Raw genomic sequence first — 72089 nt, 5'->3', positions numbered from 1 at the left:
TATGTACCCACTACCTGTAATAGAACTTGTTCTTATCTAAGATCTTGGAGTAGATCTTGTGCCCTAGGAGTTCTGGACTGAACTCTTGCTGCCGTATCGGCCTACATTCTCCTCTAGAGCGATATCTAGCACAACACGTTGAAGTTGTTCCTTTAACACTTGTGTTGTACACATTGTAGCAGCAAGGTGGAGTTGCTCCTCCACAATCTTTGTGCTGCTTCAGGTGGCATCAGAGCCTTGTTGACCCATACTATAGTTCTTGCTGTCCTCTTCGAGAGCAAGCTGCAGCAAGTAATGGAGCAATTGGAGAAGAGGATGGATGCTGCAGAACAACAAATCAAAGAGCTGCGTGAAGATCTTAATCGGAGACTTGACCAGCTGGTTGAGATGATAAGAAAGGGTGTTCCCCCTGCTACCAATGAAGGAGATTCATCTAAAGAAGAAGATGTTCATCAAATAAGGAGATGTAATCTTGGAGCAAGACCGCCACAACAACGTGTTGTTCAACATGCTTCAAGAAGGCCAATTTATGTTGGAACTTCTGAAGGTGAAGAATATGATGAAGCCCTTGAAGAAGCTGATCTCTATGCATATCGGAGAGTACCCAACCCTACATATGCAAGGGATACATACAAGGTGAAAGCTGACATCCCAACTTTTAATGGAAATGTTGATATTGAAGGGTGCCTAGATTGGTTATATGAAGTGGAGACTTTCTTTGAGGTCATGGAGGTTTCGGAAGATCATAGAGTCCCTTTGGTCGCATACAAGCTGAAAGGAGGAGTCGGTGCATGGTGGCATCGCGTTCAAGAAGAGCGCAGGATGAGAGGAGAACCTCGTGTGAGAACTTGGTGGAAAATGAAAAGTCTCTTGAAAGGAGATTTTTGCCTGCTGATTATGACCAGATCCTATTTATCCAATTTCAAAATTGTGCTCAAGGAAATAGGACTATTTCAGATTATACGGAGGAGTTTCTAAGGCTACAAGTGAGGTGCAACCTTGCTGAAACTGAAGATCAACAAATTGCAAGGTACATCAATGGTCTCAATGATGCTATTCAAGATCGATGATGCTGCAACAAATCTGGTCCGTTGATCAAGCACAAGCTCTAGCCTTAAAAGCCGAGAGGTTTGTGAGGACAAGAAAGGCAACTAAGGCTCCATATCCTCCATATCCTCATACCGAAGGCATGTCTAGGAGTCAGCCTAATAGTGGAAGAAAAGACCGCTCCACCAAAGGCAAAATGACCCATCCAGAAGTAAACTAGAGGCAAGGGTAAGTCCAATGAAGGCCCAAAATGCTATAAATGTGGTGAAGGGGGACACATATCCAGCGGTTGCCCACTAAGGAAATTTGTTAACACAACTATCCATGATGGTGAAGGCGATGAGGAAGAATATGAATCTGAAGATGTAGAGGGACAAGAAGTTTGTCAAGAAGAAGGTGAAGAGGTGGTATGTGTGATTCAGCGTCTCCTATGCTCCACACCACAACCTGACGACAAACAAAGGAAGAAAATATTTGAGAACAAATGCACAGTGAATGGTATGCAAGTTAGTGATTGATAGTTGCAGCTGCGAGAATCTTATCCCCCAGAAGTTGGTGAGCCATTTAAAGCTTGATACTCATGATCATCCAAACCCCTACACTATTGGGTGGATCAAGAAAGGAGTGCATATGAGGATCACCAAAAAATGCAACTTGCCACTTCCCTTGGGCAAGCATTATCGCTCAAATGTGTTGTATGACATAGTTGATATGGACGCTAGCCATGTTCTTCTTGGGAGACCTTGGCAATTTGATGTGGATACTACACACAAGGGCAAGGAAAACTCTTACTCTTTCATTTGGAACAAGAGAAAGATCATTATCTTACCAAACAAAACTGAAGGTAATACCTCTAAGGAGGAAGGGAAAACTATGTTAACTATCTCCCATACCTCTCATGAGTTTATGGAAGGCTTGAAGGAGGTAGATTTGTGTGTTGCACTTGTTGTAAAACGAGAAGAGCGCCCGACTGTTGAAATTCCAGCAAAGGTATGTGGTTTATTGGCAGAATTTCAGAACATACTTGGAGAGCCACAAGGCTTTTTTTTAAGGTTAGCCATAAGGCTTGCCACCGGTGAGAGGAATTCAACATAGAATTGACTTAATTCCGGGAGCAAGTCTTCCTAATCTTCCAGACTATTGAATGAGCCCAAAGGAGCATGATATATTGAAGGAGCAACAATCACCTCTGCCATCGCAAGGAGCCATTTGGTATGAATAACATCATGATAAGAAGTCAGCTCAAGAACATCAGCGCGAACGCTTTGAAGACCAAAGCGGTTAACAGGCGGAAGCGAACGAGGAAGCAAGACATAAGTAGGCTAGGAGGGGAAGTGGCACATCAGTAGACACATTCACAAAACGCGGACTATGTATATAAAAGTGAGGAAAAGATGGAAGAATAAGAGCAAAAATCATCGGGATAAACTTAGGTGATGGAGACAAGGAAGCCACAACTGATGAAGGTGTAGAATCCTGTGATAAGCGAGGTGAGAAAATCATAGGAGATGATGGCATTGGATCTGCAATTATCGGAGAAGCAGGAGCAGTACAACGAATGGATAAGGGAGTAATAGGAGTGTTGGATTTAAAAAAAAAGATTTCCTCCATTGAAAAGGTCGAGGAAGATGGACGCAGGTGACCCAAGGCGATGATGCGAGTGCTGAAAATAGCGGGTAGGCAAGGCAACAGAGTCTAAGACCGGCAGCGATAGCAGCAAAGGGACTTGATCCGGCATCCCACGTGCCTATGCACTCTCTGTACCCTACCGATTTGGCTTGGTGTTCTTCTCCTGTTTGCGGGTTGTGTGCCATGCACTTGATTAAGCACCCCATGTTCTACTATGCGCCCTTGGTCCTGGCTTTAGGTAGCGGCTTGTCTCGTGCATAATCCAGGTACGCGTCAACTATTCGAGCTCTTGGTATGGTGTCGCGCAACAAGGGAACACGGGATGTAAGATTGAGACAGTGCTCATAGCAACCCACAACAAGGCAAATGATGCCCATCAAGATTGACATGGAGCGAAGGTGGGCACAAAGGTGGACGTTGACTCCACATGAGTCTCAACAGTGTGCTCATTAGTAAGTGCAGCACGAGCAAGATCCTGGATATACTTTTCTTTGGCAATAATGAACAATCTCAAGGAAGTCGCGAAGAGGATCAAGATCAGACATACGAAATTCACCATGACAAGCCTTCACGAGCAATGTACTTAAGAGTCATCATGATTGACATGTAGACGAAGTGTTCGACCATGAGTTTAATGGTGGACTGAAAGTGCAGGATCATGAGCACTCGCCAAAAACCAGCCGCAATCACCACTGAGACGAAGGGCTCAAACCAGGCACGAGGGGTTTGCTTAGGGCCATATAGACAGTGACGAAGACAACAGACCATGCCATTAGGAAGAGAACCCAGGTGGTGGCTACTTGTAGGCATTCTTGACATCAAGCTGAGAGATAGACTAGCGGCGAATAGAAGCCATATTGAGAAGTGTGCGAAGAGTGGTCGTGTGGGCCATATATATATAGGAGCAAATGTCTCATCGTAGTCATGACCATGTTCTTACTACTAAACAAGCTTTCTAACACTCAAGAGTATCATCAGTCTTAACCTTGTAGACCCACTTACAAGTGATGAGACAAGCACGAGGAGGAAGGGAAGTGAGATTCCACATGCCGATGCGGGCAAGAGCATCAATCTTCGATGCCATCACATGCAGCCATTTGATATGAACGACCTCGCGGTAAGAAGTCGTCTCAGGAAGAGCTGCACTGTAACCTTAGCGGTCAATAGGCAGAAGCGGGCGAGCTGGAAAGCCATAAGTAGGGTGAGCTGGAGGAAGTGTGTTGCCAACAAAAGAAGATATAATGGTCGAGGGAGATGGCTCATCATAAGAATCCACAACATGCGGACCACGAGTGTAGTCAAAGTACCAAAGAGTGCCTTTACTATCTACTGGGAGGGAAGTACCATCGGCAGTAAGAACATGAATAGGAGAATCTGGAGGTGGATTGGAGGACAAATTGGAAGAATCATAAGTTGTATGACCAAGGATACATGGAGGTGTACCTGATATTGTAAAGTGGTCTCTTGGTACCATTACAGTAAGTAGCAAAACCTTGAAAACCTGTCGATGGAGAACCAAAAGAAGCAGCTACCAGACACTAACGTCCTGTAATCTCTAGCGTAGTCTAGGGCTCAATGGAAGAGGTCGACGAAGAAGCATCATGATACGAAGAATCACTCAATTTTCTAGAAGCGGTCGCAGATTGGGGATCGTTCCAACTAGTTTTTTAGTTTCATATTTATTTGTTTTTCTCTATCTTTTTGTTTTTTTGCCAAATCGGAAAGGTCGAGGAAGATGGACAAAGGTAGAAGGAAGAGACTCATCAAAAGTCATATCCCGAGAAATAGGCATCTGAGGACCAACATGATCCCAACAATGATATCCCATGTGCTCATCGTTGTATCCTAACAAGAGACACTCTATAGACTGAGCAGTTAGTTTGGTGCATTCATGTGCGGCAAGAAGGACATAGCAAACATAACCAGACAATTGAAGTGCCGAATAATCAGGAAACAATCAAATAGACGCTTGAAAGGAGTGCCACCCCTTCAGAGCAGTGGATTGCTGAAGATTGATGTGATAGATGGAAGTGGAGATAGATTCGACTCAAAAGTGCGGCGGAAGAGAAGTAGTGACTATCAACGGACCAGCCGTCTCAAGAAGGTGACGATGCTTGCACTCAACCACACCATCGCCATTCTGAGCATGTGCACTAGGACAAGAGACTCGTGCAAGATTACCTTGCTCAGTAAGGACTACATGTAATAGCTTGGAGATATATTCTCGAGCAAAGTCAGCATAGAACACATGAATAGGCGTAGTGAACAGAGTGTGAACCATGGCAGCAAAAGACATATCTAGATATGACCTCACTACGGGGAGAAATAAAGCATATCAATGTGTGTCAAGATAAGTCATCTATATATATTCTCCAGCAGAGTCAGCATAGAACACGCGAATAGGCGTAGAGAACTGAGTGTGAACCATGGCAACAAAATGCTTATATATAGATAAGACCTCACTATGGGAGAAATCAGGGTCAGGCCGGCAAAATGAGAGTCCCTGTGGGAAACTCATCCAACAATAGAGAATTAAACAGGTGTAGTGTATATATCATAATGTCTTACATAGCAAGGAATATATTCAAGAATCATACCTATTCGAAGCTTGGTTGCATAGTCTTTACTTGAATAACAACATTCTTTTAGTGTTCTTTGAATTAAAATCTTCAATTATATCCTCGTAATCAATGTTCTCCAACACTTCACTCTCAAGTGCTATTGTGGCCAAATCAGTAACCCTTTGTTGTGTCATTGTAGTACACATATAGGACTTCAATAGCTTTAATTTTGAAAAGCTTCTTTCTGCTAATGGAACAGTCACATGAATTGTCAATAGAACTATGTATGCAATACCTGCATTGGGAAAACAATCATGTCACTTTAAAAACTTTAGAATTTCAATTGGCCCCATATCATCCTTTGGAATGGAGTCTTTAAGTAACCTCAACTCCACTGCAGTTCATTGGCATCAATGTCAGATTTGCTATCTTTTTTAAGGGCCGCCTCAAGATTATCACAAGAAGATTTCAAGCTCTCATTATCCAATGACTGCAATGATTTGGAAGTAAATAAGAAACGAAAATCTTTCTGCTAACCTCATATTGTTCAAATCTGCTTGTAAGTGACATAATTGCTTGATCAACAATAGTTGTAAAATAACTGTTTCTAAATGATTCCTCTACAGACTGTGTGGCAACATTTTTGTCATCTGGGTTCTCATCAAAATGTCTCTTCCTCTTAATTTCTCGTCTTTCATGAAATGTTGTACTAATAATCATATCAAGTGCAATTTTTTTTGGCTATCTCCAATGCTTCTAACTAGCCACTTTCTCTATACCCTTCGAAAAAATAATCAACCCTTTCACTTTCTCAATAGAAACATCTATAAGCATATCCTTTGCTTGCAAGTGTTTGCTTACTAAATTAACAACATATAATACCTCAGACCAAATTACCATTGCCACTATAAATTCATACTCCCAGGTTCATTATTTGCCAAACCTTTTGCCTCGCTGCTCGTTTTATATCATTATCAGTTTCGGATACCTAAAATGAAAAGATAGGAAATATATGTTATAGTTGGAGATAGCCAAAGGAATTACATAATAATCAATATAAATTTTTTTGGTACCTAAAGTATAGCCTCCCAAATGGCTTCACATTGAAATCTGATGGCTTTAACACACACAACTCTCCCAATGTGTAGCTGATACTAACTTGAGCGTCACTCCTATCTATGTGTTGGATGGTATCACAAAGTGTTAAATTATGGCTATGACAACCACAACCAAAATAGATAGCTCTAGGATTTACATTCAAAACTCTCCTTTGTACCCCATGATGTTTTCCTTTCATATCTGACCATTATCATACCCTTGTCCTCTCACATTATCTATATCAAGATCAAGAAGCTTAAGTTCATTCTCTAGCACTTCTAAAAGTCCTTGCCTAGTCGTACCATTTATACATCTAAAAATCCTAGAAAGGGTTCTTCTACACAAACATGACTTGAAGATGAATCCACATACCTAACAATTGAAGATATCTGTTCTTGGTGGCTTGCATCAGGGTACAATCAAGTGTGACCGAGAAATATTTTGCACTCTTTATTTTCTTAACAATCTCAAACCTAATAGCTGAAGCAAGCAACTGTATCAACTCATTCTAAATCTTATGATCAAGATGATGAGCATGAGTTTCTTCATTTGTAATACGACAATCATGCTCTTGAATAACTGTGTTAAATTCAGCCAACATCTCTACCGGACCCAAGAAATTCCCATTGCTGTCTTCATACAGTTTGCCGTTACTACCACGAAAGGCTAGATTATGCTTGGCAAGAAATTTAATAATGCAAACAATTTCGAACAAATTTTTTCTCCAGTGCTCCTTTTCATTCTCAAGTTGTCCTTGAGCATCTTTATCAATAGTTTGATGCTTTTGCAATCTGGTAGTACAGAGCTCATACCAAGTGGTCATATTCAAAACATGATCTAAACTTGTCTCATGCTCTTTAAGTGTACTGCCAAGATGTATTCAATCATCACACCCCTCGTTTGCCAACTGACCTTTTCTATGCTCTTTTGTAAATAATTTACAACCAAAGCAAAATAGTCGATTGAGGTCCTTAGAATAGACAAGCCAATCTCTATCACAATGCTCCCCATGTGGCATAATTCTAGTATAGAATAGTGCAGAAAACCTGCTAGAATATCTATCCTTAGGACCTTTCTTAAATTGTGAGTCTCTTTTAGGGCCCTTTTGTGCTAAAATGTCAATATGCTTAGGGTCAAGAGAACCCCAATTTCTTGGATCAAATATATCAACATGAAAAGAAGCACCGACATCTGTAACAGGTGAAGTATTTGAGTTAACATCAATACCAGTTGTCCCGATGTCATCACCATTATTATCCATATCACTGTTTGTGTTACCAATAAGATCATCATCAACCTCATCATTATCTTCTTTCTCTGCTTGTTCATCTCTATGATCATTGTCAACATCAGGGTCAACATTATTATCAACCGTGAGGCCTTGATCCCATGACTGATTATTAGAGGACACACGTGGTTCTTTTGGAACAAACTTATCCATGGCTCCTTTCTGTAATCGACCTAACTTCTCTGGGTTTTTTTCAAACGCTTTTGGTAACCGGATTCATGTTATTTATCCTGAGAAGACATGACTTGGATCTTGAAACATGTATAGAAAAGATGTAAAATAACAGAACTAACAACAAGCTATTGGCATAAATCAAAATTGCTAGATGGAATGCGATCTGCGGAACTCACGGATCGATGGCCGACAGCTGGTAGAAGCGTCACATGCTGAATTGGATGGGGATGGACCAATGGAGGATTGCCGAGCTTGAAGCGTCGTATTGGAAAAAGAGGAGATGAGACGAACATACAAGAGATGAGGGCAGGAGGCGGCGTTGAAGAGGACTTGTCCACTCGACCTGATGTCCTCGATGGCTCGATGCCTTGATTGCTCGATGCCTGGGCTCCATGGGAGACTCTATGCAGCCTGGACGGCTAGACACGCTAGTGCTAGCGGGGCGGCTTACGAGCCCATGCTGGATATCGAGTAGCAGGCCTGCTGGTTGCTGCTTGCTATGGGCTGCCTTGTGCTAGGAATTTCATGGCCCATGGAAATTGGCCATGTTCCGTCGCACGAACTGCACGCCCATGGGCCCAGGCCTGGAAGAAATAAAATATATCCATGTGTGTTCAGAGAAATCATCTATAAAGATAATATACTAGTGATGACCTCCTTCCAAGGCAAAGGGAGATGGACCCCAGACATCAGACTGAACAAGGTCGAAATGACGCTTGCTCGTGCTCCTGCTCACTGATGGTGGTGCCCGAGTGTGCGGTGATGCGGCCGCCTAACAAGGGAAGACAAGATGCGGACTGGTAGGGAGCGGAGGTGGATACAAAGGTGGACTTTGAGCTTCATAGGAGTCTTAATAGTGCGCTCATCAGTAAGAGTAAGTGAAAGTGCGTTATATCGACTAGAGGGGGGGTGAATAGGCGATTTTTATGAAAGTCTTCAAAACGTGGAAGTTATGAAGACAAACAGTAGAGATATGCCTATTACTATGCAGCGGAAGGTAGACTACACTAGGCAAGCCATGGTCAAGTATCAAAAGAGTGAAAGCACAGTGACAAATAGCTGTAGTGTAATAAGGATCAGGTAGGAAGATGTTATGAAGCCAAACATATCATTCACTCACGTTGTGAAGACAAAAGATAGAACAGACATGCAATGACTTCACAATGAGTAATCAGTAAGTAAAAGGAAGTGAAGATGAAACCAGTGACTCGTTGAAAACAATGATGTGTTGGACCAGTTCTAGTTGCTGTGACAACTGTACGTCTGGTTGGAGCGACTAGGTATTTAAACCTTAGGACACACAGTCCCGGACACCCAGTCTTGAACACGCAGCTCAGGACACCAAGTCCTCACCGTATTCTCCTTGAGCTAAGGTCACATAGTCCTCGCCCAATCACTCTGGTAAGTCTTCAAGGTAGACTCCCAAACCTTCACAGACTTCATTCACTGGCAATCCACAATGTCTCTTGGATGCTCTGAACGCGACGCCTAACCGTCTGGAGGATGCACAGTCCTCAAGTGTAATAAGTCTTCAGATCACACAGACAAGAAGACTTAAGTGATGCCCAATTCTCTCTGGCTCTGGTGGTTAGGGCTTTATCCTCGCAAGGAATTCTCTCTCAAAGGCTTCGAGGTGGGTTGCTCTCAAACGACAAAAGCCGTACTCTCAATCTGAGCAGCCAACCGTTTATGGTTGTAGGGGGTGGGCTATTTATAGCCACTTGGCAACCCGACCTGATTTGTCCGAAATGACCCTGGGTCACTAAGGAACTGGCACGTGTCTCAACGGTCAGATTTCAAACTCTCATGGCAACTTTACTTGGGCTACAAGCAAAGCTGACTTGTCCGGCTCTGGACAAGATTCGCTCTCATTGTCTTCACTCGAAGACATAGGTTTTTGGTTTAGGCATCACTTCAGTCATTCTGACTGGTTCTCCTGGACCCCACTTAATAGTACGGTGGTTCCTATGACTCAACACAAAAGAAAAAGAACTACGAAAGATCTAAGTCTTCGAGCTCCATAGGCTTCATATCGTGTCTTCTCTTGTCATAGTCTTCAATGTGAATATCTTCATATACCACCTTTGACTTCAATGTCTTCATACATTTTTAGGGGTCATCTCTGGTAGTAAAACCGAATCAATGAGGGACTTCTACCTGTGTTATCCTGCAATTCTCACAAACACATTAGTCCCTCAACTAGGTTTGTCGTCAATACTCCAAAACCAACTAGGGGTGGCACTAGATGCACTTACAATCTCCCCCTTTTTGGTGATTGATGACAAACTAGTTGAAGTTTCCAACGGGGAATATAGTCTGTGAAATTGTAAAGGATAAGGAATTGTCTTCATAAGTTGCAAGGGCTCCCCCTGAAGATGTGCATATAAGTTAATTTGCTTTTGGAATGCAAATGCACATGGCAGGTTGTACTTGTGGAGATCCACTTCAGCTTATGATGACAATCCACTATGCATGTGAAAGTATATGAAGATAATGACATGCATAATGGAAAATGGACGTCTGCAGAATGAGATAAGTGCGGAATTTATCGTCGCACATGCGGAATTTATCTTCGCAAAACAGGGTGGCAAACAAGTAGCAGACGACCATCTGGTTTAAGTGTTACAACTCATAAGAACCAAATGTAGCAAAAACGAGAGTTGTAAGCACGAAGCAAAATATAAGGCACCCGCCCATATGAACTTGCTTGAAGACTATCAATCTCATATGCTTCTCCCCCTTTTGTCAGTAATGACCAAAAAGGTTTGAAGACATAGAGCCTCTACTCGTTCCCATGAGGAGTAGATGAAGTAGCAGGGTTGTTGATGTTGTTTGGCGGTGCAGAAGAGCTTGGAGGTGCTGAAGCAGATGGTGGTGAAGTAGCATCGTCTTCTTCCTCAATGATTCTGGCAGTGACTGTGGCAGCAAAGGAAGAAAACTCGGAGTCTTCAAGGGATGGAGTTCCCAGCAGCACAGCTCTTCGAGGAGGTGTGGAGTCAAACTTGAATCTCTCAGTGAAGCCATCCTCTTGAAGATCAGCTTCAGAAAGCATAATCGTTAGCCCTTTCCATGTGCGGCGACAGGTTTCATGGGCAATGAAAGCGTTCTTGGTGGCAAGATTTCGGATGCGATTTACATCCACCAAGAGGCTTTTCATCTGTCTCTTCAACCAGTCATGATGCCTATCCTGCTTTTGATGAAGGGCCACAAGAAGCTCTCGGTCGTTGAGAACACGAGTGTGCTTCTTGGGTCTTGAAGCAGTGGCACTGTCAGTGGCTTCAGTTGAAGCAGGGTGTGGTGCACGTGTAGTGCCAGCCAAAGGATACACCCTGGAGATGGCTTCAACACCTTCAACGTTTTGAGTGAAGCTCTGGTGTTCTGCATTCTGAAGACTCAGAGGTTGCTTGGCAGGTTCAGGATAGATGGCTTCAGCAGAGGTATCCACATCAGGCAAGAAGATCCGATGGTTGCGGGCTGAGGGCTGATATGAGATGGCAGAGTGAAGTTTGATCAGCTTCATTACCCAAGGAGCATAGAACTTTAAACCCAACAGATCTGAGCCTGATGCAGCTAGTTGGCGTATGAAGAAATCCTGTGCGTTGAAGCATTTGCCATGAAGGATACAGAATATCAGAGTCTTCATTGCACCCTCGATCTTGGTATTTGGAGAGTGTCCTTTAATGGGCCAGAGAGTGCGCCGGATGATGTGATAGATGGTCCTGGGCAGGTACTCAAGGTCTTCAACGAAGAACTCTGTGGGATAAGGAGCATCGTGGGGCAATGGCTTCATCATGGAGAGCATCTGACTCATATTCGGTTCAGTCCTCTGAAATATGCTCTCAATAGCTTCAGTGTGTAGCCGACAGCCTTGCTCGAAGAATTCGCCTGGAGTGGGCAGGCCAGTGAGCTCAATGATATCAAATGCATTGGCTTCATGATGAACGTTGCCGGTCATCCACTCCAGGACCCAAGTCTTCGGATCTCTGTTGTATCCTTCGATGTGCAGTGTGGCATAGAATTGTAGCAGGAGCTCTTCGTTCCAATGCTCTTCATCAGTAACAAACTGTAGAAGACCCACTTGTTTGAAGCAATCCAACGCTTCCTCTAGACAGGGCAGACCATCAATAGCTTCAACATCAAGGCGCTTGTGCGGGAAAATGCGACCTTGGTTGTACAGTATGCAAGAGTAGTAGCTGCGCTGAGGATAGCTCCAGAACCTATCTGATGAAATCCTTTCCCTTGAATAGGGGTTCTTGGAGCTATTGAAGAAAGTATTATCTGCCCTGAAGCTATTGATGTTGAAGGAACCAGGTGCTGATGCAGGACCTGGAAACCTTGGCATTCTTGGGATTGGCTTCTGAACCTGAGGCCTGTGCTGAACATGGTAGTTGAATTGTGGACCTGCAGCAGACTCAGGAACGGAAGTTGTGGGTTCAGTGGCTTCGCTGTCTTCTGAAGCTTTTGCTGGGGAGGGCTCCACATTAGCTTCGTTGTTGGTTGTGGCAGCCTCAAGATTTTCATCCTCTGCTTGACTAGCTGGAGGGTCGGTCACAAGCACGTTCTCCTGGAGAACTGCTTCTTGGTGGAGCAGAGGAGTGGGCTCTTGTGGTGCTTCTTCTGCGGCTGATGCAGTCGGAATGTCTTCAGCATAGACTTGAGGCCTTGGACCTTTGCGAAGCCTGCGGAACGCAGACGACGCCTGTGGGGTTGGAGTGGGCTGGGCCTCATAGTCTTCTTCCTCTTGAGGGCGATCCGCCCATGAAGCATCCTGTGCAATTGGCGTCAGTGGACGACCAATGCTGATGAGTTCGCTGTGTTCTAACTGAGGAAGGGCTACATCATCTTCTACATTGTCACGATGACCAATGTCTTCAGCAGCGATGGGGTCAGCTGCTGGAATGTCTTCAGCTTCAGGAGCCTCTGTGGAAGCAGGCTCATGAACTGTCAGTTGACGTTCTGCGTCAGGGTGAACCATAGAAATGGGTTCAACTATCAAGGGCTCTGTGGGAGCAGCCCGAGCTTTCTTGGTATTTCTCTTTTTCTTGCTGGGGGTAGTAGGAGAGGCTTCAGAGTGTTTCCTCTTCTGGGCTTCAGCCTCTGCAGTTCTCGTCTTCTTGAGCTCTGAAGCGGTTGACCGGCTCTTTGGCTTCGAGCCAGTCATTGCAGTTGGGAAGACAAGCGGAACTGCTTCCTGCCTTGGTGCCTCTGGTTCAGCTGGAACAGTCTTCTTCTTTTTCTTTGCGGCCATCTTGGGGTCGATGCCAGGACGCCCAAGTGCCTTGCGCTTCTCAGCCTCATTGTAGGCTTGCACACATCTGTCAGCCAGAGTCTTCATCCGCTCACGTGAACCCTGAGCTTCTGCACGCTTCTTCAGAAAGTTTTCCTTTAGCTCATGCAACATGATCTTGAAGCTCTTTACTTCTTACACGCTGAGCTTGGCCATATGCTTCTTGAACTGAGCCTTTTCATGATCAATTTTCTGCTTCAGTTCAACAATGTGCTGGGCAATAGCAAGTTCTGAAGCAATAGTGCCTTGGAAGGCGACGCTGAGGCCAACGGGCAGCTGTAGATCTTCAAAGCTGATGTTTGGTGTGGCAAACCACTCGTCAATGAAGTTGTGGATGATGGTGACATCAAAGAGAGGCAAATTGTTGAAGATTTCTGCTTCTTCTTTGCTCTTGATGAGTTGCTCAAGAGCGTCATCTCCAAGATCTTCATCACTTGACAGATCAATGGCTTCACTACGCAGGATGGCAGCAGCTGTGAGCTCTTTGCTAGTGTGAGACAGAGGCATCTTGGCCTTCTGGTGCCTTGAGACGCGTGATAAGTCTTTAGACTGCACACTGTCTTCAGGAGGTGCAGTCGCCAATGGCTTCGCCTTTGAGATTTTTGGTGAAGGGGCTAGCTTTGAAGCTTTTGGCTTCTTCAACTGCTTCAGCCTCGGCACTGCAGGCACTGCAGGCGCTTCATCAGACTCAGTGTCAGCTGCAGGCTCATTCACTGCAGTCCCTTGAACCAAGATGTAGGTGATGAGGCCTTCAAGGTTGGCATACGGGCCGATGACATTGGGTTCTGCTTCTCGTGTGCCATCTGCCCTTGGTGCTGAGGGACCAGGGTTGAAGTCTAACCCAAATTTCTTCTTGTTCTGCTTCACTGAGTTTTGGGCAAACTGGAAGTTGCGCTTGAACAGATTGTCGTCACGACACCAGAGTAGTGACGACGGATGTGCATCATCAGGCTGTGGCCCACGGACCATGCATGGATAGAAGCTTTGGGCAATAGCTTCATCTCTGGACCTGGGTATAAGACTCTTGTATAAGATGTCTCCCCACGGTCTTTTTATGGCACTTTTCTCAGCATACTCTTGGGTTGTGAAGCGGTATTTGAACCATTGTTCTGCCCAATAGCGTCGAATCCATTGGATTCGGGTCTTGCGCTGACCATAATTCTCTTCAGGATCTGTTTTATACATTTCTGCCAGTTCATCAGGCAGATCTTTGGATGTTCCTCCACGTCGCTGTCTGCCCCCCCCCTTCCTTGCTGCTGTTTCTGAAGCCATAAACCTTAACTTGGAAGGCTTCAAGACGTTCAAAGGCTTCAAAGGCTTTCTTTTACTGGACCAACAGGAACTGGCTTCAGGAGAATTTATGTGATGTTGTAAGAATTCTGCAAATGAATGCAGACTATGAGAACCAAAGGATTCTCCCACGGACATGTACCTGTGACAACATTAAGGTGCAAGGGAAGGGGAAGAGGTCATATGCATTCTCAGAAGATTTTGAAGATAAATCAGTTTAGAAGACATTGACCTCATCGTGCGAAGACATTCACTCATAGATAAGAAGTTGGTTCCAGATTTGTACGAATCCACAGATCAGTACAAGTGAGGAATCTAACTACTTTGTGAAGCACAAGTGAATAAACTAGGCATGTTATGAGATGCAATTTGAGAGAGATCTAGCTTGTGTGAACAGAAACTTCTTGTGGTAGAAAGTGACAGATCAATAGGATCAACGGTGCTGTAAAAAGGCAGTTTTATTTACCACACTGAGAACTGCTAGACGGAGGAGAGATGAGGCCGAGCAGTTCACTCGTCCGTGCCCTAACTTGGCGATGGAGGAGACCTACGGCGACGGCGGAGAGGACGTTGTCCGCGGTCGGCATGAAGACGGCGTCGGAGAGGTTGCGGCAGCGAAGCGCTTCGTCGCCGGCGTCGTCGAGAGCTAGCGGTGGCGCTAGGGTTCGTGCGAGGGTGGAAGAAGAGATAGTTACCGCTGTGAGTGTGTATTTATAGGCACAGGGGCGGCACTGCGCTATTACACACGTGCCCCTGGAGATTCGCATTTGAGTAATACGTGGCCATCATGAAGTATTTTGGGGGCAGTTCCACCTCCCACGCATGCCTGGATTGTCGGGTGGTCGTTCCTACTTCTTCGGATTTCATGTGGATAAATGAGCATTGAAAACGGACTTAAATGTTGTCTCTGTGTCTTCTGCTGACAAGGACGCAGAGAAGACATTCGACAGTTTCAATAGAATGCATATGACTTGGAGAGATAGAATTTTGAGATAGAGAGCATAGAGAGGTTAGGGTCTGATCACATTCACTTAGTTCAAAAGATTCAAACAAGAAGACATAGCTATAGTGAATGATGTAGAGGACAGAACACTAGTATATATATATATATATCTATATAATCAACGTAGTGAAGATAATCATGAAGACATGTTGAGATTGAAGCCAAACCAAATATGAAGACATTGCAAGGTAACGCCATGAGTGAAACACTTCAAAATAGAACGTTTGGTGGTGGCGTTACCCACCGTATAGGAAGTATTAGACCCAGGCACGGCGCACAATTATCGTGGCGCTCCGAAGTCAAATTCCACATTAATGTATTCACACTTAGAATGTATGTCTTCATTGATTGAAGATATACTTTACTTCATGTGTTGCACATCTAAGTCATCAATATGCATAAGGGTTAGGATGTGTGCCTGATCACAGGACATTTGAGGATTCTAGGATATTTAGCTCACACCGTAACTTGCAAAACCTCTTCTCATCCAAGGGCTTGGTGAAGATATCTGCCAATTGCTCTTCAGTGTTGACGTGTATGATATCAATGTCTTCCTTCACAACATGATCTCTGAGAAAGTGATGACAAATTTCAATGTGCTTTGTCTTCGAGTGCTGAACTGAGTTGTTGGAAATCCTGATGGCGCTTTCGTTGTCGCAGTAAAGTGGCACTTGCTTCAGATGAATGCCATAGTCCTTGAGTGTTTGCTTCATCCACAGAAGTTGAGCGCAGCAAGATCCAGCAGCAATGTATTCAAATTCAGCAGTGGAGAGAGATACACAGTTCTGCTTCTTTGAAGACCAACATACAAGTGATCGTCCCAGAAAGTGACATGTGCCTGATGTAGACTTGCGATCAACTTTGTCACCAGCATAATCAGCATCCGAGAATCCAACCAAATCAAACTCTGAGCCCTTTGGATACCATAATCCTAGAGTTGGGGTGTGAGCCAAATATCGAAGAATTCGCTTCACAGCTAAGTGATGCGACTCCTTTGGTGCCGCTTGAAATCGAGCACACATGCAAACACTAAGCATAATATCTGGCCTAGATGCACATAAATAAAGCAAAGAACCAATCATGGAGCGGTATACCTTTTGATCGAACTCTTTACCATTGTCGTCAGGACCCAAATGATGTTTGGCTGGCATTGGTGTTGTGAAGCCTTTGCAGTCTTGCATACCGAACTTCTTCAGGCAATCTTTGAGATACTTCTCTTGATATATGAAGATGCCATTGTGTTGTTGTCGTATTTGAAGACCAAGGAAGAACTTCAGCTCCCCCATCATGGACATCTGATATTGCTCTTGCATCATATATCCAAACTCTTCACTGTACTTCTGATTGGTGCAGCCGAAGATAATGTCATCCACATATATTTGGCATACAAACAGTTCACCATCATATGTCTTCGTGAAAAGAGTGGGATCTAGGGAACCAGGTATGAAGCCTTTGCTCTTCAGGAAGTATTTGAGTGTGTCATACCAGGCCCTAGGGGCTTGTTTGAGGCCATACAGTGCCTTGCTGAGCTTGTATACCATGTCAGGATGTTTTGGATTTTCAAAGCCAGGTGGTTGTGCAACATACACTTCTTCTTCAATCTTGCCATTGAGAAAGGCACTCTTCACATCCATTTGATATAGAAGTATGTTATGATGATTTGCATAGGCCATCAGTATGCGTATGGCTTCAAGCCTAGCCACAGGAGCAAATGTTTCATTGAAGTCAATGCCTTCCACTTGAGTATATCCTTGAGCAACGAGACGAGCTTTGTTTCTGACAACTTGACCATGCTCATCTTGCTTGTTGCGGTATATCCATTTGGTGCCTATTATGTTGTGCTTCCGTGGATCAGGACGCTTAACCAGTTCCCATACATTATTCAGCTCAAACTGTTGAAGCTCTTCTTGCATAGCTTGAATCCATTCAGGTTCCATGAAGGCTTCTTCAACTTTCTTGGGTTCTAATATTGAGACGAATGCGAAGTGCCCACAGAAATTTGCTAGCTGAGTTGCCCTTGAACGAGTGAGTGGACCAGGTGCATTGATGTTATCAATTATTCTTTCAATCTGCACTTCTTTGGCAATGCGAGGATATACAGGGCGAAGACTTTGCTCTTGCTGTTCACTGTCGTTGTTGAAAGGAGTGTCTTCAGGCTGAGCAATGTCTTCATGTTGATCAGGTGCTGAAATGATAAGTTCTTCTTCAGGATGAGCTTCAGAAGGTATAATCTCTCCAGTTCCCATTAGCTTGATTGATTCACTGGATGGAACTTCATCTAGCACACTTGGCAGCTGCTCTCTTTGTGATCCGTTGGTCTCATCGAACCACACATCCACTGTTTCAACCACTTTGTAATGAAAGAGATTGAAGACTCTGTAGGAGTGTGAATCCTTTCCATATCCAAGCATAAAACCCTCATGTGCTTTTGGTGCAAATTTTGAGGTGTGATGTGGGTCCTTGATCCAGCACCTTGCGCCAAATACTCTGAAGTAACTGACATTTGGCTTTTTGCCAGTAAGGAGCTCATAAGATGTCTTGTTCAGTAGCTTGTGAAGATAAACACGATTGATTGTATGACATGCAGTATCAATGGCTTCAGGCCAGAATTTTCTTGGAGTCTTGTATTCATCTAGCATTGTTCTGGCCATCTCAATTAGTGTTCTGTTCTTGCGTTCGACGACGCCATTCTGCTGTGGCGTGTACGGGGCTGAGAGTTCATGTGTGATGCCCAAGGTATCAAGATATGTATCAAGGCCAGTGTTCTTGAATTCAGTGCCATTGTCACTTCTGATGTGCTTTATCTTGGCGCCAAAATTGTTCATACCACGATTGGCGAAGCGTCTGAAGACATCCTGCACTTCAGTCTTGTAAAGGATTATGTGCACCCAAGTATATCTAGAATAATCATCAACAATAACGAAGCCATAGAGGCAAGCAGTAGTAGTTAGAGTTGAGTAATGAGTGGGACCGAAAAGATCCATGTGGAGCCGTTCGAAGGGTTGAGTAGTAGTCATGATTGTCTTCGAGGGATGTTTGGCCCTTGTCATTTTCCCTGCTTCACAGGCACCGCATAAATGGTCTTTCTTGAACTTGACGCCCTCGATGCCTATGACATGCTTCTTCTTCGCGAGGGTGTGGAGGTTCCTCATGCCAGCATGTCCAAGCCTCCGATGCCATAGCCAGCATTCTGAAGCCTTTGCTAGAAGACATACTGCAAGCTGTGGCCCTGCTGAGAAATCTACCACGTACAGATCATCTTTTCGATACCCTTCAAACACTAGAGACTTGTCAGATTCCATTAGTACAAGGCAACGATATTTTCCAAACATTACGATCATGTTCAAATCACAAAGCATTGAGACAGACATTAAGTTGAAGCCAAGGGATTCAACAAGCATGACTTTATCCATGTGTTGATCCCTTGAGATTGCAACTCTACCTAGACCCAATACCTTACTTTTACCAGTGTCAGCAAATGTGATGTGACTCTTGTCGGATGGACATAAGGTTGAGTCCATAAGAAGACTTCTTTTTCCAGTCATGTGATTTGTACACCCACTGTCAATAATCCATTCTGAAGACGCTGGTGTCGTACCCTACAGTGCAGTTAGGGGGATAGGCTTCACCAAGAGCATTGTGAAGCAAAAACATTTGACGAACCAGTGGGTTATGAAAGCTTAGATCCAGGTTAGGACTAATAGGGAGAGTGGCAAGCGATTCAGGTACGAAGTACATAGTAAGACCATTTGGGCATTTGATCTTGCGCCCTACAAGATGTTTAAGGTCCCTAACAATAGCGTCAGACGATTTTGGTTTTCTGCTGAAGACCATTCCCTGCAAAAGAGAGTTAAGCCTTCTTAACCACCCACATCTTCAAGGGTGTCTTAGAAGCAATAAGTCTAAGTGCATCATTTGAGAATTTTGGCTTTGAAGCCTTAGCAAACAGTTTGTAGGTGGACAATAGTACTCATAAGAATAAGCAGCATAGTTCTTGGTCTTATGAACATAGTGGTTTGATGAACCGCTCTCATATTCATATGACTGAGTATGGTCTCCCGGCAAAACATTTGCGTTAGTGCGACTCAGGTGAGTCCTCTGTTTGTATGAAGCCTTTGGACTGTATGAAGCCTTTGGTCTGAGGTTTGTCTTCTTCAAGTGAGGTGTCATGAAGACATTCATAGGAAGATTTTCCAGACACTTTTTCGGAACCCAGATCTTCTTCATAGGCGGTCCATTCCTGCAGTTAGTACCAATGTACCTGGCAAACACTTCACCATTCTGATTCTTAAACAGTATATAGTTTGCATCAAAGGATTCATCAATGATAATGGGGTTAGCACAAGTGAAGCCAGTTAGATTGGATGGATCTGCTGAAGGTTCCTTTGCAGCAACCCACATGGTTTTGGGGTACTGCTCAGGTTTCCAGTAAGAGCCATCTGCATTCATTTTCCTTACGAACCCAACACCCTCTTTCCTAGGGTTTCGGTTCAGAATCTGCTTTTTGAGGACATCACATAGTGTCTGATGCCCTTGAAGACTTTTGTACATCCCTGTTTCAAGCAATGTCTTCAACCTAGCATTCTCATCAGCAATAGCGGTGGTATCCTCAACAGAGGGGTTAGTTACCGCATCAACAGTTGAAGATATTGCAACAGCAGTAGCAGTAGAACATTCAGCAACAGAAGTAGCATTATCACGCTCAATGCATTTAAGACATGGTGGTTCAAATCCTTCCTGAGCGGGACTGATCTGTTTGGCGCGTAGTGACTCGTTTTCCATTTGAAGATCTTCATGAACCGCTCTCAATTTCTCAAGATCTTGCTTCCTTTGAAGATAATCATAGGAAAGCTTTTCATGAGTTGTTGAGAGAGTTTCATGACGATTTTCAAGTTCCTGATATTTAACGTGAAGATTTTTTATGTCTTCAATTAAGGATTCAGATCGAGTCATTTCAGCACCCAACAGATCATCGCTTCTGTCTAACAGTTTTTGAATATGTTCCATAGCTTTCTGTTGTTCAGTTGCAATTTTAGCAAGTGTTTTGTAGCTAGGTTTTGAAACACAATCAGAGTCATCGTCACTAGATGTTTGATAGTGAGTAGTGCATGTGTTTACCTTGGCACCGCGTGCCATGAAGCAGTAGGTAGAAGCGGAGCAGTCCTTGTCATTTGCATCGGTGTCGGTGATGAAGTCATTGTCTTCAGTGTTGAAGATGGACTTGGCAACGTATGCTGTAGCCAGACTTGCGACGCCTGAGTCGGATTCCTCTTCAGACTCCACCTCCGCCTCCTCAGAAGCAGACTACTCCTCTGAATCCATTTCCTTGCCAACAAATGCACGTGCCTTGCCAGATGAGTTCTTCTTGTGTGATGAAGACTTTGAGGAAGACTTGGAAGAAGACTTTGAGTATTTCTTCTTCTTCTTCTTCTTCTTGTCGTCAGAGTCATATTCCTTGCTCTTCTTCTTCTTTTTGTTCTCATTGTCCCACTGTGGACACTCAGAGATGAAGTGGCCAAGTTTCTTGCACTTGTGACATGTTTTCTTCTTGTAGTCATGAGCAGGAGCTTCATCATTCCTTGAACTTGATCGGGAAGACTTTCTGAAACCTTTCTTCTTCGTGAATTTTTGGAACTTCTTGACAAGCATAGCAAGTTCCCTTCCAATGTCTTCAGGATCATCAGAACTGCTATCAGATTCTTCTTCAGATGAGGAGACAACTTTTGCCTTCAAGGCACGAGTTCGCCCATAGTTTGGACCGTAGATATCTCTTTTCTCCGAAAGCTGAAACTCATGTGTATTGAGCCTATCAAGTATGTCAGACAGATCGAGTGTCTTGAAATCAGGACGTTCTTGGATCATCAGGGCCAGGATGTCAAACGAACTATCAAGTGATCTCAGCAGCGTCTTGACGACTTTGTGTTTGGTAATCTCAGTGGCGCCGAGGGCTTGAAGCTCATTTGTGATGTCAGTGAGTCGGTCAAATGTGTGCTGGACATTCTCATTGTCATTTCGCTTGAAGCGGTTGAAGAGATTGTGAAGGACACTGATTCTTTGATCTCTCTGGGTTGAGATGCCTTCATTGACCTTGGAGAGCCAGTCCCAGACCAGCTTGGATGTCTTCAAAGCACTCACACGGCCATACTGTCCTTTGGTCAGATGACCACAGATGATGTTCTTGGCAGTAGAGTCCAGTTGAATGAATTTCTTGACATCAGCAACAGTAACACCTTCTCCAGCCTTGGGAACGCCATTCTCGACGACATATCATAGGTCGACGTCAATGGCTTCAAGATGCATACGCATCTTATTCTTCCAGTAGGGATATTCAGTTCCATCAAAGACGGGGCACGCAACGAAGACTTTAATTATCCCTGCAGTCGACATAGCTAAAACTCCAGGTGGTTAAACCGAATCACACAGAACAAGGGAGCACCTTGCTCTGATACCAATTGAAAGTGCGTTATATCGACTAGAGGGGGGGTGAATAGGCGATTTTTATGAAAGTCTTCAAAACATGGAAGTTATGAAGACAAACAATAGAGATATGCCTATTACTATGCAGCGGAAGGTAGACTACACTAGGCAAGCCATGGTCAAGTATCAACAGAGTGAAAGCACAGTGACAAATAGCTGTAGTGTAATAAGGATCAGGTAGGAAGATGTTATGAAGCCAAACAAATCATTCACTCACGTTGCGAAGACAAAAGATAGAACAGACATGCAATGACTTCACAATGAGTAATCAGTAAGTAAAAGGAAGTGAAGATGAAACCAGTGACTCGTTGAAAACAATGATGTGTTGGACCAGTTCCAGTTGCTGTGACAACTGTACGTCTGGTTGGAGCGGCTAGGTATTTAAACCTTAGGACACCCAGTCCCGGACACCCAGTCCTGAACACGCAGCTCAGGACACCAAGTCCTCACTGTATTCTCCTTGAGCTAAGGTCACATAGTCCTCGCCCAATCACTCTGGTAAGTCTTCAAGGTAGACTCCCAAACCTTCACAGACTTCGTTCACTGGCAATCCACAATGTCTCTTGGATGCTCTGAACACGACGCCTAACCGTATGGAGGATGCACAGTCCTCAAGTGTAATAAGTCTTCAGATCACACAGACAAGAAGACTTAAGTGATGCCCAATTCTCTCTGGCTCTGGTGGTTAGGGCTTTATCCTCGCAAGGAATTCTCTCTCAAAGGCTTCGAGGTGGGTTGCTCTCAAACGACAAAAGCCGTACTCTCAATCTGAGCAGCCAACCGTTTATGGTTATAGGGGGTGGGCTATTTATAGCCACTTGGCAACCCGACCTGATTTGTCCGAAATGACCCTGGGTCACTAAGGAACTGACACGTGTCTCAACGGTCAGATTTCAAATTCTCACAAACACATTAGTCCCTCAACTAGGTTTGTCGTCAATACTCCAAAACCAACTAGGGGTGGCACTAGATGCACTTACAGCAAGAAAATCCTGGATATACTTCTCTTGGGAAATAAAGAAGCCATTAAAGGTAGAAGAAACCTCAATGTCAAGAAAGTAGCAAAGAGGACCAAGATCAGACATAAGAAACTCACTATGACGAGCCTTCACAAAGGCAATGTACTTAGAATCATTGTCGGTGATGATCGACATATAGAAGAAGAGTTCGCCCACGAGTTGAAATGTAGAAAAAAGTGCAGGATCATGAGCACTTGCTGAAAAACCAGCCGCAATCACTATTGAGATGAAACGCTCAGACCAGACACGAGGGGTTTGCTTAAGGCCATATAGAGAGCGACAAAGACGACAAACCATGTCATCAGGAAGAGAAGCCGCAGCGAAAAGTGTGCGAAGAGTGGTCATGTGGGCCATAGGGGGGAATGTCTCATCGTAGTCATGACCATGTTCCCACCACTAGACGAGCTTTGTAATGCTCAAGAGAACCATCAGTCTTAACCTTGTAGACCCACATACAAGTGATGAGATGAGCACCAGGAGGAAGGGAAATGAGATCCCACGCGCCAATGCGTGAAAGAGCATCAATCTCCGATGCCATCACATGTTGCCATTTAGGATGAGCAACAACGTCATGATAAGTCTTCTCGAGAAGAGCGGTGCTAGAATAACCATAGCGGTCAGTAGGCAGAAGCGGGCGAGCTCGGAAGCCATAAGTAGGCTAAGCTGGAGGTGGTGCATTACCAACAGAAGAAGACAATAGTCGAGGGAGGTGGCTCATCAGAAGAATTCACAACACGCGGATGATCAATGTAGTAAAGAAGATGATGAGGGGGAATCAATGGGGAAGCCTCAGGTGATGAACGAGGTGGGGAAGCCACAAGTTACAAAGGTGTGGGGTCTACAACAGTAGTATGGGAAGACAAGGTGGGATGGGTGGACGAGGGCAATACTTGAGTGATAGGTGTATTTGAAAAAGTGAGGAAATAAATATCCTCAATGGGGGAGGTCAAAGGAGAGGATGGACAGGGATATAAAGGACGAGACTCATCAAAAGTCACATCCCGAGAAATGTGCATCCGACGACTAACAGGATCCCAACACAGATAGCCCTTGCATCATTGTAATCTAAGAAGACACACTCAACAGACTGAGTAGTTAGTTTGGTGCATTCGTGGGGGGCAAAAAGAATGTAGCAAATGCAACCAAACAAATGAAGTGTTGAGTAGTCAAGAGAACAACCAAAAAGATGCTCAGGAGGAATGTCAGTCTATAGAGTAGAGGAAGGATTAATGTCGATGAGATAGGTAGAAGTAGAAGCTACCTCAACCCAAAAGTGAGGTGGAAGAGAGGCGACAATCATCAACGCACGAACTGCCTCAAGAAGGTGACGCTGCTTGCACTCAGCAACACCCTTCTGAGCATGAGCACCAGGACAAGAGAACTGAGGAAGTGTGCCCTGCTCAACAAGGAATCCACCCAGCAAATGAGAGATGTACCTAATGATCCTAAAGCCACTGAGTTCCACATGAAGCACAGCTTGCTCCAGGCCACCACGCATTGCCCGTCGCTGACTATGTTGTTCCCGCTCTAAAGGAAAACGCGAATGTACTTCTCGACCAATGCAAGTGAACACAGAGGCAGTTGCATGGCGATGGCTTGATAGACTGGGATGGAGAGAAGTACTAATTTGACAAGCATGAGCCAGCCTCCCATGTTTTAGTAGATTCCCAATCCAAGTGGGGATGCAGTTGAGAACTTTGTCTAGAAGAGGCTACATGTGGACCGTGCGAATCTTGCACAAGGGGAGGCTAAGATAGGTGCACTGGAGCACTGGGAAAGCACATGCGAAGCTTAGCTTAATCACTTAGATCTGGGCGATGCTGCAATAGATTGGTGCAAAGGAACACTTGTCGAAGTTGGTGCATAAGCTCGACGTGCCACCAAGATCAGGTTGCCGCACGTCGAAGACAGGACGACGGCCATGTCGGCATTGTACACTAACATGAGGTGCCTGACGCCACGCCAGCATGATGGCTCTAACATGACAATTTAGGACAGTACAACTACACCACTTTCCTGCCCTCTCACGCACTAAGGCATTTTTGGCCGTCCATTTGCTTGATTTAGAGAATCTCAGCCGTTGGATGCATTGTCTGTTTCGGCCTGCAGGAGACGTTAAATTTTCTGGCCCAGCTGTCCTAGAGGGCTGCTGCTCCAGAAGAAAAATTGATGCATTCTGGTGAACTGGGCCTTTCCCCAGCCCAATTTGCTTATCCCCGCAAAAGCCTGTCCGATTGGTGGCAAACCTTGCCGAAGAAAAAAAAGTAGCATAGACAGGCAGAAGAGAACCAGGTCGGTCGTCTCCAGAGGGGGTCGGTCGCTACGATTTCCAGAGAAGGGGGAAGGGCATCGGTCGCTGTGATTTTAAGGGGATTCGATGCTGTGATTTGAAGGGGATTCGTGTGAGAGAGATTGGGAAGGTAAAGGGGATGCCTCGATTGCTTGGCGGAAGGAGGGGACCCAACGGACGCGGGAGGTTGACGCCATGACTCTTGGTATGAGGAAACTGCTCCGCAGCGATTTGAAGACGCAATAAATCTTCAGTTTCTCTACACACAATCATGGCTGGTGATGTGCCCATCCTCTCCGCTGCCTCACGGTACAAGTACGTGTATATATATGCTTCCCCCCTTACTACCACGCACTCACCGTTTTCTCCCAAGCATAACATCTGTCCGCATGATGATTGGATAGGTTTCCCTATATATTTTTCAGTTCAGTATATGAATGTATGATTCATTCTTCCACCAAGCAATTGAATTGCCCTGATTTTCTCTCATTCCAAAAACTATACATACAGGTGTTTCATGTTTGCTGTGGTCGATTGATTTGGGCAGTTCTTGGAGACTGTACTCGCAATTTTTTTACTTCGACTGCTCACCATCATCCATGGCTTCTGCACAGGTAACTCATCTTTGTGGAAATATATCCAATTCTGATTAACTCCCTTCCCAACAGGAAGAAGTAAGAGAATTCAGTGAGTTGGTTTTCAGGCCAATTTGCATCTATCAGATCTGAAGCCATCCCTCGGCGTGTCACTGCGCTTGCACGCGTAGCTCTTGTATGAGGTCCCTAGATGGACATTGAACGCATCTTGACATCGTCTTTGTTGATGAACATGCCTACTAAAAACTTATTAGGTGTATTCTTTGTACATAATGTAACTTCCTTGTGTTTAATACTGATCTTATATAGAAACAATATGTATGGAGAGGTACATGTGATTGAATACAAAAACTATTCAGGGAAAACTCAAGGAGGGCAATGTTTTCCTCATCAACAATTCCTTTGTGAAATTAGCAAAGAACATGTATAAGGCTGTGGAAGCAAGTTCCATGAAAATAACTCCATGGTCGAAGGTTTAGTCGCAGCGTTATGTCCCTATTAATTATCCTGATTATGCATGTTCACTCACCGATTTTATACCTCTACCCTCTATGGTTGGAAAGACAGACTCCTTTATAGGCAAGGAAAATCTACTTTAGTGCAGGCATAATTATTTCTTTGTTTCCTCCACTTTGCTGCTTTACTATCTTTCTGGTCCATTATCATGCTCATGTTTCAATGTACAGATGTCGGAATAGTTTCAGTGATTTCATATCTCTTTTAAGGTTTGACTGCCTGCTTGAGCCCAGGATCCTGACAAAAGTAACCTCCAGATAACATATATTGAGTAAGAATTCTCATCTAAATTACGAGGCCATCTATTATCTTCCAACTTTCATAAGAGTCACGAGACTATCTCTCACTATATTAGCTGAATTGCATGTACTTAGTGTATATAATCAGGTCTCACATTACCGACTACAGAGTCATTATCATAATTGTCGGCGACAAGTTATAACTAAAAGTAACTATATTTGTGATCTCTGAACTTTTCCAATGACAGGTGAACACTAGCTAGCACCAACAGAACTGAGATATGTTAATCTCTCGTGCAAATGGTCACATACTTAGTACACCAGTATAGTCCTCTCAACTTATAAAGTACTTTATTTCTTCACTGCACCAACATATCTCAAAAATTTATGGGCAAAAAACGCCACTGCCAGCCAGCCACAGACACCGGATGATCCAAATTGCACTTGTCAGTAATGCACACAAACAAGAAAAAGGAAAAAAGGTAGATAGCCACATTATACTAAACTCCCTGTTCAAGGTTCTATCTTTTGATGCACATATATATTAACACCTATCTTCGTGATTTACAGATCTGCAACTGATACAATCAAGACCTTTGCTTCAAAAAAGAAAATTCATCTCCTTGAGCAAAGATTGGCTCATCTACTTTGGGCGCTACTCCCTCCGTCTGAAAATACTTGTCATCAAAATGAATAAAAAGGATGTATCTAGAACTAAAATATGTCTAGATACATCCCCTTTTATTTATTTTGATGACAAGTATTTCCGGACGGAGGGAGTATTAAATAAATGGAGACGTTCTGCGTGTGACCAGTGACCACCCTTTTTGGACATTTTACTGATGTCGTCTGCCTGCGACAACTATCACCGATTTACGTGATAAGACTTTGTGTTTGCCAAATCCAACTTATATGTACTGTGTTTTCAGAGAACCATTGCTCCTGTCTGAATTGAATTATACTCCCTCCGTTCCAAATTACTCGTCGCAGAAATGGATGTATCTAGAACTAAAATACATCTAGATACATCCATTTTTCTGACGAGTAATTCAGAATGGAGGGAGTACAAGACTTGCATCTCTACAATCACCCTTATTTATCCTCTAAAGTGATGTTGTTGTTCTTTGCTACATTATGATCCCGCATATCTATTTCTATTACTGTGGTAAATCTGGATCCTATTTGTAGAAATGTCCAATTATTCTAATGCTTTCGTATCCATGTATATACATGTGTTTCCTTTAATTTATCAAGATAGTTGTCCTATTATCAGCCTTTTTCTGTTTTTTACGGGTGAGCAGCTGCTACATCTTTCAAAATAAAGGTCTCTTGTATTATAGTTTTGCACTGTGTGCATCCTGCATTTCCCTCTTCTCTATTTTCATGTTCGACATACTACAAAAATAATACCACCAAATAGTATTAATGGGAATGCTTTCTTGAATTTATCTCAAGCTCATGTGGATAGTTATAGTGTATATTTCACATATATTATCCCATTCATATTGATTATTTCCTACTCATACTCATTTAATTTATAAAGAATACCATGTTGAAGAGACATTAGTAGTTGGCTGTTAGATGAATGTTGGGTAAGAAGCTCGATTGGTGCTTGGTACATATTAAGTTTCTTTTCTTCCACTAAGATGAATTCTGGAATGTAATTCACTATGCGCGCACCCCTCAATGACTTTTTTTGGAGGGAACTCAATGACTTATTTCGGTTTTACCAAAATTTGCAACGCCTTCTTTCGGTTCTAAAAAATTCTGTAAAACTATACCATACAACCTTCCAAATAGACGGGTGCGGCAACGCGTGCCTTCGATGATCTAGTGTTCTTCGCATGCACAAACAAGGCGTTGAGCACCTCCAGCATAAAGAAGAAACAACAAAGACAAAAGGGGGTCACCTTGCCATAGGTCATGACGGTGAAGAATATGCCTCTCGGGCACCTTGTTGAGGGTGTCTATGGTAGAATCATCCACACCAACTCGTTGAATCAGCTGCCAGTGCCGGTTTGCCGTGAGACCATAGGAGGAAGGGCCATGAGACTGAATCGAATGCCTTCACTGTGTCAACCTTGAGCATGAGGGTTGCGATGTGTCTAATGTGCAAGCCCTTAGTGGTGAGCATGAAGGAGCTCTGGTTTTCCTTGATCAGTTATGGGAGCCGAGGCATGACGTGGAGAGAAAGCAGCTTGGAGAAAAGCCTACCAAAGGTATGCGGCAAACAGATCAGGTGGAAGTGTGCAACATGGTTTGAGTTTTTCTTCTCTAGCACCAAGACAATGAGGGCACCGTCAGGCTCGACGAGGCAACCCGGTATAAGCAAATAGAGCTGGTGGACGACTAGGGCAAGCTCATCTTTGAAGATCTCCAAAGCGAGTTGGTAAAACAACTCTACGAGGGATAGCGCAACCCATGATGGACGAGTAATCTGCCAACATCTACTCCTTATCCTCATGGGGGCGACAATACTGTAACGGGCAATGGCAACCATGTGATTTTTGCAGTGGCAGTGGCACGCATGGATGTAGAAGTAGCACGTGTTTGCGTCTTCCTCGGCTAGCTAGTGGAAGCGGAGGGCTGGTGGGGGATAATGCACTTGAGGGAGGCCAAACCAAGCAACTTAAGCTTCAACTCTTTGCGCAGATTAAACTCCTTTTAGGACAGCTGTCGGGACTCCTACACCGTGTTGATCTGAAAAATGATTTCCTTAGCCATGAGTTGTTGTAGCTTGATGCTGCCAATATGCCGGTCGCTCCACAGCTGCAATGTGTTGTCCATATGCTTCAGCAAGACACCCAAACGCTAGAGTTGGCAAAGGTGTGACGACACATGCTAGGCATCAGCAACTACCTGGCGGAAGCCATCAAAATCTATCCAGATATCCTTGAAGTGGGACTGGTGAGCCCTAGGCGTGAAAATCGTGGTGTATAGGCTAAATCTAAAGCCATGGAGTATCCGCGCAGAAAAGCAACTAGGATGTCATTACCCCCAATTCGTTGAACAAAACAACCGGTCTGGCTGCACCAACGTTGGTGACTGTCGCTCGTTGCTCGAACTGTAGCGCCGCCTGATGAGGTTGATCTCGCGAAGCCCAAGGTCATCAAGGAAACGGTGAAATCTGCCCATCTATCTTCTTTCTAGGGTAGCGTTATTCTTACCCGCCCCCACCTGCTAGATCAAGTTGGAGTCACCGGTAACGACCCAAGGACCAGGTTGCGAGGAGCGCAACTCAGCTTTTGGAGGAAAGCAAAGCGATTTGCATCAGCTAAAGGACCACATACGGTTGACAATCACCAAGGGGTGCCTAAGGCAAACACAGAGGGCAAAGGTTCGAGTCAGTGCAGCATTAAGGCCTCACAAGTTTCAAGAAGACCATGCCGAAATAAGGATGAGAGACGAGAGTAACACAAGTAACCAAGGCGATGATCCCACTGCTGAAAAGAGCTGGTAGACAAGGCAACAGAGGTGGAGAGACTGGCGGCGGTGGCAACGAAGGGAAAGTGAAACCAGTCAAGCTCCCAGAGGCCCTTGGAGTTATGACATCGGGGGCCAGCATGCGGAGAATGTGAAGAGAGGTCGGGGTAGACCGAATTTGACATGGGAGGAGTCCGTTAAGAGCGACCTGAAGGATTAGAGTATCACCAAATAACAAGCTATGGACAGGGGTGCGTGGAAGCTTGCTATCCATGTCCTAGAGCATGAGTTGGTTGCAAGATCTTGTGGGTTTCACCTCTAGCCTACCCCAACTTGTTTGGAACTAAAGGCTTTGTTGTTGTTGCTGTAGCGAGGAAAAGAAATTTTGGACGTGGGTATTGCAAGCTAGCCTCCCCGCAGTTTCTGGGAATCGCGGGCTCCACTACCAGCAGCATCGAGGTCGGAGGCGAGGGTCGATCGGTTTCGGCCGCGAGCGGGCGGTTTTGCGTTGGGTGTCCTTGTCGGTGCTTGGCTTCAGCGCGGAGGAATCGGGGCCTCTGCTTTGCCGCGACACATTACAGTGCCCCTATTGTTGTGCTTCTGCTCTCGGTTGATTCGGGGGTGGGCTTCAGCATGTGAAATCGACTGCAGAGGATTCGGGCCTGGGGCATTGTATCTTCCTGCCGGTGGAAGGCCTGCGTCCCCTTGAGGCTGGTACGGATTCTGGCAAGGACAAAGTTTTTCTCAGCCCTTTTTCATTGCGTGTGCATTCTTTAGAATCATGTATATTCTTCAGTAATGCTCCCAAATCTCTGCTCACTCCAGAAGTACAGCTACAATGCATCACGTAATTTTCTTGTTTAGTTGCCATTAGCCAACTTCACAGAATTCAACTTGGATTTATTTGAACGGCAATGTCTCGAGCTTTTGGGGAGCAACAGTAATTACATGCTTAGCTAGTGCCATACCAACACTTTGCCATTGTGAGGATTTGCGTCCCACCTCTACCCCAATGTCACAAGTAAAATTATTGTGATTATCCATCTGATGACATGAGTAATTTAACTTTTGTTCTGTGTTTCATGTTGTCTGGAGCAATGCTTGGCTCCTAGCAGTTTCCAGATGGATTTATTTCCACTGCAATGAGAACGATTGTCAATATTTGCTGAATTTTTGGTCGACTCAAGCCACAAACCAAGAGGACTTAACCCTCTTCTCCTTGATCTCCTTGATAGTCCAGCAATCAACAAGTTGAAAAGATTTAAATCAAGGTTCCATGATAATTCTTTTGAATCTCCCTGTAAGGTAGGCTTTTCAGATATCCCATTTCAAACTAAAGGTGCATTCCTTTTACTTCCGGTAATATAATCTATGTATTTTTAATTGTCTAACCTTGTGTGCATAGGGTTTCTTTCACACGAGATGTAAAGATGTTCCTTGTACAATATTTAGGTTTTGCAGAAAAATATTGTTTAGTTGGCTGTTGTTTGCCTGTCAGTCACACAAGCCTTTATTTATATTAGGCCTTAGATGCTACTCCCTCTGTAAAGAAATATAAGAGTGTTTAGATCACTATGGAGGGAGTACTAAGTACTAACTGTTATCCCTTTGTAATAGAAGAGCATAATTTCCACTCCCTAGTTGTTGATCATATTTCTCTTTGCCACATTCTAGTTCCAAAAATGCATGTTGATGGTCCACCTTGTTGATTGCCTGCTGATATTGTGAGATATTTGATTATGCTTGATAATATTAGTAGCGAAGAGTGCCTCATTAAAAATCTTAGTTGGAGAGTGAAATTTTACGGCAGTCATAAGATGAAATTGTTCCTGTGAAACTGAGGACTGAAAGAGCTGATTCTGGTGGTCAATAGTATGATATTTTAGCCCATGCATAAATTGTGGGAAATCCCATGTACATGGAAAATGAAGGACTCAAAGGTTAACATAATCCATTTTATAAATCATCACAAGTGCATCTTCATTATGTATGAGATTATTCTGGGATACCGCCTCCATTAATTAATTATGTATTAGAGAGGGAATTTATCTTTTGCGATAAACTAAGGAGGGGAGCAGTTATGTTTGTCCTTGCAATTGTGACATGTGTATTTCTACATCTGACATACAGCGTAACTATTTTAGGGCTTGACAGACCAGTTTTTATCCGGAAGAAAGGCCTTTAGCGTGTGTTTGGATCTGAAGAAACAAAGCAAGATATGGCTGTCATTCCTCCTAACTTGGCTAGTTACTAGTATCTCCTTGATCCTTTGATGAGGCAGTCTTGGCGAGTGTTTGGGCAATAGAGAACATAACTTGGCAATTTCTGTACATGTTTACTGTATCCATTTATTCAGGACTAGAAGCTTAAATTCTGAATTTTATAGTTCAGGAGTAACTACCTCCTGATGTACTGGTGTAATTTAATAGTTTCATCGAATGTGAATCAGAATATATGTTGTTAACATAGTTGGGCAAAAATATCATGCCATCTTTCTTTTCTAAGGTGTTTGATGAGTTCAATGCAATGAAACAGATGAGCTGAACATATTCAAGGTTTCTAGCGGGAATCACTTCGTGGCCATTCTGGTGATAATGGTTGTACTCCAGGTAAAAAAACAAATAGTATAATTCTTATGTTCCACATATGTATTAGTTTTGGTTGTTGTTATATGTTGTTTCCTTTGTATATATGCAAGCTCTTATCATCGATTTCCTTGGCCAATTAACTTCAACAATCATGTTAAGCTAGTGGCTATGGTTGGTACTGATGGGATCTTGTTTAGGTGCTAATGGTCCAAGAATTGTATTTGTGTGGTGGATGTAATTATGTTATGAGGTCAATTTGTAACTTATTATACTACAGTTATGGACCAAGCCATGAATCAGTACCAAAATTCAGCATTGGTGAGAAGAAATGTGAACTTATAATGTTTTTTTGTGAAAGAAAAGGGAATTTTATTCCAATGTAACAGGGTTACAATCAAGAGGCACAAGTTCTCAATGCAAGGACCTCTATGGATCCATACAGCGATGGTAGACTATGTACTCGGCTGTAACTAGCCAGCCGATCAACAACCTTATTTTGTTCCCTTCTAAGCCTATGTTTAACAAACTCCCTAACCTCCATGAGCTCTTTTATTTCTTCAGCAAGATGTCCATATGAGTGAGCATATTCCTCGATAAAATGGATGGTGCCTCAGAAGAGTCAGACTGAACCAGAACCGGTTTGTTAGTGTGTTGAATGACCGGTTTGTTAGTGTGTTGTATGACCAGCCATACCTTGCATCAACGTGTGAATCTCGGCCTCCAACGCTTCGTTGCAATGGAACAGGAAGCGGTAGGCCGCAAACACCACTGACCTGTCATGATTCCTTGGTATCCTACCAGCCACAGCGCTGCCATCTACCGGCGAGATGTTTTTAGTACCCTAATCTTGACTTATCACTGATGGACCACAATGTTCAAGCTCGGCAGGTACTGTTGAACAGCTAAAATTATTGGATCTCAAGACACCCGCAAATTAAGCCGCTGGAAAAGAGTTCAGAGATGTGTGAGTCTTGGTATTCCCGCAAATTCCCAAGTAATCATTGGTGTTCATTTTTGAAATACTGCTTTGTACTCCCTTCATACCGGTGCATAAGTCTATATTATGAAAACCAAATAATCCCAAAACACTTAGACGCGGTGCATTAACTCTCGACTTGTTTCTGATTTCTTGAAATTAATAAAGGAATCAACCAATAAGAAACGTGGGGTGTGTATGTTTTTAATATTTATGACTACCTAACGTGGCATGCAGTGGTTAGTTCATTGCATGCAATGTTATTAATTAGCAAATAAATATTAAGTACTTTTGTTTTCCTCTCCGTCTTTAGTCACGGTGCACAACGTAACATGTCTTATGCATCCATACGAAGGAGTACCGAACATTAGGTACGAGCACGTGGCAACTCCGAAAAATTTCGACGGCAAATTTAGTGACACGAGAATGGGGAAATACCCCTTAATTCCTGGGTGTATATACACCCAAAAATTGGAAAAAAATAATTAATAATTACAAAAAAAGTCATCGAATAAACTTGACTTTCTTTTGCACCAGTATGTTATTTTCTGCCAACCAAAACCAAGCGTTGACTTCAGGGTGAATCATACAAATTTTTTGGTCAAAATAGTGTAAATAGTGTCTTAGCCTTACTAGTGATCACCCGGGAAAAACTCTAAAGGTGAATTATGTTCAACAATCAACAGTAGTGAGCATCACTATCATTATTCAAATATATTTTTGTGAGAAATTACGGGAGTGAATTTGTTTGGTATAATAATAATTTAGTTTTGTTAAAGCACATCTAGATGTGCCATAAGTATTGCATCTAACATTACTGCGGGAAGGTCCTAAGACGACACATGTATAGAAAACCAATCGATCAAACTATATGCGATGTATCAATCACAAACGGTACTGTAATAAAATCATCGCCAATAAATGAACTGTTTGCAATTGTTGATCCATCAAGCACGATTCATATTAGAGTTGTGTGTGTCAAATTGTGGAATACAGTTGATCCATACGAACTACTTGCGACGAGCCAAAAAACACAAATAGTTACCTAGATTAAGATGTGTGCGATAAATGGCATATAGTTCACTCGGGTGAACTGTTTGCATGAGCCAAAATAACACAAACGATTACCAAGGACAAGATGTGTGCGATAGACAACATACATGTCACTTGGATGACCTGTTTGCGATGATCCATAAGAACACAAACGATTCAGCTTAACAGGATGTGTGTGATACCCGGCAAACAGGTGAGTAATCAAAATTATGTGGGAAGACCGATAATAACTTAGACGATTCATGCTAATAAGTTGTGTGTGTTATGGAAAAATGCTTGCTAGTAAACAATAGTCACTGATCGATGAAATCATCACTGACATGTTTCGTCATTTAATCCATATGCGATGTGATTTGCTCAGTCTGCACAATATCTATGCTTTGTCTACTGAACAACAACATATATCCTTATAACAACATGATTGCATAACCAAAATAAATATCCAATTACATAACTGACTACAGATAACATTTGCACACCTAAGTAAACAATTACATGCATAATAAACTAGGAGAAACTATCATTAGATCATCTACTTTTTGTTGTGACGCTTGCCATTGCTTTGCTTCCGGCTGGATCCCTTGTTGTCTTGGGGAAGAAGACACTTCCTCATGTCAACGATCCTCCTATACATCCCGTAGCTCGTGTACGCCTCCTTGGCCCCGTACACGACGTGATCTTCATCCAATTTCTCCATCCAGGAGCATGTTCTTGTTGAAGACATCCTTCATGTCTCTGTAGTAGGGGCCGATGATGGCTTTGGCGAGGTGAACCAGTGAATCCTTCTTCTGCTTCTTGCTGCCACAGATCTTGTATTAGCCCTGATTGTCGACAAGATTCTGGCAGGCGATGCTCGACTTCTTGAGCACCTTTAAATCGTTGGTGGTGTCCATAGTAGCAAACCTGTAGTCATGGCTGTTGACAAACTTGGCGAAACGATCGTAAGGTCTTGTGGCCATGTTGTAGTGGTAGACGAGGATCTGATTGCAAGCGCACATCTGGATGAAGGCGACCTTTTGATCATACCCAGCATGAGCGATGTGTACTCGATGTCGAATCTGACCACTGTGTACTTGTCTGCAGCAAGCAATAGCTCCATAGTGTGGATGGAGTTCTCCACCCAGATCAGGTCATTGGTGTACACCACTGAGAGCTCCGTGAATCTTCTCTAGGTGTCCACTATGGCACACATGATGAACTGGCGCTCGTCCTCGGCAGGCGCTCGGAGCACCATTGGATCCGTGTAGGATACTCTCTCTGTATTTGTTGTTGTGGGTGTGCTTCTTGCAATATTGGGGCACGATCGAAAGGTTGAAGAGAGACAAGGGTTAAAGGGCCGCTATAATAAATGGGGGCCGGACGACCTATAATTAGCACATCTTGACACATCGTTCCCGATGGAGGATTCCAGTGCATGCTTGAGCACCCCACACACGTTTTATTTGGCCACGCGCGAGCTCGAAGAGGCGCCAATGTATCGTTGGTGAGTCTGTTCCCATGAAACCATGTAGGTTACCGCACGCAACCGCGCAAGTTTCCCGCCTGACTCGTTTGGCCATGCGTCATCTCGAAGAGGGGCAAATTGTGGGCATTTATTGCAAAAGCTTTGCAAAAATGAAGTGTGTGGAATGACTAAAAGCAGCACACTCATTCGACAATAAGTTTACTCGTGTGTGATGAGGTAAAACTTACACATACGGGTAAAGAGGGACACTCGTTGTGATAATTCTGCGCTCTATAGAGCACATGGTTGAAGAAGCCAATTGTGTGCAATAATGTTGAAGATCACTGTCGAGGCTGCAATATAGATAGTTTGTGATGAGATCGACAGGGGAAACACATGCGAGAATGGTAAATAAAATCAAGTCAATTACATATTAAGGTCCAGATATTAATCGTCCATTGCATATTAAGGTCAAAATAGTACTACCAATATATGAGTCTAGAGTAACCCTCTACTAATGATGTAGTAGTGGGGAAGTTTAACGCTCGGATAATTAATCTAGAGTAGCCCTCTACAAATGATGCCATGTCACCACGATTACTATTGTTAATCTTGTGATGACTCAAATCTCGTTCGAATTTAAATTTAAAATAAAGTTAAACAATAAAAGTTTTCAAACATTAAAACTAAAATGTTCTAAATGTGACAAATAATTCATGAGTAATAATAGTGGCGAAACCAACATTTCTTACAATATTTAAATTCACTAAAATAACCAAAACAGAGGGTAAAACAATTAATTTAATGCCTTCTATAAAGTTATAATAATATAACTAAATTAGTAGTGTGCCAAAATAATTGTGGCAGTGGCCTAATTAGTAATACTAATTTAGGTGCTAAGTTGGTATTTTATAAAACTAAAATAAAAGAAACTTTAAATTAAAATAGTAAAGAAATAAAAGATAAATAGAAAAGCAAAAGAAAAAGAAAAGAAAACTAAAAAAGAAATAGAGGAAACCCCATGTGCACCTAAGCCCGCTGCCTACTATGTCAGGCACAACCCAACCCCCTCTCCCTCCTACTTCTCTGTTCACAGAGACGCTGTGTGTTGGGGATATAACTACTGGGTATGACCCGCCCAGGAGGGGCCGGGTCATGCCACTGGCGGCTTAAAGACGAAGAGGCCCGATAAGGTCCAAGAAGATGTGAAGATGGCGATTCATAGAGCAAGCTTATTGAAGCCCCAAGACCCGGGGACGACTTGAGGCCCACGGGTATGAGCAGCCATATGTTTAACTTGTGTTGTAAGGCAAGCTTAGTTAGATACCGAGCCGGACACGTTTTGTATGAGCCGGACGGTATTATGTAAGCCACCGAGCATCAACCTGTATATAAAGGGGTGACCCGGCGGCGGGTTGACTCAAGAAAACAACTCATCGAGAACTAGGTCAAGTGTATTCGCTCCCTGGTAATCAAAACCCAAGCAATACAACCTAAAGCAGGAGTAGGCTTTTACCTCATTGAGAATGGCTGAACCTGGGTAAATTCTCTGTGTCCTTTGTCCCGATTAACCCCTTCAAGCTAACCTAGTTGTGATGGCTCCACACCTAAGTCCTTTTGCTAGGGCATCTGCCGTGCTAAGTCCACAACAATTGGTGCCCACCATGGGGCCAACGCATGGTAGTTTCGAGTTCTTGAAGGGCAGCTTCGCAGGGATCAAGGGATACGCCGTCGGTCGGATGACTAAAAGCTGCCGTGACAAGCTCTACATCGACAACGCTGGCTGGGGCCCCGAAGCCGGCTCAATCGAGTACGGATACCGGGTCCCCTTCGGTGGAATTCACGTCTTCATTGGCAAGATCGATGAGTCGTAGCCTGAGCCGGACACCTACACCGACATCGTCGAGACAGATCAGCGTGCACGACCCGCTAAGGTTCAACCCGCCGTGAAGCACGCTTTCATGGGTTTTACTCATGGAGTGGACCTTGAGGAAGGATCTGCGTTCGGTGGAGAGACGGCCATCTACTCTGGTGATGAGTACTCAACCAGTGAGACGGATTCCATATATCAATTGCAAGATGGTGGGCTTGGGGGCTGTTCCGATGGCGACAGTATTCCGGACCCCTACGAGCCGCCGAACGGAGTTGCGATCTTCATGGCCGACACACAACCAATGATTATCTCGACGACTGTTGCGGCTATGACCTCCAGTTCATCGGCTGCAGCGACGGCCGGGGCGAGCAGCTCTGCACGCCCGCCAGCTCAAGTGTTATCTGAACTCTTGGAGGCTTTGACGGCCTTATTGGCTGCAGAGGTGACACCAGAAAATCAAGCACAACATAAGGTGGATGTGGCGAAATTGCGAGATGAGGTAGCTCAAGCCAAGGAGGAATTTAATGCTGAGAATGCTTGGATGGCAACAGAACGGGCCGCTTTGGACGCTAAGACACAACGGATTCAGGCAGAGTCGTTCCGGCTTACCTTGGATCAGAATGCTTCAAACGCCGTTATGAGGAGGAGGCACCAGACCCGTCTACCCACAGAGTTTGAGGCTAGGAACCTCTTCAATACACCTAGGGATGCCACTGTTGGGGAACGTAGCATGCAATTTCAAAAAAATTCCTACAATCACGCAAGATCTATCTAGGAGATGCATAGCAACGAGTGGGGGAGAGTGTGTCCACGTACCCTCATAGACAGAAAGCGGAAGCGTTAGGTTAACGCGGTTGATGTAGTCGAACGTCTTCGCGATCCAACTGATCAAGTACCGAACGTACGACACCTCCGAGTTCAGCACATGTTCAACTCGATGACGTCCCTCGAACTCTTGATCCAGTAGAGGGTCGAGGGAGAGTTTTGTCAGCACAACGGAGTGGTGACGGTGATGGTGATGTGATCCGCGCAGGGCTTCGCCTAAGCACTACGAAGATATGACCGGAGGAGTATAATGTGGAGGGGGGCACCACACACGGCTAAGAGAACAATTGATGTGCTATGGGGTGCCCCCATGCCCCCGTATATAAAGGAGGGGAGGAGGAGGCCAGCCACCAAAGGGGGCGCGTCAGGGGGGAGTCCTTCTAGGACTCCACTCCTAGTAGGATTCCCCCCCCCCCTTTTCCTTTCTCACTGGAGGGGAAAAGGAAGGAGAGGGAGAGGGAAAGGGAAAGGGGGCGCTGCCCCCCTCCCCTAGTCCAATTCGTACTCCCATGGGAGGGCGGCCACCCCTTGTGGGCTCCCCTCTCTTTCCCCTAAGGCCCATGTAGGCCCAATACTTCCCCGAGGGGTTTTGGTAACCCCTCGGTACTCCAAAATATATCTGAACCTTTCTGAAACCATTCCGGTGTCTGAATATCATTGCCCAATATATCAATCTTTACCTCTCGACTATTTCGAGACTCCTTGTCATGTATGTGATCTCATCCGGGACTCCGAACAAACTTCAGTCACCAAAAACACATAACTCATAATACAAATCGTCATCGAACGTTAAGCATGCGGACCCTACGGGTTCGAGAACTATGTAGACATGAACGAGACACATCTCCGGTCAATAACCAATAGCGGAACCTGGATGCTCATATTGGTTCCTACATATTCTACGAAGGTCTTTATCGGTCAAACCACAATAACAACATAAGTTATTCCCTTTGTCATCGGTATGTTACTTGCCCGAGATTCGATCGTTGGTATCCTCATACCTAGTTCAATCTCATTACCGGCAAGTCTCTTTACTCTTTCCGTAATGCATCATCCAGCAAATAACTCATTAGTCACATTGCTTGCAAGGCTTATAGTGATGTGCATTACCAAGAGGGCCCAGAGATACCTCTCCGATACTCGGAGTGTCAAATCCTAATCTTGATCTATGCCAACCCAACAAACACCTTTAGAGACACCTGTAGAGCATCTTTATAATCACCCAGTTATGTTGTGACATTTGATAGCACACAATGTGTTCCTCCGGTATTCGGGAGTTGCATAATCTCATAGTCAGAGGAATATGTATAAGTCATCAAGAGAGAAATAGCAATAAAACTTAACGATCATTATGATAAGCTAACGGATGGGTCTTGTCCACCACATCATTATCCTAATCATGTGATCCCGTTCATCAAATGACAACACATGTCTATGGTCTGGAAACTTAACCATCTTTGATTAACGAGCTAGTCAAGTAGAGGCATACTAGGGACACTTTGTTTTGTCTATGTATTCACACATGTATCAAGTTTCTGGTTAATACAATTCTAGCAAGAATAATAAACATTTATCATGATATAAGGAAATATAAATAACAACTTTATTAATGCCCCTAGGGCATATTTCCTTAAGGAACCAGTGACCCTCCCGTGGTAAACCGGGTTGTCGAGGCACCTGTGACCGGAATGCCGGTTCAGCCACGTGCTGTAGACCTGCCTCGTTTGAATTTGACTCCGCCTCAGCATGTTCGGACACCGCCGTGTCATTATTCTGACCCTCTGGACAATATGATTGTTGTAGCTACGCGATTGGCGGCTCTCCCCGTTGAAGGCGAGTCTCCAGCCGCAATGGAAATACGGAGGGCTCGAGAACTTCTTCAGACAGCGGTAGCTCAACAAGTAACTTACTCATACAATCGTGAACGGATTCATTCAACCCCGCGTCCAAGCCGGAGTTATAGAAGGCATATTGATTCGCCAGCGGTTTCAAGCAGTGAGCGGTGATACATCTCCAACGTATCTATAATTTATGAAGTATTCATGCCAATATATTATCATTCTTGGATGTTTTACAATCATTTTATAGCAACTTTATATCATTTTTTGGGACTAACCTATTGACCCAGTGCCAGTTGCTGTTCTTGCTTGTTTTTTACATCGCAGGAAATCAATATCAAACATAGTCCAAACACCACAAAACTTTTTGTGGAATTTTTATGGACCAGAAGACCACCTTTGGGCCAGAGCAGCACCTGGGGATGCCCCAAGGGGGGCACCGCCCACCAGGGCGCGCCTGGGGGCCCATGCGCGCCCAAGTGGGTTGTGCCCACCTCGGTGGCCTCCCGCACCCCCTCTTTACCCTATAAATTCCCAAATATTCCGAAAACCCTTGGGGTTAACCTAGATCAGAAGTTCCGCCGCCGCAAGGTTCTGTAGCCACCAAAAACCAATCTAGACCCGTTCCGGCACCCTGCCGGAGGGGGGAATCATCTCCGGTGGCCATCTTCATCATCCCGGCGACCACCACGACGAGGAGGGGGTAGTCCACCCTCGGGGCTGAGGGTTTGTATGATTAGCTATGTGTTTAATCTCTCTCTCTCTCTCGTGTTCTTGATATGTCACGATCTTGATGTATCGCGGGCTTTGTTAATATAGTCGGATCATATGGTGTTTTCCCCTCTCTATCTTGTTGTGATGAATTGAGTTTTTCCCTTTGAGATTTCATTGTTATTAGATTGAATACTTTTATGGATGTGAGAGCACTTGATATGTGTCTTGCATATGAATACTCATGGTGAAAATTGGGTATCATATTGATTCACTTGATATGTGTTTTGTCATTCAATTCACGGATTCCCACGGTGACATTGGGGTAATCTATGCATAGGGGTTGATGCACGTTCCCATCTTTTGTTTCTCCGGTAGAAATCTTGGGGCACTCTTTGAGGTTCTTTGTGTTGGATTGAGTATTATGTATCTGAAATTATTTGGTGTTATTTTAGTACGAACTCTTGGATAGATCGATCCGAAAGAATAGCTTCGAGGTGGTTTCGTACCCTACAAATGATTTCTTCATATGTTCTCCGCTAGATAGGAACTTTGGAGTGATTCTTCATCACACTTTGAGGGATGGTTATATGATCCAATTATATTAGCATTGCTGAGAGATTGCACTAGCAAAAGTATGGACCCTAGGCCTCATTTTCAAGCATTGCAATACCGTTTGTGCTCCGTTTTATCAATTTCTACCTTGCTGTTTTTTATTGTTCTTATTACAAAAATCAATATCTACTATCTGTATTGCACCTGTATCACCATCTCTTCGCCGAACTAGTGCACCTATACAAATTACCATTGTATTTGGTGTGTTGGGAACACAAGAGACTCTTTGTTATTTGATTGCAGGGTTGCTTGAGAGAGACCATCTTCATCCTACACCTCCCACGGATTGATAAACCTTAGGTCATCCACTTGAGGAAAAATTGCTATTGTCCTACAAAACTCTGCGCTTGGAAGCCCAACATGCGTCTACAAGAATAAAATTGCGTAGTAGACATCAAGCTCTTTTTTGGCGCCATTGCCAGGGAGGTGAGTGCTTGAAGGTATATCTTTAGATCTTGCAATCGAATCTTTTAGTTTCTTGTTTTATCACTAGTTTGGTTTATAAAAGAAAACTACTAAAAAATGGAATTGAGGTTGCATCATATTATTCATCTTTATAATGTATTTTGTGAAAATGATGGAAAGGAAAATTGTGCTCGATTGATAGAAGAAGAATTCAATAGAATGTTTGGTATAAATGATGAGCATGATTGCAATGTTGTTAGTATGAATTCTTTGAATATCCAGGATGCTAATGATATGCGATGCCATAAGCTTGGGGATGCTATGTTTGATGAAGATAATATTTTTAGTCCCCCAAGATTTGATGTGCAAATTTGTTATAATGATTGCATGCCTCCTATTTATGATGATTATAATGATGAAAGTGGATTTGGAGAGGTCATGACTTTATTTAGTGATGAATCCACCATTTTGGATGAGGCTTCAATTGACTATGATAACAAAGTTGCTATCTATGATGATTATGGTGATGGCATGTATGCTATAAAGAATAATGATAACCATGAAACTCTCATCATGATTTTAATTTTCACTTTCATGATAGTTATTTTGTTGAGTTTGCTCCCACTACTATTGATGAGAAGAAATTTTCTTATGTTGAGAGTAATAAGTTTTCTATGCTTTTGTGTCATGAAAAGAATGATTTATGTGATGGTTATATTGTTGAATTTCTTCATGATGCTACTGAAAATTATTATGAGGGATGAACTTATGCTTGTAGGAATTGCAATAATACCAAGTTTCCTATCTATGTGTTGAAAATCTTGAAGTTGTGCTTGTTTTGCCTTCCTATGCTAGTTGATTCTTGTTCCCATAAACTGTTTGATCACAAAATCCCTATGCATAGGAAGTGTGTTAGGCTTAAATGTGCATGCCATGTGTTCCATGATGCTTTCGTTATGTTTCAATTCTCTACTTTTATGTGAGCATCATTGAAATCATCATGCCTAGCTTAAAAGGCATTAAAGAAAAGCGCTTGTTGGGAGACAACCCAACACTTTTACTATTGGGGAACGCAGTATTTCAAAAAATTTACCTACGATCATGCAAGATCTATCTAGGAGATGCATAGCAACGAGAGGGGAGAGTGTGTCTACGTACCCTCGTAGACCGAAAGCGGAAGCGTTAAGTAACGCGGTTGATGTAGTCGAACGTCTTCGCGATCCAACCGATCAAGTACTGAACGCACAATACCTCTGTGATCTGCACACATTCAGCTCGATGACGTCCCTCAAACTCTAGATCCAGCTGAGGCCGAGGGAGAGTTTCGTCAGCACAACGGCGTGGTGACGGTGATGATGAAGTTCCCGACGCAGGGCTTCACCTAAGCACTACGACAATATGACCGAGGTGGAAATCTGTGGAGGGGGGCACCACACACGGCTAAGAGATCAACTTGTGTGTCTATGGGGTGCCCCTCCCCCATATATAAAGGAGTGGAGGAGTGGGTCGGCTGGCCTCATGGGGTGCGCCCCAAGGGGGGGAATCCTACTCCTACTAGGAGTAGGTTCCCCCTATCCTAGTCCAACTAGGAGGGGAAGGAAAGGGAAGAGGGAGAGAAGGAAAGGGGGGCCGGCCCCCTTCCCAATTTGTATTGGCTTGGGGGGCATGCCCCTCCTCTTGGCCGCCTCCTCCTCTCTTCCACTAAAGCCCATGAAGGCCCATTAACCCCTCGGGGGGTTCCGGTAACCCCCCGGTACTCCAGAAAATGCCCAAACCTATCCGAAACCTTTTTGGTGTCCAAAACATAACCTACCAATATATCAATCTTTAATCCTAGACCATTTCGAGACTCCTCGTCATGTCCGTGATCACATCCGGGACTCTGAACAACCTTCGGTACATCAAATCACATAACTCACAATACATATCGTCATCGAACGTTAAGCGTGCGGACCCTACGGGTTCGAGAACTATGTAGACATGACTGAGACACATCTCCGGTCAATAACCAACAGCGGAACCTCGATGCTCATATTGGTTCCTACATATTCTACGAAGATCTTTATTGGTCAAACCGCATAACAACATACATTGTTCCCTTTGTCATCGGTATGTTACTTGCCCGAGATTCGATCGTCGGTATCATCATACCTAGTTCAATCTCGTTACCGGCAAGTCTCTTTACTTGTTCCATAATGCAAGATCCTGCAACTAACTCATTAGTCATCTTGCTTGCAAGGCTTATAGTGATGTGCATTACCGAGAGGGCCCAGAGATACCTCTGTGACAATCGGAGTGACAAATCCTAATCTCAATCTATGCCAACTCAACAAACACCATCGGAGACACCTGTAGAGCATCTTTATAATCACCTAGTTATGTTGTGACATTTGATAGCACACAAAGTGTTCCTCCGGTATTCGGGAGTTACATAATCTCATAGTCATAGGAACATGTATAAGTTATGAAGAAAGTAATAGCAATAAACTAAATGGTCATAGTGCTAAGCTAACGGATGGGTCATGTCAATCACATCATTCTCTAATGATGTGATCTCGTTTATAATTTGAAAACTCATGTCTATGGTTTGGAAACTTAACCATCTTTGATTAACAAGGTAGTTAATAGAGGCATACTAGTGACACTATGTTTGTCTATGTATTCACACATGTACTAAGTTTCCGGTTAATAGAATTCCAGCATGAATAATAAACATTTATCATGATATAAGGAAATATAAATAACAACTTTATTATTTCCTCTAGGGCATATTTCCTCCAGTCTCCCACTTGCACTAGAGTCAATAATCTAGATTACATTTTAATGATTCTACCACCCATGGAGTCTTGGTGATGATCATATTTTGCTCGTGAGAGAGGCTTAGTCAACGGGTCTACAACATTCAGATCCGTATGTATCTTGCAAATATCTATGTCTCCCTCCTTGACTTGATCGCGGATGGAATTGAAGCGTCTTTTGATGTGCTTGGTTCTCTTGTGAAATCTAGATTCCATTGCCAAGGCAATTCCACCAGTATTGTCACAAAAGATTTTCATTGGACCCGATGCACTAGGTATTACACCTAGATCAGATATGAACTCCTTCATCCAGACTCCTTCAGTTGCTGCTTCCGAAGCAGCTATGTATTCTGCTTCACACGTAGATCCCGCCACGACACTCTGTTTAGAACTGCACCAACTGACAGCTCCACCATTCAATAAAAATATGTATCCGGTTTGTGACTTAGAGTCATCCGGATCAGTGTCAAATCTTGCATCAACGTAACCATTTACGACGAGCTCTTTGTCACCTCCATAAACGAGAAACATATCCTTAGTCCTTTTCAGGTATTTCAGGATGTTCTTGACCGCTGTCTAGTGATCCACTCCTGGACTACTTTGGTACCTCCCTGCTAAACTAATAGCAAGGCACACATCAGGTCTGGTACACAACATTGCATACATGATAAAACCTATGGCTGAAGCATAGGGAATGACTTTCATTTTCTCTCTATCTTCTGCAGTGGTCGGGCATTGAGTCTGACTCAACTTCACACCGTGTAACATAGGCAAGAACCCTTTCTTTGCTTGATCCATTTTGTACTTCTTCAAAACTTTATCAAGGTATGTGCTTTGTGAAAGTCCAATTAAGCGTCTTGATCTATCTCTATAGATCTTGATGCCCAATATATAAGCAGCTTCACCGAGGTCTTTCATTGAAAAATTCTTATTCAAGTATACTTTTATGCTATTTAGAAATTCAGTATCATTTCCAATCAACAATATGTCATCTACATATAATATCAGAAATGCCATAGAGCTCCAACTCACTTTCTTGTAAATACAGGCTTCTCCATAAGTCTGTATAAAACCATATGCTTTGATCACACTATCAAAGCGTATATTCCAACTCCGAGATGCTTGCACCAATCCATAAATGGATCGCTGGAGCTTACACACTTTGTTCACACCTTTTGGATCAACAAAACCTTCTAGTTGCATCATATACAACTCTTCTTTAAGATATCCATTAAGGAATGCAGTTTTGATATCCATTTGCCAAATTTCGTAATCATGAAATGAGGCAATTGCTAACATGATTCAGACAGACTTAAGCATCGCTACGGGTGAGAAGGTCTCATCGTAGTCAACTCCTTGAACTTGTCGAAAACCTTTCGCAACAAGCCGAGCTTTGTAGACAGTAACGTTACCATCAGCGTCAGTCTTCTTCTTGAAGATCCATTTATTCTCTATGGCTTGCCGATCATCGGGCAAGTCAACCAAAGTCCACACTTTGTTATCATATACGGATCCCATCTCAGATTTCATGGCCTCAAGCCATTTGCGGATTCTGGGCTCACCATCGCTTCCTCATAGTTCGTAGGTTCGTCATGGTCAAGTAACATGACCTCCAGAACAGGATTACTGTACCACTCTGGTGCGGATCTTACTCTGGTTGACCTATAAGGTTCAGTAGTAACTTGATCAGAAGTTTCATGATCATCATCATTAGCTTCCTCACTAATTGGTGTAGGAATCACTGGAACTGATTTCTGTGATGAAATACTTTCCAATAAGGGAGCAGGTACATTTACCTCATCAAGTTCTACTTTCCTCCCACTCACTTCTTTTGAGAGAAACTCCTTCTCTAGAAAGGACCCATTCTTAGCAACGAATATCTTGCCTTCTGGTCTGTGATAGAAGGTGTACCCAACAGTCTCCTTTGGGTATCCTATGAAGACACATTTCTCCTATTTGGGTTTGAGCTTATCAGGTTGAAGCTTTTTCACATAAGCATCGCAGCCCAAACTTTAAGAAACGACAACTTAGGTTTCTTGCCAAACCACAGTTCATATGGTGTTGTCTCAACGGATTTCGATGGTGCCCTATTTAACGTGAATGCAGTCGTCTCTAAAGCATAACCCCAAAATGATAGCAGTAAATCAGTAAGAGACATCATAGATCGCACCATATCTAATAAAGTGCGGTTACGATGTTCGGACGCACCATTATGATGTGGTGTTCTAGGTCGCGTGAGTTGCGAAACTATTCTGCATTGTTTCAAATGGAGACCAAACTCATAACTCAAATATTCACCTCCACGATCAGATTCTAGAAACTTAATTTTCTTGTTACGATGATTTTCCACTTCACTCTGAAATTCTTTGAACTTTTCAAATGTTTCAGACTTATGTTTCATCAAGTAGACATACCCATATCTGCTCAAATCATTTGTGAAGGTTAGAAAATAACGATACCCGCCACGAGCATTAACACTCATCGGACCGCATACATCAGTATGTATTATTTCCAATAAGTCTGTTGCTTGTTCCATTGTTCCGGAGAACGGAGTCTTAGTCATCTTGCCCATGAGGCATGGTTCGCAAGCATCAAGTGATTCATAATCAAGTTATTCCAAAAGCCCATCAGCATGGAGTTTCTTCATGCGCTTTACACCAATATGGCCTAAACGGCAGTGCCACAAATAAGTTGCACTATCATTATTAAACTTATACCTTTTGGCTTCAACACTATGAATATGTGTATCACTACTATCAAGATTTAGTAAAAATAGACCACTCATCAAGGGTGCATGACCATAAAAGATATTACTTATATAAATAGAACAACCATTATTCTCCGATTTAAATGAATAACCATCTCGCATCAAACAATATAATGATATAATGTTCATGCTTAACGCTGACACCAAATAACGATTATTCAGGTATAAAACTAATCCCGAAGGTAGATGTAGAGGTAGCGTGCCGAGGGCCATCACATGGACTTTGGAACCATTTCCCACGCGCATCGTCACCTTGTCCTTAGCCAATCTTCGCTTAATCCGTATTCCCTATTTCGAGTTGCAAATATTAGCAACAGGACCAGTATCAAATATCCATGAGCTACTGCGAGCATTAGTAAGGTACACATCAATAACATGTATATCAAATATACCCACTACAAAAAAAAGACACATCCATGACATTTTGGGCCGAACGAAAAAAATTATGTCACACATATGACACTTCTATGACGATAATTGTGACAAAACCCGGTATCATCATAGATGTGGTGGGATCCTACTTCTATGACAAAAAATCATGACAGAAAATGGGCTTTTCATCCTGGGCGGGCCGGAGACGCAGCTGCATGACATTCTTTGGGCCATCCATGACGGAAAAAACCGTGGTAGAAGCGAGGGCGAGGAAAATTTCGGGGAGTTCCCGGTTACGGTGGGAGGTCGGGGGCCGAGCGATGCACGTTTCTCTCGTACACGTACGCGCGTGTGTGCGAGGCGTTGGCTCTAACTGAACCCGAGTGAGGCGTTGAGCTCTAACTGAACCCGAGCGATTGCACTGCAGGCTACGCGTTACTGAACCCAAGCGATCGATCGATGGTTGTTAACTGAACCCGATCGAGCGATTCCTTCGCTACTGCTGCTAACTGAAGCCGATCGATGCTGCCTCTGGATGAACCGTGAGCATTGCAGGGGGGTTGGATGAACAGTTCCCGGTGGGGGTGGATGAACAGGACCCCGTGGTGTTGCCTCTGGATGAACAGGACCCTGATCGATCGAGCTAGTTGGGGCTGGATGAACAGGATCCCGTGGAGGGATGGATGAACATGACCACCCCGTGGAGGGCAGGATGAACAGTAGACGGTGGAGGGCAGGATGAACAGGAGCCCGTGGAGGGGTGGCTGAACAGGAGCCCGTGGAGAGGGCTGGTTGAATAGTAGCCGGTGGAGTAGCGCATGGTGGAGGCTGGATGAATAGGAGCCTGTGGATGAACAGTCACGGGTGGAGGCTGGAGGAGGTTGATGGTGGCTGAACAGTAGCTCGTGGAGGCTGGAGGGGGTCGACGGTGGAGATGAACAATATCCCGTGGAGTCCCGTTTTGCGGTACGCCACACCCCTCCCGATGAACAGGACCCCCGTTTCGACCATAGGAGGTCCGTTTCGTCCGTTTTGCGGTACGCCACACCCCTCCCGATGAACAGGACCCCCGTTTCGACCGTAGGAGGTCCGTTTCCTCTGTTTTGCGGTACGCCAGACCCCTCCCGATCAACAGGATCCCATTTCGAATGTGGCCGGTCGAACACAAGGCCGTTTCCTCCATTCTGCGGTACGCCAGGCCTCGTTTCCATCGCCTGTTCCGTCCAAGCCCTCTCGATGAACACGACGCATTCCGTTGCCTCCCCATGAACACGACGCAATCCGTTGCCTCCCCATGAACACGACGACGACGCTGTTTCTCCGTTCCGACCCAGCCATGTACACGAGCCCTGTCCGTACATATGCGCGAGTAGGCGTTCGAGACCCCGCCCGTATGTACACATACGTGGCCGTATTTTCTTTCTTGCACCCTGGCCGCTGTATGTACGTGTACATGCTATGTGCGCGCCTCTACTACGACACGTGCGCGCCTCTACATCGACCAGTATATATGTACGTACATGTTCGCGACCAGAATGACAACGCTATGTACGCTTCGACCAGGTGGGTCCCGATTGTCAGGCACTTCCTTGCGTGCGAAGTTGTAGCTGGTGGATCCCAGCAGTCAGGGGCAAACGTTTTTTTCGCGAAATACGGTGGCCCGTCCGGTGGGTCCCCGCTGTCAGGTGGAGGAATAATTATTTTGCGCGTAAGAACGAGGCACTTCCTTGTTGCGGCCATGGACCCAACTGTATCGCATCTCCACTCACAGTACTCTTCCGATGGAAGTCGGTCGTTGACCACATTGACCATGCCGCGCCGAGAGCACCATGGCGGTGGATGACGGCAAGGCCTAGGAAGGGGACGACGCGGAGCCGGGGAAGACGCGGCAACAGAAGCCCGCGCGGAGAGGAGTACGAGGGTTCACTGGTTCGGCTGCGGTGTGGGGCTGCCGTCGCCGCAGGGCCTGGCCAGCGGTGGGAATAGTAGGGGGCGGTGAGGCCTCCGCGGTAGCACAGCCGGCCATGGGAGGAAGGAGCATGCGGCATGACCGGCGCTGCTTTGGGCGGCTGGAGCAAGAAGACCAGAGGTTGAAGAAGCACTACGGCCATTGGATGGACATCGTACGGTCACTGGAGCTAGAATCGTTCATATTGACTAAGTTGACAAAGCCCTTCGTCCCTGTCAACTTAGTAGGCCCACAAGTCAGCCTCCCACCAAGGTGGGTCCTAGCTAGCCGGGGGAGTATTCATTTTTTTGTGCATAATAAGGAGACACTTCCGGTGGCTCCGAGCTGACAGCGGGGGGAACGTTTTTTTCGTGAAATACGGTGGCCCGTCCGGTGGGTCCCAGCAGTCAGAGGAAACAATTTTTTTTGCAAAATACCAGTGGCCCGTCCGGTGGGTCCCCGCTGTCAGGTGGAGGAATAATTATTTTGCGCGTAATAAGCATGAACATAATCTTCTGCCCTATTCTCCAAGATGGACGGGCCTTCATTATTTGAGACCACCCATGAATAAGTATCTTTTCACCTCCAAGGGGAATTGAGTAGGTCGACATAAACATCATGTTGCGACCAAGCGCAAGTCTGACCCAACCATGGCCAGGCATATGTATAGGAACAATAGAACTCGGCAGTTCCTGTTTCAAGAAGATCACAGCTGTAAAACTGTGTATAAGCAATAGTTTATGAACAACATATATAACAGAAAACAGCTCGTACCATAAGTTTCTCGACACAGTTGGACCTGTTCAATGAGTGCAACAGTGGCATACATATCCCACGTGGCCTTCCACCATTGAAATGCCCCACAAGGACCTCAAGACGATCAATAAAGTGTAGGAACTTGTGGATGTCGATCCAATCAACTTAAGTGCCATTAGTAATAGCCGAGTTATTACAAAGTAACAAACGAGAAAACTGCTTAACTCTGAAAAAACCTACACGTGCCACCAATTATAATAAAATATTAGTTAGAAGTAGCATCTTCGTGAGAGATTCGTTGCTACTTCTAGAGTTAAATTGTGATTAGTTAGACAGAACAGGTGGATTAAGAAGTAATCGAGGAAACAAGCAAGAACCAAATACAAAACTAACATGGATGAACAATTGGAATGACGTCGGGGTGGAAGATCACAGTGAAGATGAGACCAGGTTCTGCTATTTCCATCAACATTCGTGCGCCAACTTTCAGTCCGTAACACTTGAGAAAGTTTATCCAAGTTCGGCCATAAAAAAATCAGCGATCTTCTTGGTTCATGAACCCAACTCGGAACTTATATCCATGGCTTGTCTTCACTGTGACCATTAAACTAGTGTATTCAGTTATGGCAAGGCCGAGCATCTTGAGTACATGTGTTCTGGCAGAGGAAATAATACACTGCAGGAAAAATAATATGAGAACACAGCATGTTCAAAAAAACCCCACCCCCCGGATAGAAAAGATGATTCTAGGAACATACTGTGTGCGTTTCAAAATGCGGTGTTAGGATGAGAAGGAACAAGTGTAGCGTCTCGCCGAGGGCGCAGAAACCTATAGGGTACTCGCACTTTGGGCACTGCAAATGAAACACACTAGATTCAGTAGGAAGAAAAATGCATCAACGGCGGCGGCTGCCATCCTAGGATTACATGCGACCAAGGGACTTGGGTTTATCGGGGATGGATGAAGAATTCGTACCTGGTTCTCCATGAGAAAACCCTATGCAATCGCTGAGGGGGAGTTTTCTCTAAACAAGCAGACGAGGGAGAAGGGGATTCAGGCCTAGTGAAATATTGTCGCTTCGTCCGTCCAGCTTACTGCTAAAGCTGGAAAGGGGGGGTTCTGATTTGACAACTCATTGGGCATTACTGTGGCGCTACGACCGAGGTGTGTCTACCGTGAAGTTGTGCACTCTAATTTGTGCATATGGCACGTGGACCCCGTTGCCGGTTGCCCCACATATCAGCGAAAGGAAGTAGAAAGATAGGAGTAACTAGTTACACATAAATATATTTTTTGACAGAGAGATACTCCCTCTGTAAAGAAATATACAAATCTTTTATATCACAGGCTCACCTTGCCGAGAAATATACTCCCTCTGCAATGCACGGGCATTATGGGGGTTCAGCTGAGAATATAATACTCAGATGTTTTTTTGAGGGATAAAAGCTGCTTTATTGAAGATTAACAGTCATAGGTATACAAATAATTTCAGGGGTTCCTGTGAGCCAAAGATGGCATCCACAGGGCAAAGAAGTAGCAGCTTTTGCGAGCACATGCACTTCAACATTATACTCACATTTTTCATGTATGATCTCCATGGTTTGGAACATATTCTTCTTCATCTTGATCTCGTCCATAATAACTTTGTTGGGCCCCAAGTATGCCTCTCCGATATGCTTGACTGTTGCTGAACAATCGGTGCTAATCTGAACTTGTTGCAGGTTTAAGTCAAGAGCCAGAGATAGCCCCTCGCAACATGCCATTGCCTCTAGGATCTCTGTGAAGGAAATATGCCCTAGAGGCAATAATAAAGTTATTATTTATTTCCTTATATCATGATAAATGTTTATTATTCATGCTAGAATTGTATTAACCGGAAACATAATACATGGTGAATACATAGACAAACAGAGTGTCACTAGTATGCCTCTACTTGACTAGCTCGTTAATCAAGGATGGTTATGTTTCCTGACCATGGACAAATAGTTTTCATTTGATTAACGGGATCACATCATTAGTTGAATGATCTGATTGACATGACCCATTCCATTAACTTAGCACCCGATCGTTTAGTATGTTGCTATTGCTTTCTTCATGACTTATACATGTTCCTATGACTATGATATTATGTAACTCCCGTGTGCCGGAGGAACACTTTGTGTGCTACCAAACGTCACAACGTAACTGGGTGATTATAAAGGTGCTCTACAGGTGTCTCCAAAGGTACATGTTGGGTTGACGTATTTCGAGATTAGGATTTGTCACTCCGATCGTCGGAGAGGTATCTCTGGGCCCTCTCGGTAATGCACATCACTTAAGCCTTGCAAGCAATGCAACTAATGAGTTAGTTGCGAGATGATGTATTACGGAACGAGTAAAGAGAATTGCCGGTAACGAGATTGAACTAGGTATTGGATACCGACGATCGAATCTCGGACAAGTAACATACCGATGACAAAGGGAACAACGTATGTTGTTATGCGGTCTGACCGATAAAGATCTTCGTAGAATATGTAGGAGCCAATATGGGCATCCAGGTCCCGCTATTGGTTATTGACCGGAGACGTGTCTCGGTCATGTCTACATTGTTCTCGAACCCGTAGGGTCCGCACGCTTAAGGTTACGATGACAGTTATATTATGAGTTTATACATTTTGATGTACCGAAGGTTGTTCGGAGTCCCGAATGTGATCACGGACATGACGAGGAGTCTCAAAATGGTCGAGACATAAAGATTGATATATTGGAAGCCTATATTTGGATATCGGAAATGTTCCGGGTGAAATCGGGATTTTACCGGAGTACCGGGAGGTTACCAGAACCCCCCGGGAGCTATATGGGCCTTAATGGGCTTTAGTGGAAGAAGAGGAGAGGCAGCCAGGGCTGGGCCGCGTGCCCCTCCCCCCTAGTCCGAATAGGACAAGGAGAGAGGGGGCCGGCGCCCCCCTCCTTCTCTCTCTCTTTTCCCACCTCGCGAATCCTATTCCAACTAGGATTGGGGGAGAAGTCCTACTCCCGGAGGGAGTAGGACTCCTCCTGGCGCGCCCTATGATGGCCGGCTGGCCTCCCCCTCTTGAACATATATATATGGAGGAAGGGGCACCCCAGAAACACACAAGTTGATCCACGTGATCTTACTCTTAACCGTGTGCGGTGCCCCCTTCAACCATAGACCTCGATAATATTGTAGCGGTGCTTAGGCGAAGCCCTGCGACGGTAGTACATCAAGATCGTCACCACGCCGTCGTGCTGACAGAACTCTTCCCCGACACTTTGCTGGATCGGATTCCGGGGATCATCATCGAGCTGAACGTGTGCTAGAACTCGGAGGTGTCGTAGTTTCGGTGCTTGATCGGTCGGGCCGTGGAGACGTACGACTACATCGACCAAACGCTTCCGTTGTCGATCTACTAGGTACGTAGATCATACTCTCCCCTCTCGTTGCTATGCATCACCATGATCTTGCGTGTGCGTAGGAATTTTTTTGAAATTACTACAAAACCCAACACTCCGGATTAGTAACACTTTCGCACACCAGTGCCGATGCTCCAAGGAAGAAGCATGTATGATCCCGGCTCACAACTGCCAGGGCTCCCCTTTCACCATTGCGAGATAACACAGCATCAACATTCATCTTTGCCCAACCCATAGTAGGAGGAGGACGCCACTTCCGCACTAAGCTAGTGCTTCTCGAAACTAGGTTCTGGACTTTGGGCCACAGGCCGACCCTGCATGTTTGGGGGCCCATGTGTTCTACCTCAGCGCTTTTCATATTGCAAGCAATCGGTACGACGCTGGTTTTAGATGCTGTCGCAAGGCGAATACACAAAATTGAATAAAGCACGGCGGCTGTTGGAATGAAATCGAACGATAGTTCCTAACCAGCAATCAGAGTTGCAATTCTATCAACGATATACCATGTGATAAATAATACTATCGTACTACTTATACACACAGGACACTTGTTTCACCATGCCAGATTATTACATCGAAATCTCTCGGAGGATAGATCAGTTAGGAAGTTGCGTGCTGCTACTGAAGAATTTCAAAGTTGATTTGGACCAGCTCTCCTTGCCGAGAAAGTTCGATTTTGACATCATCCCCTACCGCAAGATATGATTTAGATTTGAACCTTGACCATCCTTTAGCATCAATCATCATGCGACCATCCTTTGTACTTACGATATATTGAGTAGGTTCATTCACACCAAAGCTGCGCATGGTAAGAGAAACTTGGCCGCGGTCGCCCGGATTGTTGAACGACTCCCTCGTTGCTCTAGGAATTCTCTGTTTGCAAACAAGAAGACATACCCAAACAGTTAGATCAACACAGTGAATCATGTGAAACAACATGGAAAGAAAAAAGAACGAAGCACTTGGGCGGCCAATGCTTACCAAGAAGGTAGACATGTCGGTTTTTGTAAGGACTTTGGTATATGAAGTGCGAACTGCAGCCCAATCTGTTGCCTGTGCAACTGCACGGGCCGGAGTAGATGCAAGTGCAAGTGTTGGTGCAGGTGCCGAAGCCGCTGCTGCTGCCGGAGATGGTGCTCCTTGTAGAGCAGGTGCCGGTGTCGGAGCAGGTGCCGGTGTCGATGCCCGATCCTCCGGTAGATCAGAATGATCCGCTGACGCGGTCGGTGCCCAATCCTCAGCTGGATCAGACTGAGCTACTGCCGCTGTCAGTGCTAGAGCAACTGTCGGTGCTCGATCTGTGCGAGACAACGGCGATCGCATCTGGTCTGCTATGATCAGCTTTCTAACTTGACTAGGATCTGTGACCGTGATCCAGTTTTTTTCTTCATTTCTTTTAAACGCGAGAAGGACTAATTGTGGCGTTTTTGTTGAACCAAACTGCAGCTCATCATAGGGATTCAGCTTTCTAACTTGAGTAGGAACTGTGACCATGATCCAGTATTCGACTTACCCATGCAGTGTGGGAAGAAAGAAGTATTAGGACTGCGTATCCAAGCAATTGATGCCATGGACTCCTTCGTTCAACCTTGTAAGCGAAAAAGAAGTTGCAGTGTGACTGTACAAAGAACTAGCGTAAGTTTAGTTACCTGCTTCTCGGAATTTTAGTTAGCCACTTATTGCAAAATTGTTCAATTATGTTGCTTGGCTTAATTTAGTTTGTTACTGATTACATAATGGCACAACCTGTTAATCATATTGTAGACTGCGCCTATCTATGTGTTTGATACTTACTGTTAAGAATTACCTGTTTGCCTTAACTTAAATATCTACTTGTTTGTTTAACTGCTTTGCTGCTGCAACAGCGGGTTACAATGATGTTAATAACTACTTTTCAGCGTCCAATTGAAACTCTTTAATTCCTTGTTTGTTTAACTAGTTTGCTGTTATAACTCCCAGTTGAGATGTTTTGCTAACTTCAACTTCTCTGGATCCAATCGGAACTTTAATGGCAAAACAGGTTAGCCCAAGATCAAAGAGCGAGGTCCCCATGGACGTTGCATCATCCCACAGCAGTGGCACCGGCCCAATCGTGCATTATGAATTGCCAACTGCTGATGCTCTAGAGGCTAAACTAGTGGTAGAAAGAGATTCCGCTTCTGCACTTAGAGATGAAGTTGACATGTTGAGGAAGCAAACAGCACAATCACAAGCAGTACTCAAGACAACCATTAAATATTTGGTGGATTTCAAAACGAAGCAAGCTGAGACTGACCAGATTGTTAAGGTCCTGAAGGAAAAAAGGAAATTAAATTCCTACTTGGTAAATCAAAGGTGAAATATTCTCTCCATAGTTGAATAACCTTTGTGTTGTCTGTTCATGTAATCAATCAAACCATTTGTTTTAGGGATCATGTAATAATTGTTTCTTTGTTTTTTTGTTTGTAATTTTATTTGAGCACAAGTCTGTATTAATTGATAAGACTCGGAGACATTTCATTTGGATTGTTGTGCCAGACCTACAAATATGCCAATCGGGCTGAATGTGCATTCAGCAATAGTAGTATAGATGGACCATAAGTGGCACGCATCAGAAAGGGCCAAGATGCTGGCTAAAAAAAGGATGTTGTTGTAGCCAAAAAAAAGTAGAACGGCCTGGCTTATGTATGTTAGTTGATATTATTGATCCATATACTCTATAAGTGTTTATATGTCTGTTAGTTTCGTACATTCTTGGTTGATTGACTCGGTATTTGAATCTTGATACATCGCTTGTGTACATATCTAAATGGGAGTACACATTATGCTGCGTGTGACATTTGAGTTGTACATGAAGTGTTCCAAATATTCGAATTCACCTTAAACTGGATTCTAGTTTCTGAATTTGAGTATCGGCATTTCTAAAACATATTCATATATGACAGTGGAATACATCTTTGTCGTCCTTTTGAAGATATATAAAAACACATAGAATGATTTATAAAGATTCATATAGGAATACAAAATGGATTCGAATTTAGTTGCCAGGGTAAACGTGGATGCTTATTGTCCCAAAATTCGAAAGAAACAACAAAATGTCCACTCCCACATCGGTTGCCCAAAGCCAAGTGTTTGGGAGATGGAAATTACTGTCTACCCATTACACGGACAATCCATCGGCCCGATTTCCACTGCTCTAAATAGGGGTAGGTTAGTAACTTCAATTAGACGTGACACGACCGCCTTTGAGCCCATTCTGACACGGTGGGCATCAAACATGGGCGACAAAACTCATTTGATTCAAGCTCATCCGAAAGACCTCTGTTTCTCCCTCCATTCCCCATTCATACACAGTGGGCGGCAAAACACCCTCTCCTCGTCCGAAATAGATGTAAGTTAATATTTTAAATAGGGGCAGATGTGTAACTTTCATCAGACGTGACACAACCGCCCTACCTGTTAGCCCCGTTCATACACCATGGGTGCCAACCGTGGGCGGCAAAACACCCTCTCCTCGCCCGAAATAGTTACTGGAAAATATTTGGGAGATGCGAGATTACCGTCCTATCCCCATCCGATGAGACGTCCAAATTTGAAACGGGGGATAAGTTCGTAACTTTCCCATATTTCAGACAGGCGCGTCCCAAAAACATGGTTCCCCGTGCCTCTCCCTCCATTTTCCCATTCATACACCGTCTGCGCAAGAACACCCCATTCCCACACCAGCCTCCGTCCACCACCCCATCAATCGTCGCCGTCCTCCACCACATCCATCGCCATCGTCCTCCACCATGCCGGAGCGCCTACCAAGACTGCGTCGTCCACTGCTAGAGATGGACGTTTCTCATCCATGGCGACGGACCAATAGCCTTGCATCGCGTCCTCTCGCTTCATCGGCGCCGTTGTCCTCTTTGCCGGGGCCGCTCACACGACCTTCTCTTCCACCGCAATGGGACTTATCCCCCGATGCACCCGCCTACCGTCGCAGATCTGCTTCAACGCCACCGACAACCATCGCACCCCCGATGCCTACACGGTGTCGCAAGAGAGGTGGTACTTCATATCTCCTCAACTTTTTGATCTCAACCAGAAAATAGATCTTAACTTGGTTACTCTACTTTCTTTTCAGCTCTTAGAATTTAGTTCTTAGTTTGAAGCAAACAATGGATGCTAAATATCATTTCTCCGGTTTGCAGCTTCAAATCTGCCATGGCACAGCCATAATACGGTTTAATTGATCATGCTTAGGGTTTAATTGATCATGTTGGTTCCGTGGTGGTTTCTTTAATAGAAATCAGAGGGGAAACCCTCTCTTGCTAAAAAATATATGCTTAGAGTTTCCCCCTTTTATGATCACTATACGATCAGAATACATGCTTCGTGTCATAATAACACTGCTCCACCCATCAAGCTAAACAAGCTTAGTTGTTCAAATACGAATCTGATATTATTAAAACAGAGTTGTTTAATTGGTCAGCTAAATTTTCCTAAATTAGTTTCGAAAATGCATGTTCGCCGCTTGGGTGTGTATCTCTGTGTGTGGTCTGATCAACACGGTTGGGGAGGTGAACTTTGCATATGCAGGGGTTTATAGGGAGACACTCTCCGAGTTGAAACCGCAATGCATTCCATAGATAATCTGACTACTTTTTATGTTTTCATGAATCTCAGATTCTGAACAACATCATAATGATTATGAGCTTGCGCGCATGAAAAGAATAAAGCAGAACAATGCCATGGCTGTCAAACTTGGCATTAAGGGACTAAAATCAAGTCTGGATGCAATGCAATGAAAACACTCTCCACCTACAGATTCATGCTCAGAATATGATCCTAACAGCGATTCTGAGCTAGAGGGAGACCTAAGTCAATGTAGCTCCCTAGTGGAGGAGTCAGAGGAAGATGCCCTATCTTATTCACCCATCAAGGTACTTGCTCTAACTTTCCAAGGTTACATTGCTCGCACATATCTTGCAACTGATGCTTTGCATTGCTTCTACTTTGTTGAACTGCCATTAGCTTAGTTTACACATCGTGTATGTGAATACGCCCCGCCTATCCATTTTCAGTACATATTCCATATATCATCATAACATATTTATCCATTCAAATGCTGTTATTGTGTATCAGACGTTCAAAAGGAAGAGGGCGATTGCTGATTGTGGAGGAGCACAAGCAAAGTATTTGGAAAAGATAGTGGCACCTGATAAATCAAATAGCCCATTAGGTGTAGTTGCAATATCACCTGACCCACAAAATACCCCAACTCTAGCAGACTCTAGCCCTACTACACTGGTCATTTTTGATGCCCCAACTCAGCAGACCCCAACTGCAGCAAACAATATGATTATGCTAGTTGACATAGCACCAGCTGTACGACACAAAACCCCCATTCCAGCAAAGAGTACACCAAATCCAGTTTCCAAATCCCTTTTCGAACCAGAGCGAGCCCCAATTGCAGCAAATAGGAATCATGTTCCATTTCTTCCCAATTTAGAAGATGAAGCTTATGTTGTTGTCAGGAACTTTGTGCGCATCTTTCCTTCATGGAAAGATTATACCGCAGACACAGAACAATTTCCAGTCTTCCTCCGCAACTTACGCGTAAGTAATGTACTAATGTTATTCATGGTCATTACTGCATATGTTTCTGCTGACAGAAGACACAAGATTTCATTCTTTTAAATAGGCGAGGCGCAAATTGGATTGTGATGACAAGCAAGGGTTGGTTGCACTTTTCAAGAACTCATTGATGAAGTATCGTTCCTACCTGAGGCAAGCGCACTTCGATGGCAAGCCTCTGAACGAAATTTCTGTAAAGTCTCCGGTGCTACATTTATCCGACGGTGACTTGAATAATCTTGTTACACATTGGTCTCGGCTGCAGCGTAAGGTACTGTCTATGATATCACATCACAATTTGAACTACATTTCTGCATTTGCCTTAATGTCTCACTTGTACGAAAACTGTTAGCATAAGAACATTCGTTCTCAAGGGACCACAGAAACTCGCAACTATACTGCACACTGCATTGCTCTTGTGAGTACCTCTTGCCCTGTATGACCATACTTACTTTCATAGCTGTTTGATTATGTAGCATCACTGCACATGTTAGCCTCGTAATCGTCCATTTGGTGGACATTATAAGATCCGTATGGACTCTTACATAAATTTAGAATCAACCCAATGCTTTTGAAGAGGTTTAGCTCTACAGTCCTCTTGTAAGGACTGAACGTGGTCTATCACTGTACTTACATTAACAGCTACTCCCTCCGTCCCATAATATAAGAACATTTTGTACAGTACACCAGTGTTCAAAACACTCTTGTATTATGGGAAGAGGGATTGGTTCATTTTGTAGCATTCTGCATCTTATGTCCCTCGCCCACCATTTACTAAAAAAGATCGGATCTATATTTAATCTTACCAACAAGTAGAATACACAGACAATGCCAGTGCAGAAGTTTAGCCCATTGCTCTTGTCAGTACATTTTGTCCTGTAACGTTTGTACTTCCAGGGATTCGTAGTTGATTATGTAGCATCAATCTGCATCTTATCTTCATTATCCTCTATCCCTTCCAGTATTATCATATCTATAATTACTCTCTACAAAATGTAGAGTACAGGCAATGCTTATGAAGAAGATTCTGTGCTGAAATTCTTGAGTTATCCTTCCCTTGCCATGGATAAGGGCATTATAAAGCCGGTGTTAACTGTTAATGTAAGTCAGTCCTTCTAAAGCCTTTATCCTCAACTGCTGTTTAATTTGCTCATACTCCCTATCATTTACTTCTGTTTAGTTTGCTGTTTCTACCAAAATGCATGTTCGTAAGAACCGTAAGTTCTAAGTTTTACTTGTAAAACCAAATTCCTTATTCATACCATGCACATTACTTAATACTCCCTATATGTATGCTTGTTTTTGTGGATCTATAATCCAGTGTGTGGTGAAGCGGCCCACGTTTGCACCTTGTCATCTCCTGTTTTATCTTACTGATGTGGCTGATGATATGAACAACATGCCATGCACATTATCCAAAATAGATACAATGATTTTCTTTGCCCTTCATCTATGCTTGTTATGTTGACATGGTAATCCAGTAGTGTGGTGAAGCTCCCCTCATTATGAACAATGCCAAATTATGCTATTGATATTTTGAACATACTCTTTATTTTCTAATTTTAAATTGGATAGAATTGACAGAACAGTTATCATCTTTGTTTATACACGTGCAAAACCTTTCATCTCTCTGCTTTGTTTCAGGGTGATATGCCTGATGGCATGCACAAGTCTGCTAAAGGCTGTGAGACAAACCCAACATATATTGCAGCAAAGAAGGCAAACCATCTTGAAGATAGCGAGACAACCCCAAAGTCTTGTCTTGATGTAGTGTTCAAGTTACTTGAGACTAACAGTCAGACAAGCTCACAGAATTCGTTGTCTGAATCAGTTCGACTTCTTCAGTCCCAAGTTCTAGCAGAAAGGCATTCTGCAACTCAACTTCGACTTGAAGTCCTATCTCTAAGAAAGATTGCGGAGAACACCAATGAGAACCTCATCGCTAAACAGCTACACCTGGAAGCTATGACCGACATGCTAGGCCGGTCTCACAGCCTTGCTCAGCAGCTTGCGCAGCAGTTCCCCCGCAAGGCTAACCTTTCTTGAACTGTCTTGGAAGTGGTCTCAGTTCAGTATTATTTTGTTACGTTGCAATGGTGCCCAGTTTTTGTAATCCGCTTCTTCGTTGCGCTTTATGATCACTGGTGGCGAACTTTGATGCCCAGTGGATGTAATATACCTTAAATCCTTTATTGTGTAGTGTAGGTTTATTCTTAGTTACTATGCCGTAATTTCTTTATTGTATAGAGTAGGTTTGTTCTTAATTCCTACTAGTTACACAGCAGCCTGAAATGAACCCCGGACCATGATTGTGCGAATCAAATCACGAGCTTTTAATTCCTACTAGTCCCGACGATGGGCCGACACGTGTTTCCTCTAGCCAATGATGATTTTACACGTGGAAAATCCCCATTGGTCGGGGCTGTTAACGGGTTATCGGATCCAAAACCCGACCCGATAGCTTAACGGTGTTCCGTTACGGTGGATGCCACGTGTCGGTCACCCTTGACGAAAGCACTTCTGTGACGCGCGATTTATCATCATGGAAGTGGACACTTCCATGATGATAATTTTGGTAATGTCATGGAACACTTCTACGACAGCACAGGTATGATTATCTTGATTCTATCATAAATTTGTCATGGATGTACATGCATGACAAAAAAAGCGACCTACTGTGACAAACACGTATCATCACGGAAGTGTATTTTTTTTGTAGTGACCTTTCACTTTGCCATCCTTCTTATCTGCCAAATACTTGGGGCAGTTCCGCTTCCAGTGACCAGTCCCTTTGAAGTAGAAGCACTCAGTCTCAGGCTTAGGTCCAGACTTGGGCTTCTTCACTTGACCGGCAACTTGCTTGCCATTCTTTTTGATGTTCCCCTTATTCCCTTTGCCCTTCTTCTTGAAATTGGTGGTCTTGTTGACCATCAACACTTGATGCTCCTTCTTGATTTCTACCTCCACAGCTTTTAGCATCGTGATGAGCTCGGGAATAGTCTTATCCACCCCTTGCATATTATAGTTCATCATGAAGCTTTTGTAGCTTGGTGGCAGTGATTGAAGAACTCTGTCAATGACACTATCAACCAGAATATTAACTCCCAGCTGAGTCAAGTGATTGTGGTACCTAGACATTCTGAGTATGTGCTCACTGACAGAACTATTCTCCTCCATTTTGCAGCTGTAGAACTTATTGGAGACTTCATATCTCTCAATCCGGGCATTTGCTTGAAATATTAACTTCAACTCCTGGAACATATCATATGCTCCATCACGTTCAAAATGTCGTTGAAGTCCCGGTTCTAGGTCGTAAGGCATGGCACACTGAACTATCGAGTAGTCATCAGCTTTGCTCTGACAGGTGTTCCTAACATATGGAGTTTCTCCTGCAGCGGGTTTGGCACCTAGCGGTGCTTCCAGGACGTAATTCTTCTATGCAGCAATGAGGATAATCCTCAAGTTACGGACCAGTCCGTGTAGTTGCTACCATCATATTTCAACTTAGCTTTCTCTAGGAACGCATTAAAATTCAACAGAACAACAGCACATGCCATTTATCTACAACAACATAGACATGCAAAATACTATCTGGTACTAAGTTCATGATAAATTAAAGTTCAATTAATCATATTACTTAAGAACTTCCACTTAGATAGACATCCCTCTAGTCATCTAAATGATCATGTGATCCATATCAACTAAACCATGTCCGATCATCACGTGAGATGGAGTAGTTTTCAATGGTGAACATCACTATGTTGATCATATCTACTATATGATTCATGCTCGACCTTTCGGTCTTAGTGTTCCGAGGCCATATCTGCATATGTTAGGCTCGTCAAGTTTAACCCGAGTATTCTGCATGTGCAAAACTGGCTTGCACCCGTTGTATGTGAACGTAGAGCTTATCACGCCCGATCATCACGTGGTGTCTCGGCACGACAAACTGTAGCAACGGTGCATACTCAGGGAGAACACTTGTACCTTAAAATTTAGTGAGATATCATCTTATAATGCTACCACCGAACTAAGCAAAATAAGATGCATATAGGATAAACATCACATGCAATCAAATAAGTGATATGATATGGCCATCATCATCTTGTGCCTTTGATCTCCATCTCCAAAGCACCGTCATGATCACCATCGTCACCGGCTTGATACCTTGATCTCCATCGAAGCATCGTTGTCGTCTTGCCAACTATTGCTTCTACGACTATCGCTACCGCTTAGTGATAAAGTAAAGCAATTACACGGCGATTGCATTTCATACAATAAAGCGACAACCATATGGCACCTGCCAGTTGCCGATAACTGTTACAAAACGTGATCATCTCATACAACAAATTATATATCATCATGTCTTGACCATATCACATCACAACATGCCCTGCAAAAACAAGTTAGACGTCCTCTACTTTGTTGTTGCAAGTTTTACGTGGCTGCTACGGGCTTCTAGCAAGAACCGTTCTTACCTACGGCATAAAAACCACAACATGGTATAGTGATTGCTTTTTGATCTTCAGAAAGAACCTTGTTCATTGAATCCGATTCAACTAAAGTTGGAGAAACTGACACCCGCCAGCTACCTGTGTGCAAAGCACGTCGATAGAACCAGTCTCATGAACGCGGTCATGTAATGTCGGTCTGGGCCGCTTCATCCAACAATACCGCCGAATCAAGAAACAACTAGTGACGGCAAGCAATATGTATATACCCACGCCCACAACTCCTTTGTGTTCTCCTCGTGCATATAACATCTACGCATAGACCTGGCTAGGATGCCACTGTTGGGGAACGCAGTATTTCAAAAAATTTACCTACGATCACGCAAGATCTATCTAGGAGATGCATAGCAATGAGAGGGGAGAGTGTGTCTACGTACCGTCGTAGACCGAAAGCGGAAGCATTAAGTAACACGGTTGATGTAGTCGAACGTCTTCGTGATCCAACCGATCAAGTACCGAACGCACGACACCTCCGTGATCTGCACATGTTCAGCTCGGTGACATCCCTTGAACTCTAGATCTAGTTGAGTCCGAGGGAGATTTTTGTCAGCACGACGGTGTGGTGACGGTGATGATGAAGTTACTGATGCAGGGTTTCGCCTAAGCACTACGACAATATGACTGAGGTGGAAATCTGTGGAGGGGGGCACCGTACACGGCTAAGAGATCAACTTGTGTGTCTATGGGGTGCGCCCCTCCACCGTATATAAAAGAGTGGAGGAGGGGGCCGGCCGGCCTCATGGGGTGCGCCCCAAGGGGGGGAGTCCTACTCCTACTAGGAGTAGGTTCCCCCCTTTCGTAATCCAACTAGGAGGGGAAGGAAAGGGAAGAGGGAGAGAAGGAAAGGGGGGCAGACCCCCTTCCCAATTCGGATTGGGCTTGGGGGGCGCGCCCCTCCTCTTGGACGCCTCCTCCTCTCTTCCACTAAAGCCCATGAAGGCCCATTAACCCCCCGGTACTCCAGAAAATGCCAAAACCTATCTGAAACCTTTTCAGTGTCCAAACATAACCTTTCAATATATCAATCTTTATGTCTCGACCATTTCGAGACTCCTCGTCATGTCCGTGATCACATCCAGGACTCCGAACAACCTTCGATACATCAAATCACATATCTCACAATACATATCGTCGAACGTTAAGCGTGCGGACCCTACGGGTTCGAGAACTATATAGACATGACCGAGACACATCTCTGGTCTATAACCAACATCGGAACCTAGATGCTCATATTGGTTCCTACATATTCTATGAAGATATTTATCGGTCAAACCGCATAACAACATACGTTGTTCCCTTTGTCAACGGTATGTTACTTGCCCGAGATTCGATCGTCGATATCATCATACCTAGTTCAATCTCGTTAACGGCAAGTCTCTTTACTCATTCCATAATGCAATATCCCGCAGCTAACTCATTAGTCATATTGCTGGCAAGGCTTATAGTGATGTGCATTAATGAGAGGGCCCAGAGATACCTCTCCGACAATCGGAGTGACAAATCCTAATCTCGATCTATGCCAACTCAACAAACACCATCGGAGAAACCTGTATAGCATCTTTATAATCACCTAGTTACGTTGTGACGTTTGATAGCACACAAAGTGTTCCTCTGGTATTCGGGAGTTACATAATCTCATAGTCATAGGAACATGTATAAGTTATGAAGAAAGCAATAGCAATAAACTAAACGATCATAGTGCTAAGCTAACGGATGGGTCATGTCAATCACATCATTCTCTAATGATGTGATCTTGTTTATCAAATGACAACTCATGTCTATGGTTAGGAAACTTAACCATCTTTGATTAACGAGCTAGTCAAGTAGAGGCATACTAGTGACACTCTGTCTTTCTATGTATTCACACATGTACTAAGTTTCCGGTTAATACAATTCTAGCATGAATAATAAACATTTACCACGATATAAGGAAATATAAATAACAACTTTATTATTGCCTCTAGGGCATATTTCCTTCATTTACCTACTATTTTTGTGTGTTCGTGTGATTAGGATACTTTAGTAATCATGTTTTATTGCTTTTGTTTCAATAAAGTGCCAAGTAAGACCTTTAGGATGGCTTACGGTGATAGTTGATTTGATCTTGCTAAAAAACAGAAACTTTTGCACTCAGGAAAACAATTCTCATTTTTAACAGAAGCGTGATAAAATGCTGATTCTTTTTGCATAAGATTAATATACAAATTTCCAAGGTTTTCCTATTTTTTAAGAATTTTTGGAGTAGCAGAAGTATGGTTGTAGTACATATTACTATAGACTGTTCTGTTTTTGATAGATTCCGTTTTCAATGCATAGTTTGCTTGTTTTCTAATTTCCATGGCTTATATTTCTCAATATAAATTGTGTAAATTTTCATAACTTTTGGAGTTATGGAAGTATTGATACTCTTGCATTCTTTGCATGTTGTATTGTTTTGGCAGATTGCTGTTATGTTTGCATTGTTTGCATATGTTTGCTTGTTTAATGATTCTATTTGAGGATAGGAGTATAATGATTCTATTTGAGGATAGGAGTATTAAATATGCAGAGGAATTTAGTATGCAATGTTGAATAATAATTTTAGTGATTTGCTACAGTAGAGAATGATAAGGTTTTTGCATTGGTTTATACTAACTTATCTCACGAGTTCTTGTTGAGTTTTGTGTGGATGAAGCTTTTGAGATTTAGGAAAACCGTGATATGAGAAGAATTAAGGAGACACAAAAGCTCAAGCTTGGGGATGCCCAAGGCACCCCTAGATAATATTTCAAGAAGTCTCAAGCATCAAAGCTTGCGGATGCCCCGCTAGGCATCCCACCTTTCTTCTTCAATAATTATCGGTTAGTATCAGTTGAGCCTAAGTTTTTGCTTCTTCACATGATGTATGATATTATTAGAATGTCATTTTATTTTAATTTTTCTTGCTATTTTAATAAAATACTTAGATCTGAAAGTTTTTAAATAAAATAGAGTCCTCAAATAGTTGCTAGGGAGGCTAGGTAAGCGGCATTCACATCCCGCCAACGAAGCTCTTTTCTATGGAATTGCTCTAGTGCATCACTTATATCTTTTTGAGCACGGTGTGCTTTAGTATTTTTGCAGAAATTCTCTCTTGCTTCACTTAAATTAATTTGAGAGCAAGAAATATTATGCTCATGATCTTCATTTATATTTTTGGGAGTAGCTTGTCATTTACTCTTACGCTTCACTTATATCCTATGAGTAAATTGTTTACTAAATTGAATGTCATGAAGATGAAATCATACCATGCCTAGTGGTAGCTTCACATTGGGCTTAGAAAGTGAAATCTTTTGAGGCTTGACAATCAAAATATTGGTCATACAAGCAATTCACGAATAATTAGTATAAGGAAGAGAATTTTCACATATAAATACACTATCATGGAAATCTTTTGTGATTGTGAGCCCCCATCAAAATATTGTATGCCAAAATTGTTGATGTTGGACAAGGAAGACAATATAATGGTTTATGTTTGTTCCTATTCACATAGAAGTTATATTGTCATAGATCCTTCAACATGTGGTGCTTGCCCCCCATCTTTGCTAGCCAAAAATTCCGCACCAAGTAGAGATACTACTTGTGCATCCAAAAACCCTTAAACCCAAATCTTATTTTCAAGAGTCCACCATACCTACCTAAGGATTGAGTAATATCCTTCAAGTAAGTTGTCATCGGTGCAATAAGGCAATAAAAATTGCTTCTAAAAGTGTTAGATCACTCAATGTAAGAGAAAATCGAGCATTGTATGAACTAGTGATGGCAAAGAATAAAAGCGACAGACTGCATAATAAAGGTTGCCATCATAAGGGGCAATATAACATGATGTTCTTTTGCACTAAGGGGTTGAGCATACAAACAAATAAGCGCATGGCAACCTCTGCTTCTCTCTGCGAAGGGCCTATCTTTTAGTTCTATGTATTTTCTTTCATGCAAGAGTCAAAGTTCTTCTCTCTGTTCCTTTTTATTTTTCTCTTTTGGCAAGCATCATGTCGCAGGAAAGATCTAGGCACGTTGGATATGGGTAGCATGAGTTATTATTATTGACATCACCCTTGAGGTGAATACGTTGGGAGGCGAAATTATAAGCCCCTATCTTTCTATGTGTCCGGTTGAAATGTTTTGCTCATGTGTATGTGGTGAGTGTTAGCAATCATAGAAGATTATATGATGGTTGAGTATGTGGAGCTCTTACTTAAACTATGTTGAATAAGTTGAATTACAATTGCTTGGTGACTAAGAACATAGGTTGTTGAGTTTTAAGAGAATTCATTGTTTGAACCTAAACATGTGAATTGGTTGCTACTTTAACATGAGAAGTTTTATAAGAAAGAATTGTTGTTAGATGCTAGGAAAAGTGATTGAAATTGTCATTGATCCAACTTGTTCACTTTTCTAGCATTCACACTTCATAAATTATTTGTTTTATCATTTACCTACTCGAGGACGAGTTGGAATTAAGCTTGGGGATGCTAATATGTCTCCAATGTATCTATAATTTATGAAGTATTCATGACAATATATTATCATTCTTGGATGTTTTATAATCATTTTATAGCAAGTTTATACCATTTTTTGGGACTAACCTATTGACCCAGTGCCCATTGTCGGTTGTTGTTTTTTGCTTGTTTTTTACATTGCAGGAAATCAATATCAAACGGAGTCCAAACACCGTGAAACATTTTGTGGATTTTTTATGGACCAGAAGACCACCTTTGGGCCAGAGCAGCACCTGGGGGGTGCCCCGAGGGGGGCACAACCCACCAGGGCGCACCTAGGGGCCCATGTGCGCCCAGGTGGGTTGTGCCCACCTCCGTGGCCTCCCGCACCCCCTCTTTACCCTATAAATTCCCAAATATTCTGAAAACCCTCAAGGTTAACCTAGATCAGAAGTTCCGCCACCACAAGGCTCTATAGCCACCGAAAACAAATCTAGACCCGTTCCGGCACCCTGCCGGAGGGGGAATCATCTCCGGTGGCCATCTTCATCATCCCGGCGGCCACCACGATGATGAGGGAGTAGTCCACCCTCGGGGTTGAGGGTTTGTACCAGTAGGTAGTTGTTTAATCTCTCTCTCTCTCTCGTGTTCTTGAGATGTCACGATCTTGATGTATCGCGGGCTTTGTTAATATAGTCGGGTCATATGGTGTTTTCCCCTCTCTATCTTGTTGTGATGAATTGACTTTTTCCCTTTGAGATTTCGTTATTATTGGATTGAATACTTTTATGGATTTCAGAGCACTTGATATATTTCTTGCATATGAATACTCATGGTGACAATGGGGGTATCATATTGATTCACTTGATATGTGTTTTGGCATTCAACCCGCGGATTCCCGCGGTGATATTGGGGTAATCTATGCATAGGGGTCGATGCTCTCGTCTTTTGTTTCTCCGGTAGAAATCTTGGGGCACTCTTTGAGGTTCTTTGTGTTGGATTGAGTATTATGAATCTGAAATTATTTGGTGTTATTTTAGTACGAACTCTTGGATAGATTGATCGAAAAGAATAGCTTCGAGGTGGTAGGGTACCCTACAAATGATTCCTTCGTATGTTCTCCGCTAGATAGGAACTTTGGAGTGATTCTTCATCGCACTTTGAGGGATGGTTATATGATCCAATTATATTAGCATTGTTGAGAGATTTCACTAGCAAAAGTACGGACCCGAGGCCTCATTTTCAAGCATTGCAATACCGTTTGTGCTCCATTTTATCAATTGCTACCTTGTTGTTCTTTATTGTTCTTATTACAAAAATCAATATCTACTATCCATATTGCACTTGTATCACCATCTCTTCGCCGAACCAGTGAACAAATTACCATTGTATTTGGTGTGTTGGGGACACAAGAGACTCTTTGTTATTTGATTGCAGGGTTGCTTGAGAGAGACCATCTTCATCCTACACCTCCCACGGATTGATAAACCTTAGGTCATCCACTTGAGGGAAAATAGCTACTGTCCTACAAAACTCTACGCTTGGAAGCCCAACAGGTGTCTACAAGAATAAAGTTGCATAGTAGACATCAAGCGGCACCATAACGAGCCTCGAGGCATAACCCGCTGTGTGCTGATAACAATGCTCAGGCTTCAGTGGATCATGGCAGGGCGTGTCGAGTGGATCAATACCGGTTCAGCTGTCCTGATGTTGGAAAAGAATTGCCGGTTCCTTCCCCTTAAGCAGTAGCTGGGGTGGCTTAAGCGCCACTGCAATGATATGGGAGAGCTCATGGCAGTTCTTGTCAAATATGCCAACTCTGATAGTACTAAGGACCCCAAGTCTGATGAGGAGAACGCTGGAAGGGGAAGAAGAATGGCAATGCAAAGGGACATCAACATAATACAATGGGTCAAGGTAACAATGGTATGCGCAAGCAGATGGACGGTGGTTCAGACTTTGTAGCTAATACCAACACACAGAGTAATAATCAGCGTCGCAATGGGAAATCCTCAACACCCCGGTTTGGCGGGCCAAAGTTCAACCTTGAGGCGATGATGAATCAGCCTTGCCCAAAGCACGGTATGCAAGAGAAGTCGACCAGTCATCTGTGGAAAGATTGCTTCATCATGAGGGAGTACAAAAATTCCAGCTTTTTCCAGAACAATCATGGCCCGCATGGCGGGTCAGGCTCCGGCTATCATGGACCTGGCTTTGGAAGTGGCGGCTCAAGCTCCATTTTTCAGGGCCAAGGCAACCAAGGTGGCTTTAATCAGCAACCTAGTCAAGGGAATCAACAACAACAGACTGGTTATTAGAGTAATCCAAAGCAGCTGAATAGTGGTCAATATCATGTGTTTACCATGAGCTTATACAAACAAGACCAGAAGATTCATAAACGGGCGGTGAATGCGGTTGAGCCGACAGTCCCTCGATACTTGCAATGGTGTGAACATCCTATTGTATGGAGCAGTGAGGATCACCCGCCCCGAGTTGACAATCCAGGTCAGTTGGCTTTGGTGGTTGTCCCTCAGGTTGGAGGGTACAAATTTACAAAGGTGCTCATGGATGGAGGCAGCAGTATGAATATCCTTTACTATGATACTTTTTGACGTATGAATTTGACTAACAAAGACCTTAAGCCATCTTCTACAGTTTTTCATGGGGTGGTGCCTGGTAAGTCGGCGTATCCAGTAGGTAAGATAGCTTTGGAAGTGGCCTTTGGTGATGACCATGATTACAGAGCTGAAACATTCACCTTTGATGTGGTCAAGATCAAAAGCCCTTATCATGCCATGCTTGGACGACTGGCTTATGCTAAATTTATGGCACGACCTTGTTATGTTTATTTGCATCTTAAAATGCCGGGTCGCAAGGGTACCATCACGGTGCATGGCAACAGGAAGATAGCCTTGGAGTGTGATGTCTACTACACAACCTTATTCTTGTAGACGTTGTTGGGCCTCCAAGTGCAGTGGTTTGTAGGACAGTAGCAAATTTCCATCAAGTGGATGACCTAATGTTTATCAATCCGTAGGAGGCGTAGGATGAAGATGGTCTCTCTCAAACAACCCTGCAACCAAATAACAAAGAGTCTCTTGTGTCCCCAACACACCCAATACAATGGTTAATTGTATAGGTGCACTAGTTCGGCAAAGAGATGGTGATACAAGTGCAATATGGATAGTACATAATGGTT

General features: G+C 43.7%; 1 long non-coding RNA gene across 1 annotated transcript; it reads left to right on the top strand.

Annotated features, from left to right (window-relative positions):
- The first annotated feature begins 25143 nt into the window (after positions 1-25143).
- LOC123130509 (uncharacterized) lies at positions 25144-27571 on the top strand. The gene is made up of 3 exons (XR_006463855.1): positions 25144-25478; positions 25674-26996; positions 27085-27571. It is a non-coding gene; the product is annotated as an uncharacterized lncRNA (long non-coding RNA).
- The last annotated feature ends 44518 nt before the right edge of the window (positions 27572-72089 follow it).

Source organism: Triticum aestivum, chromosome 6A (assembly GCF_018294505.1).
Source record: "Triticum aestivum cultivar Chinese Spring chromosome 6A, IWGSC CS RefSeq v2.1, whole genome shotgun sequence".
In the NCBI taxonomy this organism is placed as follows: Eukaryota; Viridiplantae; Streptophyta; class Magnoliopsida; order Poales; family Poaceae; genus Triticum; species Triticum aestivum.
This window is presented reverse-complemented; position numbering and strand designations above follow the sequence as displayed.